General features: G+C 35.9%; 2 protein-coding genes and 1 long non-coding RNA gene across 3 annotated transcripts; 1 reads left to right on the top strand and 2 right to left on the bottom strand.

Moving 5' to 3' along the window:
- Nucleotides 1–24,968: 24,968 nt before the first annotated feature.
- On the bottom strand, nt 24,969–26,795 carry LOC145068207 (peroxidase 27-like). Its single transcript, XM_079015180.1, has 4 exons — nt 26,554–26,795; nt 26,270–26,458; nt 25,950–26,112; nt 24,969–25,627 (listed from the first exon to the last, which is right to left on the bottom strand). The coding sequence occupies exons 1-4, from the start codon at nt 26,770–26,772 to the stop codon at nt 25,221–25,223; spliced, it is 978 nt and encodes a 325-aa protein (XP_078871306.1). The 5' UTR covers nt 26,773–26,795; the 3' UTR covers nt 24,969–25,220.
- Nucleotides 26,796–35,088: 8,293 nt separating this feature from the next.
- On the top strand, nt 35,089–40,886 carry LOC145066098 (uncharacterized). The gene is made up of 5 exons (XR_013688627.1): nt 35,089–35,242; nt 35,480–35,635; nt 35,867–35,933; nt 36,062–36,129; nt 40,670–40,886. It is a non-coding gene; the product is annotated as an uncharacterized LOC145066098 (long non-coding RNA).
- Nucleotides 40,887–44,834: 3,948 nt separating this feature from the next.
- LOC145068208 (peroxidase 27-like) lies at nt 44,835–46,578 on the bottom strand. The gene is made up of 4 exons (XM_079015181.1): nt 46,317–46,578; nt 46,042–46,230; nt 45,743–45,905; nt 44,835–45,470 (listed from the first exon to the last, which is right to left on the bottom strand). The coding sequence occupies exons 1-4, from the start codon at nt 46,533–46,535 to the stop codon at nt 45,064–45,066; spliced, it is 978 nt and encodes a 325-aa protein (XP_078871307.1). The 5' UTR covers nt 46,536–46,578; the 3' UTR covers nt 44,835–45,063.
- Between the last annotated feature and the right edge of the window lie 25,511 nt (nt 46,579–72,089).

The raw sequence follows: 72,089 nt of genomic DNA, 5'->3' as shown, positions 1-72,089 counted from the left end.
TGGTAATTTCTAATGCAAGTATGAACTTTTGTACATAATTTATAGTATAAATCAAAGTATACGTCCATACAATTCCAAAAGATTTTAGCAAATCTCAGTCTAACTTCGCGTGAAGAAGTTATGATAAACTCTAACACTATAAATCTCTATAATAAGAAGAAATTTAAATATAGTGAGAATTAGATATTAGAATCTAAAAGAAAGTTGTAGTACATGGAAATACCTACACGTGGATATAAAGAACGTTAAAAACGGAGTTCGTATGCAAAAGATATGATCTTCCGAAGATGTAGCAGTCTAAGAGCATGACACGTGGCATAAACCCTAATCAGTCATGCTTCACAACGTGAACATGAAGGTTCACGACGTGAAAGTGATCTAGGACACTTCTCAAGGCTAGAATGCAGATGGAAAGTCTATGAGAGTGATGTGTTAAGACTTCACGACGTGGACATAAAGGTTTACAATGTGAAATCAGTATCTTGACACCTTTCGAAGCTAGGAATCAAATGGCAAGTCCACGAGGTGATGCAACTATGCTTCACGACGTTGACATATAAGTTCACGGTGTGAACTTGTCTTAGGCAGCCTATAAATAGCAAGTTCGACCCTAATCCTCCGTACACCTAAATCTCTTTCCTTTCTCTCGTTTCCTGAAAGAATTCCTCGTCCCGAGCCCACAGATCATGAACCGCTGACCGTTTCTAGTTAGATTCTATCAAATCACGCTACTAAAGTGAGTTTCACGGCCCCACTTTTTAATGTTTTCGGGGGAAAATGCATGTTTTATATTGTATACAAGATAAAATTAAGTTTATATGATAGTATATTCATATCAACATAGATAGTTATATTATTCGGGATATAGTTGTTTCGTATCGTATATACTTAGAATATATCTGATATATTTAAATCACACAACTATCTTAAACTTGTTAGTATGTTGTTATCATAGATTATACTAATGTAGCCCCAGAGTTATACTCATGAATTCTATATATGCTATTAGTGTTATAGTTCCGGAGTTATACTCGGAAGTTCTATATATGCTTGTTAATATGTTGCTATTATTGGTTTTATGTTAGACAAAACCTGGTTTTACTTCAAGCTATAGCTGTTGTACTGCCTAAATGTTATAGAGATTAGGAGTAACATTTAAATCATATTCTAATAACTTAGGGTTTTAGACACAAATATGCTTTCACTATTTGAACCATAGGAACTCGACAAAGTCTACATGAGCAACCTTATTCATCAACTAAGATTAGCAAAATTAGGGGAAATCCTCTGACCTGTAACCGTTAATCCCGTGAGAGCAAGAAAGTTGTATATAGATCTATACGGGTTGACACCCCCACCCGTGGTTGCTAGCTACAACCCAACGTTTTGCGGGTGACGAACTGTTCCATTTAATTGTTTTGTTATGGACCTAGTGTCGATGAAACGCACCGGGAGGGGGGGGGGTTACCTTGGTGGAATTCTTCATGGCACCAATGACAGTTTCATTATGTTGTACCACTTAGAGGTCTTTATGTCATATAGCAGAAGTTATGGACTTAAGGTAGCACAATTTTAGAAGCATTATACTTTGTCGATATACAAGTATGAATGTTAAGTATAAGTTTCCCAATCACTTATACTCCAGGTACAAGAAACTTGTAGGTATACTAGTTGTTCATTAGATAAACAATTATACCTAGCACATATACTCATATAGAATTGAAATAAGATTTATACGTAGCAATTTTCACTCGTATAGAATTGAAATAAGATTTATACGTAGCAACCATCATTTTTATGGGATTACAAACTATTATATTCATAGTGTATGAAACTTATAGGTATACAACTTATTTAGTAAGTAAAACACTATGCCTAGGATATATATATATATATATATATATATATATATATATATATATATATATATATATATATATAATATGTTAGAAACAAGTATGAGTCAGAATAATATTTTCAAACTATTGGAAAAAAGTACTATTTTCACTCAGACTCAAAACTTGTGGACTCACCAACTTTATGTTGACGTATTTTCAAAATGTATGTCGTTTCAGGAACTCGATAAGCTGAATATTTCTCGAATAGGAGAAGTTTTACTATTATCATTTCTGTTCGCATGGAACATATATCCGTTAAGACGTATGAAATAGTTCGGATACTATGTATTAAATACTAGGAAACAATAATAATGTAACTTTCGATCATCAATAAAGGTATGTTGTTATAAACTTCTTTAGTACTTTTCAATGTATGTTATATAACTTTGATACAAAAATGACGTTACACCACCCGGTGTTCCCACGGCTGGCTGGGGGTGTGACAATATATATATATATATATATATATATATATATATATATATATATATATATATATATATATACACACACACACAAAGACTAAAAAATAGAGCAAACATATAAGCACAAACAGTAAATACACACAGTGAAATAGATCTAGTAAAGCATGACACCAAATGTAGATCCATTAAAGCATGACACCAAATGTAGTTGAGTTAAGAAATTTATTTGTTAACACAGATACAAAAATTTTCCTTTATATCAAAAATATATACCAAAGGGCCAATGACCTAGTAGTAAGGAGTGACTCTCTCATATGAAATGTCATGGGTTCAAGTCTTGGTGGAGACATACGTCGTTATTTAGGAGTTGGTTAGTTAGTTTTCCGTTTCAAAAATATTAAAAATATATTTTAGAAGAAAAAAAGACAGACAACAAAAATTAAGCATTATCATTTAATTATAGAACTATAAAGATAAACTCCACTTAAATACGAAGAAATGAGCACGTAGATGTAGTGATAAAAGGAACAAAAATATTGTAGCATAATCAGGGTATTCTGAATGTCGATATTGTGCGATGGTATAAGGAAAAAACAAAAGTATTTTTTTTTTGGCAAATGGATGTAGTCCCACATACCTTATCAGATGAAAGGATCTTCGAACATAGAGGTTATAAAAGGAGCACTTCTTTAAGAAACCCTACACACAAATGAATCGTGTGTTAGTGAATCTGACGAATTAACTAAACCGTAAGGTTTAGTTGAAGTTCTAGTTAAAAATAAATAACATGTTTTGTGTTGGACCAAGTTAGTCTGATTTTGTCCAATTTTTGTCTGAGTTTAATTGATTTTTGAGTTTTTTTGGCCAAGGTGGCTGAACTTGTCTCAGTAGAGGTCCGTGTCCAAGTACTTTGTCGAGTTTAACAATGTTGCCTACCATAAAAAATGTTATCAACAAAATTATCATAAGAATTCATTAGTAAACATAAGAGGATAATTGTTTGATCTTCATCTTCAATCTTTACATTCACACCTTGTAAATCCAAAATGATCCTATTAAAGTATGCTTATGATCCTTCACCTCAGTACTTTCAAACATCCTAAAAGTATTTGAACGTTGCTCCTAATACAACCTATCCATGAGAAAATTGAAATTTATTCTGATACTTGTCAAGTGCTCCAACTTTTATTCTAAAAGGTCAAATCATGTTTAGCAACGTATTTAGTATTTAATGTTAAAAATTAAACTAAAAAAATCATTGGTAAAAAATAATAATAAAGTTTTAAGGGTTAAACATAATAAGGTGATTAGAATAGAACATTATTGAAATATGAGTTAATTATATTAAGTTTTGAACCTAAAAAAAATAATTTAATAGAATAAAAGTTGTTTTTACAACAGATCTAAGAATCAAATTATTCTGATGGCAAAAGAAAATGTTTTTGATGTTAATTATTAATATTTCACATGTCAAATAACATCAAATTGTTGATGCTTTTAGTTTGAATATTAGTATATATAGAATGATTTAAGTTTCTATAAAAATGTAAAGTTATGACATGTTATAAAATACATTTCAAGTAAAAAAAAATGTCAGATATTATGACGTGAAAAATGGTTGTTGGAAATGTTTGTCATAAATTTATAACAGGCAAATGTTAATCCTCCACTACTTATGACGCACAAGTTTTCATTGGCAGACAAATGTCTGCCATTCATTGTTTATGATGAGGCTTTCTACGAAAGACAAATGTCTTTTATCTATAGCTTTTTACTACGATAGGAACTTAAACGCTTTTTTTTTCCTCATGGTAGTGTTTGTACAATAAATTATTTACTCCATAATAACATTAACATCATCCTTTTACACTTTTACAGAAAGAATACGTTCTAAGTCTAAGATAATTGAATTTTACATAGCAACAATAAGTTGGAACCGAAATAAGGCATCTTGTGGAAGCAACAAGGACGACTTACCTTGACATCTCTTATTTAAATCAAATCACTCTTCAATTTAGTTAGTATTGTGGGAAAAACATAATTAATTCAACTCATTTAGTTTATTAGAGCGCAATGTCTTCTGATTTCACCGGCCTTGCCGGTTAAAACACCAATTTGTCCCATTTTCACCATTGACACTTGAAAATCTTTAAAGAATGTGTATCCATGAGACTTAGCTTGAAGCTTGACATAAGCAGCTGTTGTTTTATCATTTAGAAGTGCGGCATCGGACTGAAACAAGCCTCTCCTTTTCAAGACAACACTGTAGTACTCCTCATCGAATGATTTTGAACTCCTTGGATCCATTGCAAGGAGTGTGGTTTTGTCGGTTGGAAAGCATATTCTTTTCAATTGAGGTACATACCTCGGGTCTAGGGATGGGTCAGTGTCGCCTTTGCCTGTAAAATTGTACAACCTGGTCGCAATGGTAGAGCAGTGTGAAATCCCGACGGTGTGCCCTCCTTTAAACAAATACAATTTCAAACGTTATATTGGTTGTTAACGAACAGTCGTTATAGGGGTATAAGTTCAGAAAAAGTTAAAACACTTAGTTTCTAAAGCCGGAAAACCTCGTTTTTTTTTCCTACCATAGAAAAAGTTGCATTTTTCATATATACCGTTCCATTAAAAAATTGTTTTATACCTGGTTACGCAATATTATTTTCTTTTTAGCTTACGTATTACAAAAAATTAAAACGAAAAGAAAATGCATGGTATTGGGAATTATTTAAAAGGAAAATCTGTTTTGTATACATATATCTTAACATATAATCCAGGTTATAAGCATATATTTCACATGCGACATCCAAAAAATATTTAACACTTTAATTGATACTTATATTAAATCATGTTCATCAAAGGGACTATGCACTTACCAGATAAAATGGATGACTGATGATTTCAACAGCGTTTCGCTTCACACTTCCAAAGAGACCTAGACATATAAAACACTAAGTCTTAGTCTAGTTTCATAATCACCACGACTATTTAATGATATTCTAGATTCCTCAATAATCCTAATGTCTAAATCAATATCTATCAAGTAAAGAATAACCAGGTATGATCATATCGGAGGTAGGGTCTGTTTGGTATAAACTGTTTTGAAATCCCATTTTACACATCTCACCAAATCCAGCCTAGACATCACTCCCATAAGTAGATTAATCAGTATAATGATTTAGAATCACTAACAAATCTTAATTATAGGTTCATAATAATGAATTATGACTATAACTAAAAGTTACACTTAAATATAATAAATTTATCTTAACTTACAGAGTAATATAGCGAAAATCAGGAATTACACGGGCATAAGTTTAACGGGGGAGCTGCTATTCACCATCTATGTGACACCGCTGGGCTTCGTCAAAGGGACAGAAACTCGAGAGAAAAAGGGACTAAGGGTGGAAGGTATTCCAGAGAGAGTATGGGAGAATGGTGTGAGGGAAGAGCTGATTGTCGATGGTTTATATAAGCTAAATGGGAGTATGCACCGTGCATAAATAAGGTGTGCGCCGTGTATCTAGTCGGAAGAGGATGACGTTTTGCTTTCTTTTTGCAGCCACATGTCGCATTTTGCGTGGAGTATAAATAGTATCAGAATGTGTCAGTGTAGGGGTTAGCAAGTCAGTCGTTATCTGTCTGTGTTTTTCAACGTGTACCAGACGGTTTACGGCTTTGCTATAAAATCATGTGCATTGCTTGATTAATTCCTTCTTCTACTCCATTCTTGTGTTTGCTTGATTGTTCATTGGTTGATCACTGGTTTGCTTCCATGGATTTGGGACTTTACAAGCTACCTGCGGAGCACAACAACGTTCACCCCGTGTTCCACGTCTCGAATTTGAAAAAATGTTTAACAGATGAAACCCTTGTCATTCCTCTGGAAGAGTTCAAAAACCCGATATTTCAAGCCAATATAATGACCTAAAGCCAAGTATGGTAATCTATTTTTGATATAATAAAAATAGCGTCAAAAATGAAATGTTCAAAAGTCTCAATTGGGTTGCATAAAATGAATAATATCATGTCAATGTTTCCAGAAATGTAAAGAACACTCAAATCCAAGTTATAACGAAGAAGTTATGACCAATCAAAGATCCGCATCAAAACCGGTAAAACACTGTTAAGCGTAAAAAGCGAAATCCCAATAAAATACTTTTTAGCCTTAGGTATCTAAATGAAAGTCGTAGATCTCATTAAATCGTAAAAATACATAAAAAGAACGTCGAAATCTGACTTCGTATGAGAAAGTTATGATTTTTCTAAGTTTCGGACATAGCATTAGATAACTCGAAATAGAAATCGAGTGATTTTTAGCCGACAGAACCTAAACGAGAATTGAAGATCTCGACAACAATAGTACAACGATAAAAAGACAGACAAAAACGGGCGTCGAGTGAAGAATTTATGCATTTTTAACGAACTTTTCCTGTCCCGGCCTGTTAAAAATATAATATTAAAAATAAATTCAAAATTAGCCGACGGAGTCTAAACAAAAGTTGTATAACATAATCTCACCTACGCATGGATATAAAGAACGTCAAAAGCGGAACTCTTATGCGAAAGTTACGGATTTTTAAAGTTATGGGCACACACTTCGAGGCCAGTCCGAAGTGAACGCCAGGCGTTCCGAAGGAACGCCCAACATTCGCAATGTAGGGTCTGAGTTAGTCCACGTTGCCCGATGGTCACATCACGTGCTCCGTCCGAGGGTTCAGTCAGCAATGATGCACGGAGGTCGTAGAATGCACTGCGTACGAGAAGGGAACACCCAGCGTTCCTCGCAGGTATGCCCTGCGTCTGAGGTTCAGCCAACCCCTATAAATATGGCGCGAGGCTGCTCGGGTTTGGTTGCTTACTTACTCATTTCTTTCACCTTAAAACACCTCTAAAGCCCCTCTAAACCACCCCGAAGCCCCGGTAACACTCCTAGCACACGACGCAAGTCCCGACACCCCAAAGTTCCCGAGAAAATAATTTTTTTCCAGTCGAAACTCTGCCCGCGTGAAACACGATTTTTCACCAGAAACCCGCGGTTACGTCCAGAAAGATCATTACTAGAAACGAAACGTTGCCCGATTCACCACTTATCAAGTGAGTTCATACTCCCCACATTTTTCATATTTTTTTTACAGTTTTAAGGGGGAGGATACAAGTCTAACACAAAGATTTTGTGTTTCAAATTATTTCATATAGCGTTAAAACGACATCAAGTCATCACAAATATTTTAAAGTGTTTAAATTCTTTAAAAGGTTATACCAACTTATATTTTCCCCCAAAAATCATATTTATATAACTGTATATGTATATAAATATATATGTTATATCCATTCAGTTTCATTACTCTTTGTAACTTGCTGAGCAAGGTATTGCATTCATGAACAGTTACTATCAATACAGAAAATACATATAATTTATAATAGGTATAATTTATGATTCAAGAACACTAATACACGAGTCAAGTATACGCTAGTACATTGTTTTACAATAACAATGGTTGGATTCAAAACCACACGAGTTTGAACAATTTACAAATACATTTCAAGAATACTAAACTAGAAACTTAATAACAATCACTTATTTCAGAATGATTGAGTTTTCATCATTATTATACATGAAACATCTATATACTTTTCTAGGAGTTCATATGTTAAGGGATGTTATTACATTTAAACAACATAGTTAAAGTCCTGATATTATAACCAGAATCTCCATCATAGGGTTCGAAACAAATGTGTATAGATTTATATGGGATGTATAATCCCGTACCTGAACTGTTAGCTACAGTTAGACCGACAGGTCTGGGGTGACAATTGTTATCAACATTTTCGACGCCTCCAAAGCGTCGTATCAGGCCATCTTGTCATAGTATGGTTATAATAAACTCATGAAAAAGATATTATACAATACGGTTAGTGTATAATTAACTAAACTTAAATACATTTCAAAACACTGACTTTAAAAAATACAATTTACAGTATTACGTTACAATTTACCATAACAGCTGGTGGAACCAGGCACAATTACTTTTACATGTTTTACAAAGGAAATACAAATACAGAATGTTGGTTTATAAACAGAACGTTTTTATGGGATTAAAACTACTTTTCATATACAAAAGAAAATATAGGAATTTGTAGAACAATTTTAGATATTCAATGAAATAGAAAACAAGCTTTCAAACATAAATACGTATGCACTCACTCAACTTTATGTTGATACTCAGTTTCAAATTGCTTGTATTCTCAAGGAATCGGTAGACAGGCACTCCCCAAGCTTCTGATAAGACGGAGCCGTTTTGAGTCATGTCTTCTATATTTTGTATCATCTATTTTAGTGTCAATATACTATGATTGAACACATGTATAAACTTTTACTTATTAATGCAGTGAATGTTTGTACTTTGATTTCTATAAATGCATGTTTTGTGATACTACAAATGAAGTCATCCACCCCCGGACGCTTCCGCCGTCTGGTTTGGGGGTGTGACAGATTGGTATCAGAGTATTGTTTATAGTGAACTTAGTATATCAATTCATAAAAGATATACGAACTATAGATACATTCGGGCTGATAGCTCTGACTACAAGTATACTTTTAAAATTTAAGTATTTTTACTAGAGAGTATACTAACGCTTATACACACACAAACATTATCACCGTCATAACAACTCAGAAGTATTTGGATGTTGGACATTACAATCAAACCTGGGCAGTTATGTAATCATATTTGAGATTAATATAGCTTGATCAACTATATTGGTTTGAGATACGACCAACATGTGCTTGGGAGTGATGGTAGTATTGCAGCAAGTCTAAAACTTACCAACAACATATACAGAAGAACTCTAGAACAGAACATAAAATTTAAAATACCATAGGAATATTTTAGGCACTATATACTAAGAACAAACTACATGAAAACAAAGGACCCTTGCTGATAGTTCTATAAGTACTAAGTGTATGCACTATGGTTATATATGATGAAGGTGGTATAGACTCAGAATGAGTGGTCTAAGATTTATTTCCTTTTCCTTTTTTGGATGTGGACTTAGATTAGGATCACTTATTCAAAGGTCTATTCAACCCGAGCTGTATATAATTAGTATACACTATGTCTTTATAGGACTCAGTAGGAGTTATACCGTACGTAATTCGTTATCTGCTAACTGTAAGTTCTTTTATAGAAAATTTTATTTACTTATTATCATTACTAACTATATTAAATAATTCTTATATCCTATTCTCGCTTAGATAACAATGGCTGGATTCCATCCTCCCAGAGATCTGTACTTTTCTAATCAAGGGAATGTTGGTTGGCTCGGTGCCGAACCAGAAGATGAGCCTGCAATTCCCCTAGACGATGATTTTGCTGAAGACTTTCTCGAAGACAATGATTACAGATCAAAAGCTTACAATCCACCTACAGTTACTCAGAACCCTAACCCTCATCATAAATTTCAAGGCCTGACGCCTCGACGGGCCATAAACCTAGACAGGTGGAGTCATGATCAAGGTCAAAACCCCTCTACAAAGGAGACCGAAGCTTCTACAATCTAGAAGTCATAGGTTCAGTAGATAGAGCACTTCTCGTGCTGGTTCGTTGTGTTTCTCGCAACACGGAACATGGAAGAGATATCATTGACCGAGTGGTGCAGATTGAGGCTACCACTAGTGTCGACGTTGTTCGTCTTCGCAACCTGGAAGACAATCATAACGCAACAAGGGATCGTACCAACTTCTTGCAGGGAGAACTGGCGGCTTCGCAAGACGAAGTGCAACGATTATGAGAGCATCATGCTTTACATGATAGGCACATATTCGAAATAGAGCGCTAGTTAGCCAAATCTAGGGCTGGATTTAGTAGGAAGTAGATCATACTCTACTCACCCTCTGTTAACTCTTTTAGTTATAGTCTAAGTCTTCAAATATGTCTTAGAATTATTTTTTATGCTTTTCAGTTCGACCGCGTAAATTTTCATATTCGGCAGGTCATTTTAATGTCGATGTTATTCCCAATATTGTGGTGTTTTGTAGACCTGTTTAAGGTAAATCTTTCCAAGCTCTATCTACTTAATACACTTATATAATCGACATGTATTTCTTACATTTTGAAAAATAACCACTCAATTTCACATTATCCTGTTACAAGTTGTACTTGTATTAGACTTCTATTTCCAATTCCCAACAAAATCCATATTGAACTAAGTGTTTCAGTTCTGAGATATCAAATTCATATTCATTCTTGATACCTTACAAATCGTTTCATCTTTTAATTATTTATAGTAAAATATGCCTTCGCATAAAATCCGAACCAACTAAAGATGTTAACATCAATATTCTGTCTTGTTAACTTAAATACTTTTATAGTACTATAGAAACATAGCAGAGACGTTGTAACACCCAAAGTTTTGAAGGCCAACAAAGGAAAGAAAACCCTAACTTTAAGGGGAGACTCGGCGAGTCCAAGCGGGATCCGGGTCGAGGAGTAAGTGACTGACTCGGTGAGTCGGCCAAGGAGACTCGGCGAGTTAGGTCTGTTCGAGGAAAACCCTAAATACGAGACTTTGGGCGCTATTTAAACTCCTTATTCTCCCCATTAGGGTTCCTTAGAGCCTCCCTCATACAGAAAACGAACCCTAAGCCCCCATTGTTGTGCATTCAAGCTTCCAAGTCATTTTTGGGTCATTTTTGGGTGAATTGAATGAAGAAGAAAGAGGGAAATCATTGAAGTCTCAAGGATTGGCCTTAGATCTGGAGTTTGTGGAACCTTTCTGAGTTATTGAAGGTAATAAGTCGTTTATTTCCTTTAGATCTTCTTTGGTTGTGAGACTTGGGGCTTTTTAAGCCATGGATAGTCATCCAGTTGAGTTAGAAGCCGGATCTGGAGTTGCTACTTCAAATCCAAGCATACTATGGTCTTGAGAAGCATAAAGTTTCAGCCCTTGAGTTGATTATGGAGCCTCCTTGCCTTAAACCCTAGTTTATGGTGTATTTTGCCTAGATCTCCTTCTCTACACGTAAAGTTTGCAACTTTACGTGAGGAATAGAGATCTAGGCAAGTCCTTTGAGTGGACTCGGTGAGTCCTTTGAGTGGACACGACGAGTAGCATGAAGATGAGGAGGAACTCGATGAGTGGGATGAACAACTCATCGAGTCAGATGAAGTTGGGTAGGAACTCGGCGAGTTGGATGAACAACTCGGCGAATCTGTTGAAGGTTGTCTTGGACTCGGCGAGTCTGTTCTTGGACTCAGCGAGTCAGGTTGCGAAACCCCAAACCCTTCGAGTTGAGACTCGAATTAGTGAGTCGAGTGGAGACTCGGTGAGTTGGATAGGTCAGGACTCGGAAATCGGTAGACTTGGCGAGTCATGGACTGACTTGGCGAGTCGAGATGCGAATGGTAGAACTCTGAACATATGAACTCGACGAGTCAATAGGGTGACTCGACGAGTAGGGTTGACCTGGAAGGTTGACTTTGACCAGGACTTTGTCTTTGACCGGAGTTGACTTGATTGACTGTCGGGGGTCAGCTAGGCTAAGTGTTGCATTGATTTTGGTAGCTCGGGAAGCTAGGGGAGCAGGAGTTCAGAGAGTTGCCGGTCAGCAGCCAGTGGGATCATCAGCGAGTTCAGCCAGTGCAGGTGAGTTTCCCTTTGTATGAATGGGTCTACGGCCACAATGCCGGCCCATGTAGTTATGAGTAGAAGACCCGGGGGTTAGCACTAGGCACAGTATGCTTGTATGATATTCGGGACGAGGTCCAATGATAGAGGGCAGGTGCCCAAGGAATGGTTTATGTGATAGTTTATACTTGTTGTCTGTGTGATACTTGTATGTGCCTGGTAGGGAGGTGAGTGTGGGCGAGGTCCCGTGTCTCACCAATATCAGAGTGTGGATGGTGTTCCACATCTTAGTAGCAGCAGATCAGGGGCGAGCCCAAGTTAGGGAAGGAGTGAGGGTGGGCTGGGCCCGTACCTCACTATCAGCAGGAGTATGGACGGGGTTCCATAACTCATCAGTAGAGGGACAAGGGCGGGGCCCAGAGATAGGTGAGGCCTTAGGACAAGATCCATTAGAATGTGTTATGCTTACGTGATGTGATGTGATATGTTTATGTGCTATTGTATGTTAGTGGGCGAGGCCCTGTGACAGGCGAGGCCTAAATGAAACAGATCTGTATCCGAGCGGGGCTCGAAGCCAGGCGGGGCCTTGAGCGGCGGGGCCGTGGTAGCGGCCGAGGCCCGAGGTAGGGGTGGGCGAGGCCCAGGATAGCGGGCGTGGCCCAGTATGTGCAGTATGTGGTTATGCATGGTATGTGGTAGGGTGGGGAACTCACTAAGCTTTGTGCTTACAGTTTTCAGTTTTGGTTTCAGGTACTTCCAGTAGCGGATGATGGAGCTCGGGGTGATCGCATGGCACACACCATAAATTAGTCAGCCTGGGAATGCTTACTCTGATAACGATCATGTATTTTGGAAACAATTACTCTGTTTATGTTTTGAAAAGATGAATTTGCTTAATGTGATGTTTTATTAAAAGAATTTTTTAGTCTTGAATTTTGGGACGTTACAAACGTTGGTCGAAACATTGAGAACTTTACAGGGAAAGGAGAATGTTACATGTTTATATAATTATATATGGTACAACCATCAATAACACTAGTATTTACAAACTCGTTTCCCTTCATGTATCAGAAACATGTCTTCACATAGAAATGATCAACCAACCGATGAAAACCTGATCCTACACATAGACTCCGCTACGTTCGAAGCCGCTGTAACGGCTGCAGTGGCAGCTATCATGGTGCAATTCAACACTAACAACACAAAAGAAAATGGAAATGGAGTCGACACTTCGAACCGTAATAACAATCAACGAATCCAACAACTGCCAGTCGACAAGGGCACTCAAGACAACAAGTCAGTGAGCAAGAAACGAAAGCTACGGAACAAAGGGAAGGGTCAGTCTTCACAAGGACCCTCTAAAAAGCGACAAGAAGCGACAGTTCGTGTTGTTTCTACTACTCTAGTAAAACGATATGCTGGAAACCTCCCAAAATGCAATGAGTGTAATTTCCACCACAATGGAAATTGTCGTGACATGTAGTGCCGAAACTGCAACAGACAAGGGCATACTATCAGATTTGTTAAATTCCCACCTCAGCCAATCACCCAAGTTCCCGGTGCTGGAACAACCCAGGCATGTTATAAGTGCAGCGGATTTGGACATTTCAAAAGAGACTGCCCAAAGACAAGAAATGACAAAGGAACTCACTTCTGTAGAACTCCATCCCAACACATCACTTCAACCACCGACGCTAGTACGAGTGAAATATGTCATGTATGTGGTGAAATAGGACATCTCAAGAGAGACTGTCCGACCAAGAGAAATGACAGAGAGAGTGGGAAGAATAGTAGCAACAACGCAGAAGCAAATATCAGGGAACCGCTTTGAGATTGTTGATACGCTCTCTAACAATAATATATATATATATATATATATATATATATATATATTGATCTAGAAATTTTCAAAACATAATGCCAAATTAGACCAAATCATACTATGAGGTTTCATCACCATTTCTAGAAGAACTTTCACAACAAGTACTCGCTTCTAGGAGTACAACGAACTCGCAATAATAATAACAACGATAAAGCGAAATGTACTAAAGTCATATGTACAGAAATCACCGTCATTCTAGCCATCACTTTATTCTAAATCGGTTTAACCCCTATACTCTACGAAGTCCTGATGTCGTCAGTCGACCTGATTTGAACTAATCCTCACTGTACTAATTTTATATCGGAAAGATCCTTCTCTGTGACCAAAGGTCTAGCGAATCCCTATCAAACGGTACCAACAAAAACCTCCAAATCATTTCTTGCTCCAAAAACCCCAAAGTAGCCACGTGAGTAGCACCAAATTTTCTATAAATTTTCTCAAAGTACTGCCAACAGAGTTTCTAGGAATACTACTCGCACAAAAAGTCAAATTCACTAATGAAGAACCCAAAAATTTATGTGATTTATCTAATACTATTAAATGTATACATAAGAGTAGTACGTAATTAAGATTCTGCTGACTTAGAATTGATGATTCCACTTTGACTCCTTTTCCTTGTCTAGATGTGGGCTTAGAGATGAATCATTTATTCGGCTACCTTTTCAATGTTAACTATATATGACTTGTATACACGGAACTGTATTAGATGAATCAGGAATAGTCCATGCAATGGCATTCATAACTAAATTATCCAAGACAACGGGTGGTTATGATACCATTTGGGGTGATTGTCGATAGATTGACCAAATCCGCACACTTTCTGCCAATAAAAGAAACCGAAAATATGGAGAAGCTAACAAGAACTTACCTCAAAGAGATTTTTAGACTACACAGTGTGCCAATATCTATTATCTTAGAGCGAGATAGCAGATTCACCCCTCGTTTCTGGCAGTCTTTTCAAAAATCTCTAAGAACTAGGCTGGACAGAAGTACAACTTACCATCCACAAACGGATGGACAAAGTGAGAGAACGAATCAAACTCAAGAAGATAAGTTGCGAGCCTGCGTGATAGACTTTGGAAAGGCATGGGATACCCATTTAACCCTTTTCGAGTTCTCTTGCAACAATAGTTATCGCACTAGCATAAAGGCTGCTCCATTTGAAGCCCTCTCTGGCCGCAAGTACAAATCACCTCTGTGCTGGCCAGAAGTGGGTGGTACGCATCTAGCTTGAGGTAAAGCTCCAGACAGTACTCTCACAGGTCCGGAAATCATTCAAGAAACTACGAAGAATATTGTACAAATACAGGAACGACTTAAAGCTTCCAGAGATAGACAGAAAAGTTACGCTAACAAAAAGAGAAAACCCTTAGAATTCCGAGTTGGTGATCACGTCCTATTGAAGGTCTCACCCTGGAAGGGATTAATACATTTTGGAAAATGTGGAAAACTAAATCCAAGGTATATCGTATCATTTTAGATCCTTGCCAGGATTGGCCCGGTAACATACAAACTTCGATTACCACAGGAACTCAATAACATACATCCTACCTTTCATTTGTCAAACGTAAAGAAGTGTTTGTCCGATGAGACCCTCGTCACCCCTATAGATGAAATTGAAATCAACCAGAGTCACCACTTAATAGAAGAGCCAGTAGAAGACCCTCGTTATACCTATTGTGAAGGTCCGTTGGAATTCCAAGCGAGGACCTGAATACACATGGGAGCGCGAAGATCAGATGAAACAAAAATACCCGCATCTCTTCCCTAGTCCATAAATGCTTATCTTAGAATTAATAATTCCGGGATGAAATTTCCTCTAACGGGGGGATGATGTGATAACCTGATATTTCAAGTCAATATAATGACCTAATGTCAAATATGGTAATCTATTTTTGATATAATAAAAATAGCGTCAAAAATGAAATGTTCAAAAGTCTCAATTGGGTTGCATAAAATGATAGATATCGTGTCAAGGTTTTCAAAAATATAAAGAACACTCAAATCCGAGTTATAACGAAGAAGTTATGACCAATCAAAGATCTGCGTCAAAACCGGTAAAACACTATTAAGCATAAAAAGCGAAATCTCCATAAAATACTTTTTAGCCTTAGGTATCTAAATAAAAGTCGTAGATATCATTAAAACGTAAAAATACATAAAAAGAGCGTCCAAATCTGACTTCGTATGTTGAAGTTATGATTTTTTTAAGTTTCGGACATAACAGTACACACAACTAAAAACTCGAAATAGAGATCGAGTGAGTTTTAGCCGACACAACCTAAACGAGAATTGAAGATCTCAACAATAGTAGTACAATGATAAAAAGAAAGACGAAAACGGGCGTCGGATGAACAGTTATGCATTTTTAACGAACTTTTCCTGTCCCGGCCTGTTAAAAATATAATATAAAAAACAGATTCAAAATTAGCCGACGGAGTCTAAACGAAACTTGTAGAGCATAATCTCACCTATGCGTGGATATAAAGAACGTCAAAAAAGAAGCTTGTACACGAAGGTTACGAATTTTTAATGTTCTAGGCACACACTGCGAGGCTGGTCAGAAGTGAACACCATGCGTTCCGAGGGAACGCCCCGCATTCACAATGCAGGGTCTCGGTTAGTCCATGTTGCCCCATGGTCACATCACATGCTCCGTACGATGCTTCGTTCAGCAATAACGCTCGGAGGTCACAGAACGCGCTGTGTACGAGAAGGGAACGCCCTACGCTCCGGAACGCCCTGCGCTCCTCGCAGGTACGCCCTGCGTCCGAGGTTCATCTAACCCCTATAAATACGATCCGAGGCTGCCTGGGTTTGGTTGCTTCCTTACTCATTTCTTTCACCTTAAAACACCTCTCAAGCCCCTCTAAACCACCCCGAAGCCCTGGTAACACTGCTAGCACACAACGCAAGTCCCGACACCTCGAAGTTCCCAAGAAAATAATTTTTTTCCAGTTGAAACTCTGCCCGCGTGAAGCCCGGTTTTTCACCAGAAACCCGCAGTTACGTCCAGAAAGATCATTACTAGAAACGAAACGATGCCCGATTCATCACTTATCAAGTGAGTTCATACCCCCCACATTTTTCATATTTTTTTACAATTTTAAGGGGGAGGATACAAGTCTAACACAAAGATATTTTTGTTACAAATGATTTCATATAGCGTTAAAAAGACATCAAGTCACCAAAAATACTTTAAAGTGTTTGAATTCTTTAAAAGGTTATACCAACTTATATTTTTCCCCAAAAATCATATATATATATATATATATATATATATATATATATATATATATATATATATATATATATATATATGTTATTTCATTCAGTTTCAATACTCTTTGTAACTTGCTGGGCAAGGGGTTGCATTCTTGAACAATTAGTATCAATACAGAAAATACATATAAATTATAATAGGTATAATTTATCATTCAAGAACATTAATACACGGGTCAAGTATACGCTAGTACATTGTTCTACAATAACAAGGGTTGGATTCAGAACCACACAAGTGTGAACAATTTACAAATACATTTCAAGAATACTAAACAAGAAACTTAATAACAATCACTTATTTCAGAATGATTGAGTTTTCATCGTTATTATACACGAAACATCTATATACTTTTCTAGGAGTTAATATGTTCAGGTTGTTAGTACATTTAAACAACATAGTTAAATCCTGATATTATAACCAGAATCTCCATCATAGGAATCGAAACAAATGTGTATAGATCTATATGGGATTGATAATCCTGCACCTAAATTGTTAGCTATAGTTAGACCCGCAGGTCTAGGGTGACAATTGTTATCAACATTTCCGACGCCTCGAAAGCGTCATATCATGCCATCTTGTCATAGTATGGTTATAATAAACTCATGAAAAAGATATTAAACAATACGGTTAGTGTATAATTAACTAAACTTGAGTACATTTTAAAACACTATCTTTACAAAGATACAATTTACAGTATTACATTACAGTTTACCATAACATCGGGTGGAACCAGGCACAATTACTTTTACATGTTTTACAAAGGAAATTTAAATATAGAATGTTGGTTTACAAATGGAACGGTTTTATGGGATTAAAATTACTTTTCATATACAAAAGAAAATATAGGATTTTCTGGAACAATTTTACATATTCAATGAACAGAAAAAAAAAGCTTTCAAACATAAATACTTTTGCACTAACTCAACTTTATGTTGATACTCCGTTTCAAATTACTTGTATTCTCATGGAATCGTTAGACAGGTACTCCCAAAGCTTATGAGAAGACGGAGTCGTTTTGAGTCATGTCTTCTATATTTTGTATCAACTATTTTAGTGTCAATATACTATGATTGAACACATGTATAAACTTTTACTTATTAATGCAGTGGTTGTTTGTACATTGATTTCTATAAATGCATGTGTTGTGATACTACAAATGAAGTCATCCACCCCGAGGCGTTTCCGCCGTCTGGTTTGGGTGCGTGACAGTTTACGGCCCTACTATAAAATCATGTGCATTTCTTGATTAATTCCTTCTTCTACTCCATTCTTGTGTTTGCTTGACTGTTCATTGTTTGATCACTGGTTTGGTTCCTTGGATTTGGGACTTTACAAGCTACCTGTGGTGCTCAACAATGTTAACCCCATGTTCCACGTCTCGAATTTGAAAAAGTGCTTAACAAATGAAACCCTTGTCATTCCTCTGTAATATATCAAAATAAACAAGAATCTCTTGTTCTTCGAAGAACTAGTTGAGATAATGGACAAGGAAGTGAAGCGTACGAAACAACGTCGCATAACGAGTGTGAAGGTTCGATGGAATGCTAAGCGTGGACCAGAATTCACATGTGAACGCGAAGACCAGATGAAGCAGAAGTACCCTCACCTATTCTCTAATTCATAGTCTATCTTTCAAAAGAATTTCAGGACGGGATGATCTCACAGCTAGCCTTTTTAGCTAGGAAATTTTGTCTTCATGTAACATTAAACTCTTATATAACTTGTAATCTAAGTGATGTCATGCACTATGCTCATTCATAATCAACCATTTAACCAAAAATTCCTAAGTGAAGTTCAAAACATAATTCAATACATCTCAAATCCTCAAAAATGGATTTGAAACCCTAAACCGGTTCAACTCAGAATGGACCAGGATCTTGTTATTAGGCCTAATGGGCCAGTAAACTCTCAATTTGACTATTTTGGGTCAAGGAACCCTATTTCGACCTTAAATAGACCCATATTCATTAAATAATAGCATTTTGGGCCATAAGACTACTCAAGGGCTTTATTGGGCCTAAAATGTCCCACATCATTCTCATGGGCTTTTATGGACCGTGAGCAACTGACTTGAACAATGTTGGGCCGTAAACCCCATCCGTTCACCACCTTTGGGCTGTGAACCCATCAGATGGGCCCAATGGGCCGAGAACCTTCATATTAGGCCAAAATTTTCAAATATTTTCAATATAGGCCCAAACACTTCTTTCTCTCTTCCTTTCTCCTCATTCACGGCCCATACAAAAAAACTATTTTACAAACTAAGTGCCACCTAATTTTTGTATGGTGGACTTCCATGCATATTGCCCAACAAATGTCAAGGCAATCTCATATATCCATGCAACATATTTTCAACACTACTCTTCGTCTTCTCTCTTCCTTCTTATTCTCGGCCAAAAGGAGAAAAATCTCCCCTCTCCACTCAAACTTCCAAACCCACTGAAAACACCTCTCTAAATCCTCAAGAATTCACATCCTTTCTTCTTCAAATTTTCGTGTGTGCTTATGTGGGTGATCAAGAAAACTTCACCAAAAATCCACTCATTTTGGTAAGCTACTCTCATCCAAGAGGTTTAACTTCATGTTTATGTTAAACTTACTTGTCTTAACACTCCATTTCGTGATTTCTGATCTTAGATCTTCTTAAGTTTGAAAAACTCCACATAAGAAGCTTCTAGAGCTGAGATCTCATTCATCTTTCATCAAGAACCGAAATCTCCAAAGCAAAGTAGGAACCGGACCGAACCGTCGGTTCTACTGGTTCCGGTTCTACCGATTCTGGTTCCTACCTGTTGTTGTTGTGTGTTCAAATGTTGGAACTGGTCCTCGAAAAATAGCAACATACGGTTCTGGTTTTTGCCGGTTCCACCGATTCCGGTTCCCGGTTCCAAAATACCAGAAGAATATTGTCCTGGTCCCGGCCCGACCTGTTCCATCGGGTTCTGGTTCTAGCCAGTTCCCCAGTCCATATGCTCATCCCTAACTCTAGGGACTCTAAGGATCAGATCTGAACTCCAAATGTGTATAAAAGGATAACGTTTCCAACTTTATTCTTTGGGGCTACTCCAAATGCTCAAAAACCCGTCCACAAGGCTTGAAAACTCAAAGGCTTAACCATTAAGCACAAAATCCTTGAGATCTGGCATCCAACTTTTCTAGAAGAGATTCTAGCCTCAAAAATGTCCCAAAGGTTGGTGCTTTATAGACATGCATTTTCAATGCATGTCCTGAACACAAAATGGTTCAATAAGGGAAAATATGACCTAAAATCCATCCATGGCATCAAAGCTTGGCTAAAGACCAACTCTAACCCACTATAAGGTGATCTTGACCTGGAGATTCATAAAGTTTCAAACTATATGAAGTCCATCCATTGAAACATCCAAGAATAAGGAAAAAAGGGACAAAACTCAAGATCTAGCTACATAGATAGATAAAAATAGGATCTTAAACAATTACAATGGTCCAAAAGAGTGCCAAACTGAATATGAGAGCTTAGCTTGCTAGATCCTTGCTTCCTTCTTCCAACTTCTTCTCCTCATGCCTAGAAATCGGGATGTTACAACTCTCCTCTACTTGGACTAGGCTTCGTCCTGGAAGCCTGCTACGGTGAACAAATCTGGATATTGCTCCCGCATCTTAACCTCCGGCGCCTAAGTCCACTCAGATCCCCTCTGATGCTGCCACCACACCTTTACTAAAGGTACCTCCTTGCTACGCAGAACCTTTGACTTCCTTTCAAGAATAGCTATCGGATTCTCGACATAGTTCAGGCGCTCATCAACCTGAATATCATCCAATGATACCACTACATCCTCGTCCAATATGCACTTCTACAACTGTGAAACGTGGAAAGTGCTTTGAATCTGAGTGATCTCCTCCGGAAGTTCCATTCTATAAAAAATCTTGCCAACCTTGGCAATAAATGGGAATGGCCCAATAAATCGAGGACCTAACTTCCCCCTCGTCCTGAAGCAATTCACACATTTCCAAGGTGAGACCTTTAGCAAGACCACGTCACCGACCTGAAACTCCAACTCAGATCGGTGCCGGTCGACATAGCTCTTTTGCCGAATCTGACCAGTCTACAATCTCTGTCTGATCTGCTGGATCACCTTTGGAGTCTGAAGGACCACCTCCGTCTGCCCCGTGACCCTGTGACCAACCTCCCCCCCCCCCAAACAGATTAGGGTATGGCATCTTCGCCCATACAAAAGCTCAAAAGGCATAGTACCATTGCTAGAATGGAAGGTGTTGTTGTAGGAGAACTCTGCAACAGGTAGGTAGGAGTCCCAACTCCCAACAAAATCAATAACACAAGCTCGCAACATATCCTCCAGAGTCTGAATGGGCCGCTCACTTTGACCATCGGTTTGCGGATGATAATTTGTGCTGAAGTGTAGTCTCGTGCCGAGTTCCTCATAGAAATTCTGCCAAAATCGGGAGGTGAACCGAACATCACGGTCTGAAACAATAGAGATCGAAACCCCATGGCGTCCAACGATCTCGCGAATATACACATCGACCAACTTCTCGGTCGACGAGCTCTCCGAATTGCTAGAAAGTAGGCACTTTTGGTCAATCGGTCCACTAAAATCAATATTGCAAGCCCTATGCCGTCTTCGGTGACTTGGTGATGAAGTTCATCGAAATCTACTTCTATTTCCACATGGGAACCTCCAGAGGCTGCAGCTTACCATGCGGCCTCAATGTATTACAATTAAATATGATTCCAATTTCCAAAATTAAGTGTATGTTGTTTTTTTTTTTCAATATACTTAATATAGTGTACATATATTCTATTTCTTTTTATTAAATGATATATTTCACCCTTTTTATTCATTATAAAAACATAACTTAAATCGATTAATTTTCAATATATGTCTTTTTTGTATTTTCTATTTTTTAAGAGTTAAATGTTGTTTTTTTCTTCATTTAATTTTTTCACAATATAATTATATTATACTTTGATTACTTTGTTTTCACCATGTTATATTTCATATCAATGTACATAAAACCGTGTGCACCATTAGACCCCTTTATTGTACATAATATATATTACAAAAACTCTATTTTTTGTTCTTGAAATACAATTAACCATCATTTATAATATAAATCATATACTAAATATAATATATACATACTTATTGGTGTGTATCTATTCGTATGTGTGTATTGAACATTTATAAACAATTATAATAATAACAATAATTAATAATAATAATGAGTAATTGCCTCTTAAGTTGTATACGTTCGTACATATAGTTATATTATGTATAACTTGGTGAAAATGAATTAATCAAAGTATAATGATGTCGTAAAAAAATGATACCAAAAAAATGACATATGGACTTGTAAAAACTAAAAATTACAAAAAACAGCCGTAGGTAATCAGTAGGTAAATACCTACGGATGATATTTATCCATAGGTATTTACCTATATATTACGTATAAATTACCTACAAACATTTTTGGATTTTCTATTTTTCAAGAGTTAAATGTCGTTTTTTTCGTTTCATTGTTTTCACAATATCATTATACTTTGATTACTTTTTTCCACCAAGGTATAAGTCATATAAATATACATAAAGCTACGTGCACCGTTAGACCCCTTTATTATACATAATACATAATACAAAAAACTATATGTGTTTGTTCTTGAAATAAAATTAACCATCATTTAATATATATATATGATATACTAAATATAATACACACATACATATTGGTGTGTATTTATTTTTATGTTTGTATTGAACATTTTTAAACAGTAGTAGTAGTAGTAGTAATAATAATAATAATAAAAGTTTTAAATGAGTAATGAGTTCTAAAGATGTATACGTTTGTATGTATATTTATATTATGTATAATCTGGTGAAAACGAATTAATCAAAATATAATAATGTTGTGAAAAAATGAAACAAAAAAAAAACGACATCTGACCCTTGATAAATACAAAATACAAACAAATTACAGACGACCGTTTTTGTATTTTCTACTTTTCAAGAGTTAAATGTCATTTTCTTTCGTTTCAATTTTTTTCATAAGATCATTATATTTTGATTACTTTGTTTTCACCAAATTATACGTCATATAAATGTACAAAAAACTACGTGCACCCTTAGACCCGATTATTATACATAATCCATAATACAAAAAACTATATATGTTTATTCTTGAAATAAAATAAACTATCATTTACCATATATATATATATATATATATATATATATATATATATATATATATATATATATATATATATATATATATATATATGGTATACTAAATATAATACATACATACATTTTGGTTTGTATTTATATGTATGTGTGTTTTGATCATTTACAAATAATAATAATAATAATAATAATATATGAGTAATGGGTTATCACAATGTATATATTTGTGCGTATATTTATATTATGTATAACTTGATGAAAACAAATTAATCAAAATAATGATATTGTGAAAAAAAATGAAACGAAAAAAAAAGCAACATTTGACCCTCAAAAATAGAAAATACAAAGACGGTCATAGGTATTCCGTAGGTAAATACTTATGGATTATCTATGGATAATATTTATCCGTAGGTATTTCCCTATAGAATACCTATGGACATTTTTGTTTTTTTCTATTTTCAAAAGTTAAAAGTCGTTTTTTTTTTTTCGTTCAGTTTTTTTCATAATTTCGATATATTTTGATTACTTTGTTTTCACCAAGTTATACGTCGTATAAATGTACATCAAAACCATGTGCACTGTTAGACCCCTTAGTTATACATAATATGCAATACAAAAACTCCTTAGTTATACATAATATGCAATACAAAAACTATATATGTTTGTTCTTGAAATACAATTGACCATCATTTAACATAAAAATGATATATTAAGCATAATACATACATATGAGTGTTTATGTATGGGTGTTTGTTCTCGAACGGATTACGATTAAGGTGGTTGACGGAAATTGGTCAAAATCGGTCAAACTCGGGCTTGGCGGTCCTCGGCGGTTATAGGCGGAAAATATTTAAAAAACTCACAATTTTTTTTTCAAGTATTACACCAAAATTTTAAATTTTTAAAATTTTAAGCTTTCAAATTTTAAAATATTATACTAAAATTTTTAAAATTTCAAAATTTTTAAATTTTAAAATTTCCAAATACTTAACTTTTTAGGAAATATTAATTTTTTAAATAATTTTATTAATAATTTAGGGTCCCCGATTAATCGCTAATTATTTTCCGCCGAGTCTGATTAATCGCTTATCGCTAGTCGACCGCCGAACGATTTTTACAACCTTGAATAATAATAATGTATAAAATAAATAAAATATTAATTATAAGTCTATAAATATTTATAGTAATAAAAATAAAATAACAATTTATAATTGTAATAATACAAATAAATTAATAATTATATTTATAACATTAATAATAGATATAATATATTAAATATTAGTATTAATTTAGATAATAAAAAGGTAGAAATAAAAGTTTACTACAGATTATCTATTCAATACCTACAGAGTTATTATATATAGCAATTTGTTAGGTGTTCTGTAGCAAATTACCTACGTAATAACTACACAATTATAATTTGTAGTTATTATGCAGGAAATTTATCTATAAATTAGGGTAACCATTTTTGGTAGGTAATCTATCGTTGTTTCATTGGTATTTTCCTACTGGTTCTATGGGCATTTTTTTGTTGCAACTTACCTAGTTTTCTAGTAGGGTTGCTATTTATTGATTTTGATGAGGCTTTCTATCAAAGACAAATGTATTTTATCTATAGCTTTTTTACTACGATAGGAACTTAAACGATTTTTCTTTTTCATGGTAGTGTTTGTACAATAAATTATGTACTCCATAATAACATTAACATCACCCTTTTACACTTTTACAGAAAGAATACGTTCTATGTCTAAGATAATTGAATTTTACATAGCACCAACATTCAAGCAACAATAAATTGGTGCCCATATAAGGCATCTTGTGGAAGCAACAAGGACGACTTACCTTGACATCTCTTATTTAAATCAAATCACTCTTCAATTTAGTTAGTATTGTGGGAAAAACATAATTAATTCAACTCATTTAGTTTATTAGAGCGCAATGTCTTCTGATTTCACCGGCCTTGCCGGTTAAAACACCAATTTGCCCCATTTTCACCATTGACACTTGAAAATCTTTAAAGAATGTGTATCCATGAGACTTAGCTTGAAGCTTGACATAAACAGCTGTTGTTTTATCGTTTAGAAGTGCGGCATCGGACTGAAACAAGCCTCTCCTTTTCAAGACAACACTGTAGTAGTCCTCATCGAATGATTTTGAACTCCCTGGATCCATTGCAAGGAGTGTGGTTTTGTCGGTTGGAAAGCATATTCTTTTCAATTGAGGTACATACCTCGGGTCTAGGGATGGGTCAGTGTCGCCTTTGCCTGTAAAATTGTACAACCTGGTCGCAATGGTAGAGCAGTGTGAAATCCCGACGGTGTGTCCTCCTTTAAACAAATACAATTTCAAACATTATATTGGTTGTTAACGAAGAGTCGTTATAGGGGTATAAGTTCAGAAAAAGTTAAAACACTTAGTTTCTAAAGCCGGAAAACCTCGTTTTTCTTTCCTACCATAGAAAAAGTTGCATTTTTCATATATACCGTTCCATTAAAAAATTGTTTTATACCTGGTTACGCAATATTATTTTCTTTTTAGCTTACGTATTACAAAAAAGTAAAACGAAAAGAAAATGCATGGTATTGGGAATTATTTAAAAGGAAAATCTGTTTTGTATACACTAATTAAAAAAAAACAAAGATCAAATACCTGAAAGAACAGCCAGGTCTTTAACGCTGAGACCCTTGGAGACAAATTGTGCTTTGAGTTGAGTAATGTTGGCAAAAGGAGCAGGTAGTGTAAAACTCTCGGAAGCTATTGATACTCTTCCATCTCTTCTCCCTAATGGCACTGGCCAATATGGGCCCTTAATCTGAATTAAAAACAAAAAAAATAAGACGTAGGTTTTTTTTAGAAGAATGTAAAAGACATAAATGCATGTGCCCTACTCAAGGTCTAGGAGTCAACCTCAGATATCTCTTAATTATATATAGAAAAAGAAATCTTTATTGTGAGAATTAATTAAGTACCTGGTGGATTGCATCTCGAGCCACCAAAGATAGGATGTCTGCACAAGAGACAACACCAGGACATGCGGCTTCTACAGCAGTTTTTGCAGCATCAATAACTTGAAATCCTCTGAGTGAAAGATTTGGAATTCCGTCTTTCTCGGCCTGGTTTTTTCTGGTGGAGTTTATCAACACTGAACCATCACATCCCTGTAGAAACGTCATATATATCATGTTCTATCTTAAATTACAATTAATAATATTAATCAAAATAGATAAGCAATGCACGTTGTTGTTGCACATACCCTCACAAAGCAATCATGAAACTGCATTCGGAGCAAAGCAGCAGCAAGAGAAGGAGCACGATAAATGTAGTTTGCTGTTGTCCTTTTTACAATAGCTTCAGCTCTGGGACACGTCTTTTGGTAGAACCCTAACTTTAGCGGGTAGCCATTGGCGATGTCAAAAACAAGAGCAACAAGCAAAAATTGTAGAAGAAGTGCAATGTGCTTTTGGATTGCCATATAAATTGCTTAAAGACACATGCACAGAGGGAGAGATGATTGGGAAGTTGTAGAGTCTTCAATTTATAGCTTTGATGATATAAGTCACCTGTGAATGCGTCTACGGATGAGCTGTTTTAGAGTTTATTTAAATCCAAACATTTTTGATGACCTTTTAAGTTCATAGTCTGTCTTGTTTTAAATTGTCAACCTTAGCTCCATTTACCAACTATATTCCTATCAAACAGGGTGTGGACTTTTAACGGTGAACGTGTATTGTAGGTTTTTTTAGAAGAGACCGAAGCCTCGGCAAACTAGTATGTGTATTGTATGTTTGGCACAACATATCTTATGTTCTCAAACTCAGTAAGTATATATTCAAAAGTCCTAACTCCTTGTGAATATTGGCAAAATAACACAATAAAGAATTTGCTAATCACTCCGTGTCTGAGAACTGCCTTCCAAGTAATTAGAAAACGAATTCAGCTACAAATTATATAATTATCAGTCTATGTTTACCATGGGTAATCTTCATTTAAGAAATTATGCTGGTTTATTAAATAATCTTTACAACAAACAAAAGGGCGTGTGGCTTAGTGGTCCCTGAAGTTATTTGAAAGATAGGTGTCCTCAGCAGATAGGTTGATGGTTGAGTCTGGTTGAACAGAGGTGTAGATTTCAAAGTATAATTAGGGGTGTGTGATTTATCCTTCAAAAAAAGTATCAAACAAAAGAGAAGAGTGTAATGTTTCTTATCTCTGGCAATTAGAACATTTTCAATATCATAAGTAGGAAAGTGACAATGTATCATGAAAGCAATTGGTTGGTTGACATTTTCTGTTGGCCGGTTTGGGTACATCTAATTATGGAGAATCTTTGTCCATTTGACCAATTCTGATGAATAATAGTGAAAACCAAATAAGAGATAATCTAGCAGTCACTTGGAGGCACGAAGGCTTCCACTTGGGTGTATTTAACAACTTCACCAGCATATGAATATACAAAAAAAAAACAATCTGAAAAAATAAATATAATTTAAATGATTAACAATCATCTGACTGACTAGTTCTTGTACCTATGTCCTTTTGCCCTAATTTAAGGTCATTCCTTGTGTTTATCACGTCTATCGACTATGGTAATCTCTTTTCTCTCTTCAATTGTTTCTCCCTCTCTCTTCTCATCTCTCCCTCTCTATAACAAGGTTCCTAAAGCTAGTGCATGATAAAGAACCACACTACATCCTTAGGCCCAAAATTTTGAAAAAAAAATGAAAAAAAAAAACGACATTTAACTCTTGAAAGATAGAAAAAATTACAAAAACGGTTGTCTGTAATCTGCTTGTATTTTCTTTTTTTCAAGACTCGGATATCGTTTTTTTCGTTTCACTTTTTTCACAACATTATTATACTTTACTTAATTCATTTTCACCAAGTTTTACATAATATAAATATACCTACAAATGTATATATCTTTAGAACCCATTACTCATTTAGAACTTTATTATTATTATTATTATTATTATTATTATTATTATTATTAAAATTTTCCATCCTTAGCTACAGTAAAGTGGCTAAGGATTTGACATAATTGGTCCTCAACTTTAGCTATTTACATATATTGTTCTTTCTTCTTTTGGTTTTTCATATTAGTCTCTTTTTTTTCTACCCTCCGTATTGGGTCCTGGAAAATGTTATAGTATTTGTTTAGTAGCCCGACGTGTTGCTCCTCTTTCGTTTCCACGTGTTATGTTTCACCGTTCACTGGTCTGATACCACCGCCTCTCTCATCCGATGTCTTCTAGATTGTTCCGGTTTTCATCTAGCCTCGCTCTTCCTCAACCGTTCTCTTCCAATGGTTATAGTGGATATTTTCCTACGCATATTGCCACCGCCAAGGCTATTATCTGTTTCACTGCAGTTTGCCACATGCTACACCACTGTTTCCTTTACCGATCTCTTTCTTCTATCTCGTGCAATAAATTTCGACTGGGCTTATGTACAGTTCGTATATTGGAGTTGTGCCTTGCCCGATTTAGCCTCGGCTTCAATACGACGTCTTCAAATCGGATATCTTCTTATCCCCATATTCACCGCCTCTGTCTACTTTGATCTTCTTCCCAATTATTCTACAACTCATTTATGCTTTTAAGTACTTCACCTACAACGACAGTAACCTCTACCTGCATCGTCGACTACCGGATGCCATGAAAGCCCATCAAATCATCTCCTCCGTTGTGCTTGGCTGCCAGCCAGGTCGAACAAGAAATTAGAGTTTATAGAGAGGTCAAGCCCACGAGGGTGTGTTGTTTCTCTATTGCTTCATCTAACATGCCCTCATTTAAAAATTTACAATTTTGCTTCTGTTTGTTTGTAGGTTGATCTGTCCGCTTAAAATCATATTGATGACAACCACCATCGTCAACGCCTTCTACGATCCATCGAAATGGACATTGATTCACTGTGGGGAAGAACAAAGGTTTCATTTTCGATTTGAAATTAAGCTACACTTCTATTTGGGTTTATGCAACCTTTGATTTCACATTTTCTTTAGAAATTTGGTGATGTAACCACCGGTGATCGCCTACCTGTGCTAATATTACCGTACTCCAAACCCAACGTCCGAAGCAATCTCTAATCGCCTCCACCACCATCTTCATGTTCTGTTGTTGCTACAAAAAGAACACCATTATTGAAAATGAAGATTAAGGTTTGATTTCGTGTTTATCATGAAAGCAAACTACCAAGATCAAGCCAAAAACACACACTACACTCCTACGTATTTTCACAGAGAGAGAAGATGCAGCAAGCTTTTTGTCTATTTCATTAACTTCTAAAAAGAGGAAACTGCAAAAGTACTTTAAACAAAGGAAATGCAAGCTACCTAAAAATGTGGACAACCTCCCACTTCTTGGCTACAACTGGAAGAACATAAAACGTGGCCTACATGGCCTAGAAATATTCAAACATCAAACTAGGAAACAAACATGACATAAGATACCCTTTAGTTTCTGAATTATACCAACAAATTTCCCCTTAATTCAAAGACTTCATTCCAAGTTTCTGCCTCATCTCCTCCTTGAACAAAATTCTAGCTAGTGGCTTTGTAAATACATCTGCTCGCTGCTCATGACCTGCAATGTGTTTCACAACCACATCCCCTCTTTCAATGCATTCTCTAATAAAGTGAAATCGAGTGTCTATATGTTTGCTCCTCCCATGGAAAACCGGATGCTTTACTAATTCAAGAGCAGATTTGTTGTCGATAAAGATTGTCATGGGACCAATCTTTTCCCCTGTTATCTCTTTGACCAAACGACGAAGCCACACCCCTTGACATGTCGCCATATTTGCTGCCATGAACTCCGCCTCACAAGATAACAAAGCTACACATTTCTGCTTTTGAGAATTCCAAGTCACCAAACTATCATTCAAGTAAAATGCCATTCCACCGGTACTTCTTCTATCATTTAAGTCACGTGCATGATTGCTATCCGAAAAACCAATCACCTCATTCTTCTTGGTATTTCATGCATAGAATAGTCCAAGATTAAGGGTTCCCTTTACATACCTTAGAATTCTTTTCACTGCTTGATGATGAAGTTTAGTGGGCTTCTCAAGAAAACGGCTAACAATTCCAACAGCATATGATAAGTCTGGTCGAGTATGGCACAAATACCTCAATCCGCCCACAACGCTCCTGTATTTAGTGGGATCCACACATTCCCCTTCTTTATCTTTTGTCAATTCCATCTTGTACTCCATTGGAGTTTCAGCTCCATTACATTCCTCCATACCAAATTTTCCCAGTAAGCCTTTCGCATACCCAGTTTGCTTGAGACTGATTCCATTTTCACTTTGCGCTACCTCAATACCCAAATAGTACGACAACATCCCCAAGTCGCTCATCTCAAACTCCTGATTCATCTATTGTTTAAAGTTGTTTACTTCTCTTTGACTTCCTCTGGTGACAATGAGGTCATCAACGTAAACCCCGACTATCAATATATTATCTCGTGACTTCTTGGTATATACAGCGTATTCATGAACACATCGAGTGAATTTGATCTGTTTGAGGTACTTGTCTAGGCGAGCATTCCAAGCCCGGGGAGCTTGGCGTAGACCATACAACGCTTTCGATAACTTGTATACCATTTGAATTTTAGCTTTGTTTACAAATCCCTCCGATTGTGATACATACACCTCTTCCTCCAATTTCCCGTGCAAGAAAGCCGACTTCACGTATAAGTGATGCACTCACCATCCATTCTTACCTGTGAGAGCCAGTAGAACTCTCACTGTTTCGATACGAGCAACTGGAGCGAATACTTCGTAAAAATCAATACCCTGTTTCTGAACATAGCCCTTTGCCACTAATCGAGCCTTGTGCTTTAAGATGTTACCATTTGGGTCTCGCTTTAACTTGAAGACCCATTTGAGGCCAATTGCTTTCCTTCCCTTTGGTAGATTCACCAAATCCCATGTTCTATTCCTTTCGATGGAACTTAATTCTGATTTCATGGCTTTCACCCACTCAACATCTCTCTTTGCTTCTCCAAAAGTGGTTGGTTCTTCTTGATCGAATGTGAGTAACAACTCTTCTTCTTCTCTGTAGATGTCTGACAATCGACAATATCTTTTTGGCGCACCACCACCCGTTGACTCTGAAGTAGTTGTGTTGGATCCAATTGAGCTTTGAGGTGTATTAGGGTTCGATGAGGTTGTATGTGAACTGTTTCTTGGAGTACCAGGGGATTGTTCACTTGGACTATCTTCATCAACGAACTGGGTTTGTTCATTTGGGCTAGATTGAATTCCGATTTGGGCCTGCTCACTTGGGCTCAAATTTTCTGATGGTGTATCCCCATACTTGAAGCCCATTTGCTCATAGGGCACGTCTCCATGTGCCTCCTCATATTGACCATCACTATATCCTTCAATTATTAGCCGACTTCCTAGATTACTTTTAAACTTTTCTGAACTTTGCCATATCCACCCTTTATCTTCATCAAAACATACATCCTTACTCACAATTATTTTACCGGTGTTGGGATTGAGTAGCCTATAAGCTTTAGTTCCAAGTTCTGTTCCAAGATAAACACAAGCTTTGCTTCTATCTTCCAGCTTTCTAAGATGACCTTTCACAATCTTCGTGTGAGCTAAACAACCAAACACCCTCAAGTGTTCGATATTAGGTTTTCTTCCAAACCAACACTCGTATGGCGTGATGTCGTTTAAGGCTTTCATAGACACTCGGTTGAGTACATATACCGCGTGTCTTGCTGCTTCTCCCCACAACTTTTTTGGGACAACTTTGAATTTCAAAATCATCCTGATCATCTCCACTACAGTTCTATTCCTCCTCTCTACAACCCCGTTTTGTTGTGGGGTGTAGGGTGCTGTGTAATGACGCTTGAGGCCGGTTTCATCGCAATAATTTTCGAATTCTTTTGACAAAAATTCACCTCCTCTGTCAGTTCTGAAAAAACCTTCATCTTATCTCCTGTTTCGTTTTCTACCAGAGTCCGAAATCTTTTGAAAGTGGCATACGTTTCATCTTTAGTGTTCAAAAGATAAATCCACATAACTCGAGTGTAATCATCCACAAGAAGTAGAAAATATTGTTTACCTGATGGTGTAACAGGCGTTATTGGTCCACACAAATCACCATGGACCAACTCGAGTCTTTTTGTTACTCTAAAATTTGTCTGAGTTGGTTGTGGATTTCTTACTTGCTTCCCGATCAGACAGCCCTCACAAGGATTCGACGGAACTCGTACAAGTGGCAACCCCAGAACAACTTTCTTTTCTGCCATCTGTTTAATGGAGGCAAAATTCACGTGACCTAGACGAGCATGCCACAACCAATTTTCTTCACACTGTTCACCCAACAGACACTTTCCCTCAACCTCGTTCAAGATAATTTTGTACAACCGATTAGGCGATCTTTTGACCTTCATTAACAACCTCCCGGAGTGATCATGAACCCACAAGAAATCTCTAAGAAGGACTATCTTATCACCTCCTTCAGCCAACTGACCTAAGCTTATAATATTACTGCATAAGCTTAGAATATAATAGACTTCCCGGAGCAATCTTTGTTCGCCATTTTTACACTGGAATAAAATCGCCCCTTTTCCTTCTATACGGACTCTTGAGCCATCTCCAAATCTGACATAACCTTTTACTTTATAATCAATTTCACAAAACTTATTCTTTTTCCCCTGTCATGTGATTACTAGCCCCATTATCCAAATACCACACTTTGGATTTGTTTGTCTTTTCCCTATCAGACCTCAACTTGGAGTGACTCTCTCCTCATTCAAAAATACTTCCTCAATAACTTCATTGGTATTGAACGCAGATAGCAACAAAGCAGGTTCATCATCATTATTGATTACTTGGTTGAGGTTGGCTTCTTGATTCCGTTCTCGACGAGGATTCCGACATTGAGCAGCATAATGCCCAAAATCTTGACAGTTATAACACTGTATTCTTCCCCTCTCCGTGTTACTTTATGATCCGCGACCTCCTTCACGATTCTGATGAAAATTGCCACCACGTCGCCCTCCGCGACTGGACTAGGTACCACCTCTCCCCCAGCCTCTTCCTCGACCACGAAAGTTGCCATTTGACCGGTTATCTCGCTGAGGTGGTTTCTTATTTTCATTTCTCTTTTTCTTTTCTTTATCAACCCACTCTTGGTGAGTTAACAAAAGCTTTCCATCTGCTGTTTCTGTGTTCTCATTGTGACCCCGGATTCGCTCTTCATGAGCCTTCAATCTCCCTACGACCTCTTCAACTGTCATCTTCTCCAAATCAGCAAATTGTTCAATAGTTGATGCTATTTGAACAAATTTCGACGGTACCGCACGGAGTAGTTTTTTCACTACATAATCTTCTTCGATTTTGTCACCCAATGCATGTATGTTACTGACAACATTATTCACTTTCACAGTGAATTCATCGATAGTCTCTGTGTCCTTCATACTCAAGATTTCGAACTCCGCCTTCAACGTTTGGACTCTCGCAGTCTTAACCCTGTCCGCCCCCATGAACATGGTCTTGAGCGCTTCCCACACTTCCTTGGCCATTTGTTTCTCCGCCAATGACAACAATAGATCTTCCGGTATACCTTGATAAATGGCCGCCATTGCCATCTTATCCTTCTTTGTCTCGACAACTGTGTTCGAGGTACGAGGTTCGACTGCATCCCAGACACCTTGAACCTGCATAAATACACGCATTTTGATTGCCCACGCTGTATAATTGCTTCTCGAAAGCATGGGGTAGTGAAGGGTGATGGGTCCGTCTTTTTCAGCGTTTCTATCACTCATATTCTGTGTGCGTGGTTGATACTCGGTCATACACCAAGTTTAGCTCTGATACCAAATGAAAGCAAACTACCAAGATCAAGCCAAAAACACACACTGCACTCCTATGTATTTTCACAGAGAGAGAAGATGCAGCAAGCTTTTTGTCTATTTCATTAACTGCTAAAAAGAGGAAACTGCAAAAGTACTTTAAACAAAGGAAATGCAAGCTACCTAAAAATGTGGACAACCTCCCACTTCTTGGCTACCACTGGAAGAACTTAAAATGTGGCCTACATGGCCTAGAAATATTCAAACCTCAAACTAGGAAACAAACATGACATAAGATAGCCTTTAGTTTCTGAATTATACCAACATATCAATGTATTTAAATTTCTTTAGCATTTGATCGAGAAGAAGACCGGGAAAGGTGCAATGGAAGCAGTCATTAACAGTAGCCTCAATAACTTTCTCCATTTATAATCTCTCCCTTATGGTAGAGTCGTAATCTCTGTGGAAAATCTATTACATCTTATTCTAATTTAGGCTCTTCATCAACAGTACTCATATGCTTTGATGGATTTTGAAGCCATATGATTGAATGCTAAGGTAATTGTTCTATCTCTTTCATCTTCCCTTGCATCATCATCAAGAGGTTTAAAGGGCTTGGAAGTCAAACACAAATCAAATTAGGAGAGAAAAGGTGGTGAAAGAAAAATTTGAGAGAATACTTTTAAATAATCTCGGTTGAGTAAACTCCTTTAGAAGTGAATATAAAGAGGGTAGGAGTTACTTTAGTTAGTGGAAAAAAAAGAAGGGATTAAGAGGAGTACATGTTCAATTCCATCTGGGTTTTCTTGAAATTGCAAAATTCGACTGTAAATTCTCTCATATCTATTTTCACTTTGATGTTATTTTTCTTTCTTGATGTAGATGTTTCTTCCAGAAATAATAAAGTTAAATGATTTGACTCAAAGGTATGACTTTAATATATATATATATATATATATATATATATATATATATATATAATCCATAATATGATTCTTTATATATGTTCATATTTGATACCGAGGTTACTTTCAACAAGATGACCTCCAACAGTAGCTAATAGATGGCCTCCAGATCCTGTAGAAACACCAAAAGCATGACTTGTAGCCATCCTGTTCATCAAAAAAAGGGGTAGATAATGAACAGTTGGTAGACTAAGAAACAATGGTTGATATTTATAAAAATTCTTATACTCATGTCATTCTTGAATTGATTTTCTCTATTTTGTTATTCATTTAAGGTCTTTGTAATGTTTTTCGTCTCTGTTCCAACTACAACTATATAAGAACTCATATGCAATATAGCTTAATAGATTAAGTCATGTCTCATGTTCCTAGATATTAATAATTACTTACTTGATACATACAGGTAATGGTGATGGAATTGGGAAGACTCAAAATAAGGGTAAACTCGATATCTCCAGGGATTTTCAAATCCGACCCTATTGAGCAACTTTTGCAAAATAAATGGCTTAAAAATGTGGTTTCCAAGGTCATGCCATTGAGAGAATTGGCTGTTATCGAAGTAGGTTTTACTTGCTTGGTCAAGTACTTAATTCAGGCCTCCTATGACATATATGTTATAATATTACTTTTCCTAATTTAGTCTACTCCACTCAAAATCTATGTTCATATGGAGATATGAGGACACCTCTTCTTCCAATCTGCATATTTTTAAAAAATTGTTTTATTGCCTAAAAAGTCTCAAGGATTCATATATTGGGATTAAACTAAAGCTTTTATTCTTGGTTTTCAGGGGTGCAATCGAACAGCTGGAATCAGAGCTTAGATGATCTACTTCCAATTCAAATCTCTCCTCCATGGTAAACAATTCTTATCAGATTTTTAACCTATAATGGCGATATACTAGGATATTTTACACATAATGGCAATTTACTTACAGTTTGTTACCCATAATAACATTGTACTTATATTTTGATTTCGATAATAGTAATAGGTGAGTATAAAGAAAACATGATTGCTGATGTGGATGGATGCCAGTGGTAGGCCAGTCATAAGGTAAATGGTTACTAAAACCCACTGTAGCCCCATATTTTTGGTTGTTTTCGTTTAACATAGTAAAAGTAGGATTTCTAATTGATTACACCATCATTTTTTCACTACTTCTTATTGCTATTACAAGATCGTACTTTGGAATTTCTATTTATTTGGGTTGCTTTTTCAAATTACATTGCTAATATGTGCTAACATGCATAGATTTTATATAACATCCATTTTATTTACTTTCTATTCCAACCCCCGCAATGCGGGGGAATCTTTTCTAGTTATTATTATTATTATTATTATTATTATTGTTTAAAAATGTTCAATACACACATACAAATAAATACACACCAATATGTATGTATGTATTATATTTAGTATATCATATATATGTTAAATGATGGTTAATTGTATTTCAAGAACAAACAAATAGGGTTTTTTTATTATGTATTATGTATAATAAAGGGGTCTAACGGTGCACACGGTTTTATGTATATTGATATGACTTTGAACTTGGTGAAAACAAAGTATAATGATATTGTGAAAAAATGAAACGAAAAAAAAAGTCATTTGACTCTTCAAAAATAAAAAATACAAAAATGCCCATAGGTAATCTCTAGGTAAATGCCGACGGATTAACTACAGATAAATATTATCCGTAAGTAATCTACAAGTGTTTGCCTACAGATTACTTATGACCGTTTTTGTATTTTCTATTTTTCGTGGGTTAGATATCGTTTTTTCGTTTAATTTTTTTTCATAACATCATTATACTTTGATTACGCATTTAGAACTTTATTATTAATATTAATATTAATATTAATATTATTATTAATATTAATATTATTATTATTATTATTATTATTATTATTTATAAATGTTCAATACACACATACAAATAAATACACACCTTATTATATTTAGTATATCATATATATGTTAAATGATTGCTAATTTTATTTCAAGAACAAACATATATAGTTTTTGTATTATGTATTATGTATAATAAAGGGCTCTAACGGTGTACATAGTTTTATGCACATTTATATGATATATAACTTGGTGGAAAAAAAGTAAGCAAAATATAATGATATTGTGAAAACAATGACACGAATGAAAACGACATTTAACTCTTGAAAAAATGGAAAATACAAAAATGTTTGTAGGTAATCCATACGTAATATATAGGTATATACCTATGGATAAATATTATCCATAGGTATTTACGTATGGATTACCTACGACCGTTTTTGTATTTTTTATTTTTCAAAGGTCAAAAATCGTTTTTCTCATATCATTTTTTTCACAACATCATTATATTTTGATTAATTCGTTTTCACCAGGTTATACATAATATAAATATACGTACAAACATATACATCTTTAGAATCCATTACTTATTATTATTATTATTATTTATAAATGTTCAATACACACATACAAATAAATACAAACCAATAAGTATGTATGTATCATATTTAGTAAATGATATATATTATAAATGATGGTTAACAGTATTTCAAGAAAAAACAAATAGAGTTTTCGTATTATGTATTATGTATAATAAAGGGGTCTAACGATGCACACGGTTTTTGGTACATTGATATGACATAGAACATGGTGAAAACAAAATAATCAAAGTATAATATATTGATTTTGTGAAAAAAATGAAACAAAAAAAAACCGACATTTGACTCCTAAAAAAAACGAACACATATGTTGAAAATTAATCGATTTAAGTTATGTTTTTATAATTAATAAAAAGGGCGAAATATATCATTTAATAAAAAACAAATATAATATTTGTACACTATATTAAGTATATTAAAAAAAACAACATATACATAATTTTGGAAATTGGAATCATATGTAAGTATAGTACATCGACGCCGCATGGCAACCTGCAGCCTTTGGAGGTTCCCATGTGGAAATGGGGGTAGATTTCGATGGAATTCATCACCAACTTACCGAAGACGACAAATGGCTTGTGTTATTGATTTTGGTGGACCGATTGACCAAGAGTGCCCACTTTCTGGCAATTCAAGAGAGATCGTTGGCCAGGAAGTTGGTTGATGTATATATTCGCAAGATCATTGCTCGCCATGGGGTTCCGGACACTATTGTTTCAGACCGTGATGTTCGGTTCACCTCCCGATTTTGGCAGAAGTTCCATGAGGAACTGAGCATGAGGCTACACTTCAATACAACTTATCATTCGCAAACCGACGGACAGAGTGAGCAGACCATTCAGACTCTAGAGGATATGTTGCGTGCTTGTGCTATTGATTTTGGTGGGAGTTAGTACTCCTACCTACCTCTTGCAGAGTTCTCCTACAATAACAGTTTCCATTCTAGCAATGGTGCTCCGCCTTCTGAGCTTTTGTATTGGCGGAGATGTCGTACCCCAGTCTGTTGGGGGGAGGTTGGTTACAGGGTCATGGGGCGGACTGAAGTGGTACTTCAGACTACAGAGATGATCCAGCATATCAAGCAGAGATTATAGACAGCTCAGAGGCGGTAGAAGAGCTATGCCGATCGACGCCGATTTGAGTTGGAGTTTCAGGTCGGTGACATGGTTTTCCTGAAGGTCTCACCTTCCAAAGGTTTGATTCGCTTTAGGAAGAGGGGGAAGTTAGGTCCCCGGTTTATTAGGTCGCTCCAAGGTTATTCCCAAGGTTGGTAAGGTTTCTTCTAGACTGGAACTTCTGGAGGAGCTCAGTCAGATTCATAGCACTTTCCATGTTTAGTAGTTGCAGAAGTGCGTATTGAACGAGGATGTAGTGGTATCATTGGATGATATTCAGGTTGATGAGCGCCTTAACTATGTTGAGAGGTTGGTAGCTATTCTTGAAAAGAAGGCAAAGGTTCTACATAGCAAGGAGGTACCTTTGGTAAAGGTACATTGGCAACATCAACGGGGATCTGAGTGGACCTAGGAACCGGAGGCTGAGATGCGGGAGCATTATCCGGATTTGTTCACCGCAATAGGCTTCGAGGACAAAGCCTAGTCCAAGTGGGGGAGAGTTGTAACATCCCGATTTCCTGGTATGATATTTTTTCTTTTAAAAGGCAAGTTTCTCTTCGTACTCAGCGAGTTGATAGCCTCGACTCGACGTTTTGAAAGGCTTTTAAGCCGCACATCTTTTTGGACCAAATCGACGAGTTGGTGAGGAAAACTCGACGAGTTGGCGGCTGGATGAGAAACCCTAAATTTTAGGGTTTTGCACCCTATTTAATCTCCTTAAGTCCTAAGGTTGATCCTTTATCAGCCTCCAAACCCTTTTTGCAGCCCTAGTAAACCCTAATTCCCCTTCCCTCTCATTTTTTGTTTTAGTGTGGTTCTTTTGGGGCAAAAGGAGAAGAAGTTGCAAGAAGGAAGCAAGGATCTAGCAATCTAAGCTCTCATCTTCAGTTCGACACTATTTTGGATAATTGTAAGTGTTGAAGATCCGATTTTTATCTATCTATGTAGCTAGATCATGAGTTTTGTCCCTTTTTCTCCTTATTATTCGATGTTGCAATGGATGGGCTTCATAAATTTTGCAACTTCATGAATCTCCAGGCCGAAGTCACCTTATAGTGGGTTAGATCTAGTCTTTAGCCAATCCTTGATGCCATTCATGGAGTTTAGGTCATATTTTCCCTTATTGACCCATTTTGGGTTCAAGACATGCATGTCTATAAAGCACCAACCTTTGGGACGATTTTAAGGTTAGAATCTCGTTTGAAAAAGTTGGATTCCAGATCTCAAGGATTTTGTGCTTAATGGTTAAGCCTTTGAGCTTTCAAGCCTTATGGAGGGGTTTTTGAGCATTTGGAGTAACCCCAATGGATAAAGTTGGAAACTTTATCCTTTAGACACATTTGGAGTTCAGATCTGACCCTTAGAGTCCCTGGAATCGAAGAATCATCTGAATGTGTTTAGCTGCGGAAAACCCGGTGAGTTTTCCAGTCAAATCGGCAAGTTGGCTAGGGTTTTCCCGGCTTTCTGAGTACTGTAGAAACTCGACAATTTCATAGGTATACTTGACGAGTTGGGTCAACATGGACTGTTGACCTAGACCGTTGACTTTGACGTTGACCATGGTTGACCAAGTTGGACTTTTGAGGGCATTTTGGGTATTTCGGGATTTTGATGGGCTTGTTCATGATGGTTGTAGGCATTGATTCAGGGGGTAAGATTCAGAGTCACACCTTATCAATTGTGTACTACTTGTGAGGTGAGGCTTCACTGTTGTGTGCGTAAGCCAACAGGCCGAGGCATTCCAACCCGATGGTTGAGGTCCTAGGGTATTCCATCCCGATGATGATTGAACCCATAGTATGTTGGCATTCCAACCCGATGGTTGAGGGCCTAGGGTATACCACCCCGAGGATGATTTGATCCATAATATGTTGGCATTCCAACCCGATGATTGAGGGGCCTAGGGTATTCCAACTAGATGGTTGATTATGCCCAAAGTATGTTGTTATCATAATTGTGCTGTTTTTTATGTATTGATATTTTGGGAGAAATTCACTAAGCTTTGGACTTAAAGTTTGGATTATGTTTCAGGTACCTCGGTGGATCATGGGAAAGCGAAAGCGTGATCATGCACCTCCTCATATTTTGATTTTACAATTTTGGGATTTCTCTGATGTGGAACTTATTTTGAAAACAAGTTGTAATAAATGATGGTTTTGTGGTTGTTTAAAAAGTTTAAAATTTTCAAGAAATTTACGATTGTTACATTTCACTTTCTTGAAATGATAATAAACTTTTTGTTATTCAATTTTTGATCTTGATTTCCATATCTCAATGTGTTGGTATGTATTTTATTACATTATCATGAGTTCATCACTACTGCTCTAGTTTCGTTCATGCTGAATTTTACTAGGCTTGTTATTTATTATTGCTTTATCGCTTTTGTTTCTTTTGTTTTCATTTTGTATAAATTATGTCATCTTTGAAGACACCCAACATGGAACTATAATCTTTGTGTCTTACCCTGTTACAATGTATCAAATGTTTGTTTTATTTACCACATCCAATAATCCATACATTTGGATTCCTACAAACAAGTAAGTTAATAAATATAATATTATATATTCAATATTTTTACAAACTATTGTCCAAATGCAACCAAGTTTATGATATTTCAGTAATGTGGTTCCCTCTTCTTTCCAGATCATTAAGACGGTGTACTATATTTTTTGTTCTTTATGTGCTTCTTGATGTTTACTTTGTCACAAACTTGATTCTTGTTGTTGTATAGGATAACTTTAAATTTGAGGTAAATATTTCTTGAATCCTTTATATATCTTTATTGCTCACTACTGAAATTCCATCTAAAAAACTACAAGCTTTTGTGCCTTCTTAATTGTAACTAGTTAAACAACTTAGAGTATAACTTATCTGGAAAACAAGTTTTCTAAAATAAAAGAAAAAATAAAAATAATGTGGTGGCTGAGATGGCATATTGATTGTCGTGTTGGCCGTTTTTGTTATGGCTTTAGTGGAGGAAGCAAGGGAAAGAAGAGGATGAGCTAGCGGAGGAAGCGATTAAGAGAAGAGGACGAAGCCATGGAGCAATGGTTGTCATGCTTTTCGATGACGGGAAGCACTCTTGAGTCCGTAAACGATGAAAATTAAATACGACCCAATTTTTTTTCTTTTAAGATTGACATACGAAATATATATATAAAGCATCGTACATTTTTTTAATTTTGATATATGACACTAAAACATGATATACATTTTATATGTTGTAAATTTATTCAAAATATGATACAATTATGTCTTTCGTAACATCTTCAAATTTTACAGAAAGATGTCATTATTTTTAAGGCATATGTTTTTGTTGTAGGGCATGCTATCCACATATAAATAGTGTTAAATCCATTTACATTCTTTTAAAACTATGTCTGACACTTTTATACATATGTTTCATTACTGTTGTGCAAAAACATGAAAGAAGAACTCTGGAATATGAACATGAATGAAACATTCTTAAAAAACTGGTTATTTTTCAAAAACAGAATAGAAATTATTTTCTTTTAAAAAAATCATTTATAAATGTTAGATTTATGGTGCAAAATAGAGTCATTGTGTCGTGTTTTTGTCTAACACGACACAACGCAATAATATTTTATGTAACACGAACATGACACGACACGATGCCGTGTTTTTTTTAACTAACACAAAAACGAACAACTTAAAAAATGAGAAACACAACACGACACAAGATAATATAATATAACAGTTAGTATATTTAAATAATATTTAATCATCCATAATACGATAGACATAAAAAACACGACAAACAAATAATAAATCGTGACAATTTTGGGTCGAATTTTGAACATCAACAAGACACGATTTCATGTTTTTTTAAACTTGACATGACATGAACACGAATTCAAATTTCAGTTTCCTCTTAATTTCGTTTCGTGTCGTGTCATCAATTACCACCCTTAGTTCGATTACTTAATTTCCTTTTTTTTTATGCATCATTAATTGGTGCATGCTAGATTAGGTTCTTTTTTTTACAGCATCCGCTTGGTAATTGACTTCAAGATTCTGGGTCTAAGGATGTAGGGAGTAGTGCCACAAAAACCACACTCCCTACTTTGCCACATAGGAGCCACATAGATGTATACCACACAAAGTGTGGTTCTATGTCATACACTAGTTGTAGGAACCTTGTTATAGAGAAGGAGAGATGAGAAGAGAGAGGGAGAAGCAATTCAAGAGAGAAGAGAGATTACGATTGTCGATAGACGTGATAAACACAATGAATGACCTTATATTAGGGCAAAAGGATATAGGTACTAGAACTAATCAGTCAAATGATTGTTAATCATTTAAATTATATTCATTTTTTTAGATTGTTTTTTTTTTGTATATTCGTATGAAGGTGAAGTTGTTAAATACACCCAAGTGGAAGCCTTCGTGCCTCCAAGTGACTACTAGATTATCTCTTATTTGGTTTTCACTATTATTCATCAGAATTGGTCAAATGGACCAAGATTCTCCATAATTATATGTACCCAAACCGGCCAACAGAAAATGTCAACCAACCAATTGCTTTCATGATATAACTTGATTGGAAACGAAGTATGAGTCATCCCTTGATAGAACTATTTCAATAATATCTTATTCCTCTTCTTAATCATACAATTACACTAAGATGCTCTTTAAGGATCAATTGTGATATAGTTCCACAATCATTAAGATGATCACAAAACACGATACGAAAGTACTCTACTTTCCTTTTAGATTGAAGAAAGTTTTATCTTTCTGCCTAACAGATTCTTCTTATTTTTTCTACTACTCTCTGAGAAGTTTTCAAAGTGTTAAAATTATGCTTAATTTTATAAACACAAACATATTTACTGGAAGCATCAGTAAATCATGATGAATAAAGCTATGATCCTTTGTGGCGGATCTGAATAGTCCACATCAATGTGTATTAGAGTTGGTAGAAATATATATATATATATATATATATATATATATATATATATATATATATATATATATATATATATATATAATCATGACATACAAAGTATGTCGTAAAAATATGTCAAAAATCATATTGTACAAAACATATGTCGTAATTTGAAGTCATAAATGTCTGTCATAATTACAAAAATGTTGCGAATTATGACATACAAAGTCAGTCGTAAATGTATGTCGAAAACACATGTCGTGTATGTATGTCTTAATTGTTGGTCATAAAAGTCTGTCGTAAATTTCATGACAGACCAAGTGTCTTTCATTTTCCTTTATGACATGACTTTCAATGACAGACATTTGTCTGTCATGTATAGGCATTTATGACAGACATTGTCTATCAAGGAAAACTTTTTTTTCTAGTAGTGATTGAAATCCCTATATAGTCACCAAGTTTCCCAATCTGACCCACTCAATTTATTTGTATCACAAATGTCAATACGAAGCTACATTACATTGAGAGATTAAATGAGATGTAGATCAGTTGTATAAGTGAATGTAAGGTCTGTTTATTCTTATGTTTATGTATTGACGATGACTTCTCAAACTTTTAAAATGCATTTCTTCATAAATGCTTTGGTAAACTATTTATCATGTTTTTGTGGAACAAATTCCACAATATCATTCTTTAAAATGTATACTCTGATTTTCAAATAAAACATAAACAAATCAGTCTTTTCTTGCCGTGAAATCGGGGATGTCACATTTATCATGACAAGTATTCATTTTTAGACGCACATAAGAAATGAAACATGATTATAAAATAATTATAGTTACTTTTTTATTCCTCTTAGCTACCATATGGCCATATAATACCGTTTAGATACATTACTTTCTAATGTCAATATATTCTTCATGAAACAGACACATAAACATTTGATTTATATATCTATATATTAGTCTATCGTCTCTTATAAAAAGCATCACAAATTTTTTCCATATATCTAACAAACCCATGGCAGATTGTGACATTTAACCACATTGTTCGAGTGTTGTTAATAATTGTCACATTTGTTATGTTTAAGTGTGTTTAAATGTTTCAACTATACTATTAATGGTCAGGAAATTAAACTTAAAATGTCTAAAACAATGACAAGGTTTTTGCAAGAACCTTTCGATACAGTTCTAGTCAAAAATGTGATCGAGCGGTTTTTGCAAAAGTTTGACCGTATATCATTTTTGTAGTAGTGTAATCGGCGTAGTGTTAGTACAATCAATCATATACTCCATGATAACAATAACAAAATCACCCTTTTACAAAAAGAATACATTTTAGGTCTAAGATAGACGAAATTTACATAGCACCAAAGTTCATGCAACAATAAATTGGATCCAAAATAAGGAATATTGTGAAAGTGATAAAGATATCTTACCTTTGTCTCTCTTATTCAAATCAAATCACTCTTCAATTTAGTTAGTTTTGAGGGAAAAACATAATTACTTCAACTCATTTAGTTTATTAGAGCACAATGTCTTCTGATTTCACCGGCCTTGCCGGTAAGAACTCCAATTTGTCCCATTTTCACCATTGATGCTTGGAAATCTTTAAAGAATGTGTAGCCATGAGACTTAGCTTGAAGCTTGACATAAGCGCTTGTTGTTTTGTCATTTAGAAGTGCAGCATCGGACTGAAACAAGCCTCTCCTTTTCAAGACAACACTGTAGTAGTCCTCATCGAATGATTTTGAACTCCCTGGATCCATTGCAAGGAGTGTGGTTTTGTCGGTTGGAAAGCATATTCTTTTCAATTGAGGTACATACCTCGGGTCTAGGGATGGATCAGTGTCACCTTTGCCTGTAAAATTGTACAACCTGGTCGCAATGGTAGAGCAGTGTGAAATCCCCACGGTGTGTCCTCCTTTAAAAAAATACAACTTCAAATGTTATATTGGCTGTTAACAAAAAGTCATTATAGGGGTATAAGTTCAGAAAAAGTTAAAACTTTTAGTTTCTAAAGCCCGAAAACCTTGCTTTCTTTTCTACCATAGAAAAGTTGCATTTTTTGTCTTTTTTGCTTACGTATTACAAAGAGTAAAACGAAAAGAAAATGCATGGTATTGGGAATTATTTAAAAGGAAAATCTGTTTTGTATACAGTAGTTAAAAAAAAATAGATGTACTGATCAAATACCTGAAAGAACAGCCAGATCTTTAACGTTCAAACCCTTGGAGAGAAATTGTGCTTTGAGTTGAGTAATGTTGGCAAAAGGAGCAGGTAGTGTAAAACTCTCAGATGCTATTGATACTCTTCCATCTCTTCTCCCTAATGGCACTGGCCAATATGGGCCCTTAATCTGAATTAAAAACAAAAAATTATACCAAGGTCAAGGAGTGAACCTCAGATCTCACTTAATTATATATATATAAGAAAAAGAAAAATATATAGATTTATTTTCATGCATGTATTTATTGTGACAATTAATTAAATACCTGGTGGATTGCATCTCGAGCTACCAAAGATAGGATATCTGCACAAGAGACAACACCAGGACATGCGGCTTCTACAGCAGTTTTTGCAGCATCAATAACTTGAAATCCTCTGAGTGAAAGATTTGGAATTCCGTCTTTCTCCGCCTGGTTTTTTCTTGTAGAGTTTATCAACACTGAACCATCACATCCCTGTAGAAACGTCATATATATCATTTTCTATCTTAAATTACAATTAATCAAAATAGATAAGCAATGCACGTTGTTGTTTCACATACCCTCACAAAGCAATCATGAAACTGCATTCGGAGCAAAGCAGCAGCAAGAGAAGGAGCACGATAAATGTAGTTTGCTGTTGTCCTTTTTACAATAGCTTCAGCTCTGGGACACGTCTTTTGGTAGAACCCTAACTTTAGCGGATAGCCATTGGCAACGTCAAAAACAAGAGCAACAAGCAAAAATTGTAGAAGAAGTGCAATGTGCTTTTGGATTGCCATATATATTGCTTACAGACACATGCACAGAAGGAGAGATGATTAGGAAGTTGTAGAGTCTTTAATTTATAGCTTTGATGATAACGAAGTCACCTGTGAATGCGTCTATGGATGAGCTGTTTTAGAGTTTATTTAAAACCAAAACTTTTTTTTTTAATTACCTTTTAGGTTCATACTATATCTTGTTTTTCATTGTCAACCGTAGCTCCATGTACCAACTATATTCCAATCAATCAGGGTGTGGACTTTTAAACGGTGAATGTGTATTGTATGTTTGCAACAATCTGTAAGCTTTTCAAACTCGGTAAGTATATAAAAAATCCTAACTCTTTATGAATGTTGGCAATATAAAACAAATAAAGAATTTGGCAAGCACTCCGTGTCTTAGAAGTGCTTTCCAAGTAAACAGAAAACGAATTCAGAAACAGATTATCAAATTATCGTTCTATGTTTTGTATGGGCAATTTTTCATTTATGAAATCACACTGGTTTATGTAATAATCTTTATAACAAACCAAAGAAACTGAGCCTATCGGTGCCAGAAGTTAATGGAAATGTGTCCTCAAAGAATAGGTTGAGGGTTACTCTCACTTGGGCACCAGTAATTAGAAAACGAATTATGGGAGAAATTATATAATTATCAATCTATGTTCCATGGGCAATCTTTATTTATTAAATTATGCTCGTTTATATAATAATCTTTACAACAAACCAAAGGACCTGTGGCCTAGTGGTGCCACAAGTTATTGGAAAGGTGTCCCCAGCTAATAGATAGACCCTTGGAGACCACTTGAACAGAAGTATAGATTCCAATTACAAAAGTTACACTGTCATATTTCTTAAGAAGGAAAGTGAACAAATAATGTATGAGAAAAGAAATTGGTGTGTTGACATTTTATGTTGGTTTAGGTACATCTAAGGAGAATCCTTGTCTATTTGACCAATTCTTACGAATAAAAGTGAAAAACAAATAAAAGATAATATATGCAGTCACGTTGGAAGCACGAAGGATTCCTACTTGGGTGTATTTAACAATTTGGTCTGGCATATGAATATACTACGAAAAAAAAAACTTAAATAATAAGTATAATTTAAACGATGAACAATCATTTCTACATGCGTGTTCTTGTATCTCTGCCCCTTTTCCCTAATGGAATGTCAATCACTACGTTTGTGAAGTCTATCAGAACTATACATATATATGCTATACATGCATGCCCTTGCAAAGACATTTCCAGTGGAAAGCTTTTGTCGGAAAATTTAAACCAAACTGGCAAAATTCCCACAAAAAGGAAGCCCTATATGTAGCGACAAATTTCCGGCATTCCAACAGAAACATTTGTGTTGGAAATCAGTAGAAATTCTATCAAAAAACTGTTAGATACAAATGGAATTTTATTCAATTTTTTTAAAGATTAACCGTACGTTAGAATTTTGTTTGAAATTACAAACAAAATACCTAAACACTACAAGAAATGGGGGCATTAGCGGCGACATGTAATTGACACGTTACATGTCGCCGCTAATGCCTTGCGTCGCCGTTAAAGGCGTTGCCGCTAATGGCCACATAATAGCAATCCATGGCAACGGCTGTAACTCGGTGACGTCGCTAAAAATCGACGTTCGTCTTCATTCTTAACTAGGGTTTCGAAAACTCTAATCCAGATGAGATAGGTGTCGATCTTAAATGACCTGGTGAAAATCTAAATCACTGGTGGCTCACCGGATAAGGAGAAAGACGAAGGTGATGGAGAGAAAGGCGGCTTTTTGAGAGAGATGGAGAGAAGGGCGGCGATTGGAGACGAGGGAAGTTGGGTTGGTTGGTTTTTGGTGTATCTGAATACGCAGTCATCAGTTTTTAGGGGAAGGAAGGTGAAGCTAGGTGAGTCTTGTTAGTGTGAGAGAAGTTGGTGCCGGAAAAACCGAGGGTGGGGCTCATATTTTTCCGGCATTAGAGAGAAAGGGAGTTGGGGGAGGGAGTATGGGTGGGGTAGGATTATATTTGTTTTCATTTTTATTTAATTATTAATCATAAAATTCAAAATTAATAAAAAAAAAAAAGGAAAACCAAATAAAGAGGGCAAAAAGGTTATTTCATATACTTCCAATTATAAAATGGACCAAACTTGCAACAAAAGAAAAACTTTGGACCTTTGGTGCTAATCTAAACATTTTTGGATCAAAGTGATAATTTTCAACATACCACAAGGACCATTTGTGCAGTTTTGTCTAAGTTAATTTAAAAAATTAAACTAATAAAAAAAATATTAAATTAATTAGAAAATCCAATTAAGTTAACTTTAATATCAAATTAAATTAATTATAAAATCAAATTAAATTAATTATTAAATAAAGTTAACATTTATATTAAAATAAAATCAAATTAATTATAAAATCAAATTATATTAATGTTAAAAAAACTAATAACAAAAAAGAAAATATTAAATTAATTATAAAATCAAATAAAGATAAATTTAAAATCATAGTGCCTAATTTTGTTTGTGACTTAATGTTGGTCATTACAACTTTAGCTTGATTAGGTTATTAATAGCAACATACTTTTAGTAATTTTAAATTAATTATAAAATAAAGTTAAACTAATTTTAAAAAAATCAATAAAAAATATTAAATTAATTGTAAAATCAAATTATGATGTTATAATTAACAAAAATCATTAAAAAGAACATACTAAATTAATTGTAAACTATAATATTATGTAGTATTATATTAAAAGTACGGTGTTATAATAGAAAATAAACAAAAGTATGCTGTTATAATTAACAAAATTAGGATACTTTAGTTTAAGAAAATACTAAATTAATTGTTAATTATAATATTATACTTTTATTTATTTTCTATCATAACATCGTACTTTAGTTTAAGTTTCTTCTTGATAATCATCAAGAGCCTAGAAATACCCGCCTGAAATTGATTTAGGAATTAATTTCGGGCTATCCCCATTTTGGGACTGCTTTTTGAATACTTAATCTCATTTAGGATGTTATCATGTATTACATGATTGTTGGTTTAAGAAAGATTTGGTTGTCATTTTCTCTTTGCTCGTCGGGTATATATATATATATATATATATATATATATATATATATATATATATATATATATATATATATATATATATATATATATGTGCATGGGAGCTAAGGGTAAACACTGCCGAATTTTCCTTAAACATACAATCATGTAATACACGTTTACATATGAGATAAGGTATTCAAAAAGTGGGTTTAGAAGCTTACGTTTGTAAATACTCTATCCAATTCTGATTATTTGTTCATGTGTTCCCGTGTTCGGGATATTTTTTGAATCATCACCTTTATGAATACTTTAGTTGATTTTTGTTTCCCGTAGAGTAAAACTTAAACATTAAACTATGTTTCGGTTGCATCATGTCTATTGATAAAAGCTGGACTACTAATCCACATCGTCAATCTCCCGAGTTCTATCTAGGACTTGACACTTTTGTCAAGAGATCCATGTTACACCTAGATTATAAAAGTGAAACCAGATGTCTATGTGAGAAATGTGATAATCGTTACTTCATGGATCTGAAAGCAATGAAACGTCATGTTCATATATATGGTTTCATTCGGTCATACAAAATGTGGATATATCATGGTGAACCTTTAATTCCTCCAGTTGTAGATGTTGTATCGCCAACTAACGAGATGGCTGATGTTACTAATGATGTTATGTGGGAGTCGAGAGAAAATGATACCAACCTCGATGAAGAAACCTCGAATACAGGGGTTAGCGGTGTCGATGATGATTTTGAACAATTGTTAGAGGCATTAGAAACCAAGTTATATCCTGGTTGTACGTTTTCTTTCCATTATTTTTCAGATGTTGATGATCCATTAAGGATGAGTTTAAAATTTAATGGGTAACCCAAGACAGGATCCGCTCCGAGACACTTTATTGATGAAGACATAAAAGAGCAAATAGGTCGTCTACTACTTCGTAAACCGGGTAAACATCCTAATAATTTCAAGGAAAATTTGGATCGGCAAGGATTCGAGTTGAACTGGTCGAAACGTAGCATATTTTTTGAGCTCGAGTATTGGTCTTCTTTGCAGCCACTGTTGTAAAAATCCTGACTAGGTCCCGATTAATCTCCGATTAATCCCTAGGCGCTACTCGACCGATTAGGGGGCGCTTAGAGATTAATCCCTGCATACATAATGAGTGAAACATTATACAACGATGAAATTATAACATTTTGAGGCATGATTAGTGTTGTATTAATCACATTAACCTATTTTGTTATCATATTAGTGGTATTGATGAACTTTGATATGATATTAGTCATATTTGATTTTTTAAAATTCAAAAATTAGCAATTAATGGTCCCCGATTAATCCCCCGATAAATCTCCGCCTAGCCGGTTAATCCCTTGACCTTAGTCCACCGACTAGCTAATGTCGAACGTTTTTTAAAACCTTGTCTGCAGCTGACGCCCAACATAGATGTGATACATGTAGAGAAAAATGTGGGTGATACTCTTTTGGGTACTTCTATAATGAATGATAAGAGCAAAGACACCAAATGCACGAGAGGACTTGAGAAATTTGAATATCCAGCATAATCAATGCTTTCAAAAAAAGGCTAATAAGTTCACTAAACAGCAAAATCTTTTGTCAATTTATAAGAGATGTTAAATTTCCTGATGGGTTTGGATCTAACATCAGTAAGAAAGTGGTAGATAATGACAGTAACATTATTGGGTTGAATCTCATGACTATGACATTCTTATGCAATGTTTGATACCGATTGGAGTTAGAGCGTTATTGGACAAAGAAACTTCTACACCAATTGTAGATCTTTGTACGTTTTTCAAGCAAATTTTCTACAAAACACTAAAGATGAGGGATATGAGGAATGCAAAAGAAGACATTATTAGAATCTTGTGCAAGTTAGAGTTGATTTATCCACCAACGTTTTTCAACATTATGATTCATTTAGTTTTGCAATTACCTAATGAAGCGGTTTTCGAAGGCCCGATATGTATGAGATGCATGTATCCGTTCGAAAGGTATATGAAAAAACTAAAAAAACTATGTCAGAAATAAGGCAAGGCCGGAAGGTTGTATAGTTGAAGGTTATGTTGCTGAAGAAGCTTTGTCATTTTATTCGATGTACATTCGAGATGTGCATACCAAATTCAATCGCCCTGAAAGAAACGAGGACGTTGTCATTGAAAAACCAAAGTTTTGGATGTTTGAGTCCATGTGTCAACCAGCCAGAGCAACACAAATCAAACATCTTGATATGAGGGAAAAACGTAATACAAAATGGTTTATATTGAATAGTTGTCAAGAAGTCAGGCAATACATCGAGTAAGTGTTATTATTTTTAATTATCTTTCATGATTTATTGGTACTTTTTTCCATTCATCAATTATATATATATATATATATATATATATATAGAGAGAGAGAGAGAGAGAAAAAGAAAGATAGAGAAAAAAGTTCATTTGGTATATGTTTTTATCATCAATATAGAAAATTCAAATCTGAACATCCTGAAAGTGATGAAAAGACCGAATTTCCCAACTAGTTTCTTGAAAAGGTAATAATAATTAACAAACAAATACGTTTGATCGATATAACGAATCAAGAACACATAACACCTCAACATATGTTTAATAGGTTTTTCAGATGGAAAAAGAAAACTCTCTAGAATTCCACAAAGAGTTGTCAACCCTTTCAATGGGTTCACAAATGGATGTTTATAATTACACCACGTACAGAGTCAACGGTGTTAGGTTTATGGTGCTTAGTCATGATGCACAACGCAAAACACAAAACTCTTGGGTTCTAGCGGTTGGTGAGAATGGAGATAAATATTATGGCCAGTTAGAAGAGATTATGGAGGTGCAATATCCATATGATTATTGATCTATAATATTTAGGTGCAAGTGGTTCGATAAGGGAGATATTCCTGATGATAAGTTCATCTGTATCAACACAGAAAAAGAAGTGTACCCAGATTATCAGCTCATATATGCTTCGCAAGCCAAACAAGTGTTCTATATCGACAAGCGTATAAATCATCGAAGAAACCAAAACAACAACCCTCGTTGTGTTGTCGAGCATGTTAATCATTAAAGTATTTGGGATCTACCATCCAACAATTCTCATGTCCAAAATGTTTATAGTGACTCTGTCCAAGATGTCGACAATGTGGAGGCCAAAAATGTTGACATAGTTCAAAACAACTCTTCATCTGTTGCTAGACTTTTATCAACTTCTCACAATACTTTTAAAACAATGTTGATGTAGCTCAAAACAATGTTGATTATGACGATGAGGACGAGACTGAAGTACCTCTGCCAACAGGTATAATCGATAACGTTTCCGAGGAAGAGACTGATTATGATGTTGATGATTCTGATGATGATACTGATGAAGAAGACATTGAAGTATATGATGGAGATTCTGATTAAAAAAATCAATTGTTTTTTTTTTTAATTTTTGAGAAATCATGTATATATATCTAATAATACCCCACAAGACCTAGAAAACTCCGAATCTTAGATGGGGTCCTCGAAACCTCCCATTGCATCATTGCCTCGATCTTGGCCAGGTTAACAAATATTCTCTTCTGATTGACGATGTGACCCAAGAACTGCGCCTCGCACAACCATAACTCACATTTGTAGAATTTGACATATAGTCTCTCCCTCCTTAGGGTCTCTAACACCTCTCGTAAGTTGTTCTCGTGTTGCTCCTTGGTCTTGGAGTAGACCATGATATAATCTATAAGTATTATCACTGACTGATCCAGCATCGGCCTACAAATCAGGTTCATGAAATCCATGAACATTGCTGGTGCATTGGTGAGCGTGAAAGGCGTCACCGCGAACTCGTAACGACCATAGCGAGTCCTAAAACCTGTATTATGCACATCATCATCCTTGACCCTCATCCGAAGGTGCCCCGATCACAAATCAATCATGGAAAACCAAGATGCACCCTGGATATGGTCAAATAAAATGTCAATCCTCGGGAGTGGGTACGGTTCTTCACTGTTAGCTTATTCCACTCCTAGTAGTCAATGCATATCCTGTGGGAACCATACTTATTTTTCACAGACAGGATTGGTGCTCCCCATGGAGAACTGATTGGTCAAATAAAACTGTTATCTAGCAGCTCCTGAAGCTGTGTAGACATCTCTTGCATCTCTGGTGGTGCCAAGTGATACGGTTTCTTAGATATTAGGGTCGCACCAACGACTAGATCAATCCGGAACATGACTTGGCTCTTAGGAGGCACTCCTGGTAACTCATCAGGAAACACATCGGGAAAATCCCGAACAATAGGCACCTCACTCAACATCGTCATTCCCTACACCTGACTGTGCGCCACATAAGCCAAATACCCCGAACAACCCTGTTGAATATATCTCCTGGCTCATGTGGGTGAACACAGAGCCACACAATGTGAAGCTCCATCACAAGGATTAACCAATTCTCCCCTACTTGAGGTTCAGAATCTCACTAGATGGCGCTCACACTCAATCATGGCCCCATTAGAGCCAAACCAATACATTCGGATAATAACCTTCGATGTACATTCGAGATGTGCATACCAAATTCAATCGCCCTGAAATAAACGAGGACGTTGTCATTGAAAAAACAAAGTTTTGGATGTTTGAGTCCATGTGTCAACCAGCCAGAGCAACACAAATCAAACATCTTGATATGAGGGAAAAACGTAATACAAAATGGTTTATATTGAATAGTTGTCAAGAAGTCAGGCAATACATCGAGTAAGTGTTATTATTTTTAATTATCTTTCATGATTTATTGGTACTTTTTTCCATTCATCAATTATATATATATATATATATATATATATATATATATATATATAGAGAGAGAGAGAGAGAGAGAGAGAGAGAAAAAGAAAGATAGAGAAAAAAGTTCATTTGGTATATGTTTTTATCATCAATATAGAAAATTCAAATCTGAACATCCTGAAAGTGATGAAAAGACCGAATTTCCCAACTAGTTTCTTGAAAAGGTAATAATAATTAACAAACAAATACGTTTGATCGATATAACGAATCAAGAACACATAACACCTCAACATATGTTTAATAGGTTTTTCAGATGGAAAAAGAAAACTCTCTAGAATTCCACAAAGAGTTGTCAACCCTTTCAATGGGTTCACAAATGGATGTTTATAATTACACCACGTACAGAGTCAACGGTGTTAGGTTTATGGTGCTTAGTCATGATGCACAACGCAAAACACAAAACTCTTGGGTTCTAGCGGTTGGTGAGAATGGAGATAAATATTATGGCCAGTTAGAAGAGATTATGGAGGTGCAATATCCATATGATTATTGATCTATAATATTTAGGTGCAAGTGGTTCGATAAGGGAGATATTCCTGATGATAAGTTCATCTGTATCAACACAGAAAAAGAAGTGTACCCAGATTATCAGCTCATATATGCTTCGCAAGCCAAACAAGTGTTCTATATCGACAAGCGTATAAATCATCGAAGAAACCAAAACAACAACCCTCGTTGTGTTGTCGAGCATGTTAATCATTAAAGTATTTGGGATCTACCATCCAACAATTCTCATGTCCAAAATGTTTATAGTGACTCTGTCCAAGATGTCGACAATGTGGAGGCCAAAAATGTTGACATAGTTCAAAACAACTCTTCATCTGTTGCTAGACTTTTATCAACTTCTCACAATACTTTTAAAACAATGTTGATGTAGCTCAAAACAATGTTGATTATGACGATGAGGACGAGACTGAAGTACCTCTGCCAACAGGTATAATCGATAACGTTTCCGAGGAAGAGACTGATTATGATGTTGATGATTCTGATTATGATACTGATGAAGAAGACATTGAAGTATATGATGGAGATTCTGATTAAAAAAATCAATTGTTTTTTTTTTTTAATTTTTGAGAAATCATTTATATATATCTAATAATACCCCACAAGACCTAGAAAACTCCGAATCTTAGATGGGGTCCTCGAAACCTCCCATTGCATCATTGCCTCGATCTTGGCCAGGTTAACAAATATTCTCTTCTGATTGACGATGTGACCCAAGAACTGCGCCTCGCACAACCATAACTCACATTTGTAGAATTTGACATATAGTCTCTCCCTCCTTAGGGTCTCTAACACCTCTCGTAAGTTGTTCTCGTGTTGCTCCTTGGTCTTGGAGTAGACCATGATATAATCTATAAGTATTATCACTGACTGATCCAGCATCGGCCTACAAATCAGGTTCATGAAATCCATGAACATTGCTGGTGCATTGGTGAGCGTGAAAGGCGTCACCGCGAACTCGTAACGACCATAGCGAGTCCTAAAACCTGTATTATGCACATCATCATCCTTGACCCTCATCCGAAGGTGCCCCGATCACAAATCAATCATGGAAAACCAAGATGCACCCTGGATATGGTCAAATAAAATGTCAATCCTCGGGAGTGGGTACGGTTCTTCACTGTTAGCTTATTCCACTCCTAGTAGTCAATGCATATCCTGTGGGAACCATACTTATTTTTCACAGACAGGATTGGTGCTCCCCATGGAGAACTGATTGGTCAAATAAAACTGTTATCTAGCAGCTCCTGAAGCTGTGTAGACATCTCTTGCATCTCTGGTGGTGCCAAGTGATACGGTTTCTTAGATATTAGGGTCGCACCAACGACTAGATCAATCCGTAACATGACTTGGCTCTTAGGAGGCACTCCTGGTAACTCATCAGGAAACACATCGGGAAAATCCCGAACAATAGGCACCTCACTCAACATCGTCATTCCCTACACCTGACTGTGCGCCACATAAGCCAAATACCCCGAACAGCCCTGCTGAATATATCTCCTGGCTCACGTGGGTGAACACAGAGCCACACAATGTGAAGCTCCATCACAAGGATTAACCAATTCTCCCCTACTTGAGGTTCAGAATCTCACTAGATGGCGCTCACACTCAATCATGGCCCCATTAGGGCCAAACCAATACATTCGGATAATAACCTTCGATGTACATTCGAGATGTGCATACCAAATTCAATCGCCCTGAAATAAACGAGGACGTTGTCATTGAAAAAACAAAGTTTTGGATGTTTGAGTCCATGTGTCAACCAGCCAGAGCAACACAAATCAAACATCTTGATATGAGGGAAAAACGTAATACAAAATGGTTTATATTGAATAGTTGTCAAGAAGTCAGGCAATACATCGAGTAAGTGTTATTATTTTTAATTATCTTTCATGATTTATTGGTACTTTTTTCCATTCATCAATTATATATATATATATATATATATATATATATATATAGAGAGAGAGAGAGAAAAAGAAAGATAGAGAAAAAAGTTCATTTGGTATATGTTTTTATCATCAATATAGAAAATTCAAATCTGAACATCCTGAAAGTGATGAAAAGACCGAATTTCCCAACTAGTTTCTTGAAAAGGTAATAATAATTAACAAACAAATACGTTTGATCGATATAACGAATCAAGAACACATAACACCTCAACATATGTTTAATAGGTTTTTCAGATGGAAAAAGAAAACTCTCTAGAATTCCACAAAGAGTTGTCAACCCTTTCAATGGGTTCACAAATGGATGTTTATAATTACACCACGTACAGAGTCAACGGTGTTAGGTTTATGGTGCTTAGTCATGATGCACAACGCAAAACACAAAACTCTTGGGTTCTAGCGGTTGGTGAGAATGGAGATAAATATTATGGCCAGTTAGAAGAGATTATGGAGGTGCAATATCCATATGATTATTGATCTATAATATTTAGGTGCAAGTGGTTCGATAAGGGAGATATTCCTGATGATAAGTTCATCTGTATCAACACAGAAAAAGAAGTGTACCCAGATTATCAGCTCATATATGCTTCGCAAGCCAAACAAGTGTTCTATATCGACAAGCGTATAAATCATCGAAGAAACCAAAACAACAACCCTCGTTGTGTTTTCGAGCATGTTAATCATTAAAGTATTTGGGATCTACCATCCAACAATTCTCATGTCCAAAATGTTTATAGTGACTCTGTCCAAGATGTCGACAATGTGGAGGCCAAAAATGTTGACATAGTTCAAAACAACTCTTCATCTGTTGCTAGACTTTTATCAACTTCTCACAATACTTTTAAAAAAATGTTGATGTAGCTCAAAACAATGTTGATTATGACGATGAGGACGAGACTGAAGTACCTCTGCCAACAGGTATAATCGATAACGTTTCCGAGGAAGAGACTGATTATGATGTTGATGATTCTGATTATGATACTGATGAAGAAGACATTGAAGTATATGATGGAGATTCTGATTAAAAAAATCAATTGTTTTTTTTTTTTAATTTTTGAGAAATCATGTATATATATCTAATAATACCCCACAAGACCTAGAAAACTCCGAATCTTAGATGGGGTCCTCGAAACCTCCCATTGCATCATTGCCTCGATCTTGGCCAGGTTAACAAATATTCTCTTCTGATTGACGATGTGACCCAAGAACTGTGCCTCGCACAACCATAACTCACATTTGTAGAATTTGACATATAGTCTCTCCCTCCTTAGGGTCTCTAACACCTCTCGTAAGTTGTTCTCGTGTTGCTCCTTGGTCTTGGAGTAGACCATGATATAATCTATAAGTATTATCACTGACTGATCCAGCATCGGCCTACAAATCAGGTTCATGAAATCCATGAACATTGCTGGTGCATTGGTGAGCGTGAAAGGCGTCACCGCGAACTCGTAACGACCATAGCGAGTCCTAAAACCTGTATTATGCACATCATCATCCTTGACCCTCATCCGAAGGTGCCCCGATCACAAATCAATCATGGAAAACCAAGATGCACCCTGGATATGGTCAAATGAAATGTCAATCCTCGGGAGTGGGTACGGTTCTTCACTGTTAGCTTATTCCACTCCTAGTAGTCAATGCATATCCTGTGGGAACCATACTTATTTTTCACAGACAGGATTGGTGCTCCCCATGGAGAACTGATTGGTCAAATAAAACTGTTATCTAGCAGCTCCTGAAGCTGTGTAGACATCTCTTGCATCTCTGGTGGTGCCAAGTGATACGGTTTCTTAGATATTAGGGTCGCACCAACGACTAGATCAATCCGGAACATGACTTGGCTCTTAGGAGGCACTCCTGGTAACTCATCAGGAAACACATCGGGAAAATCCCGAACAATAGGCACCTCACTCAACATCGTCATTCCCTACACCTGACTGTGCGCCACATAAGCCAAATACCCCGAACAACCCTGCTGAATATATCTCCTGGCTCACGTGGGTGAACACAGAGCCACACAATGTGAAGCTCCATCACAAGGATTAACCAATTCTCCCCTACTTGAGGTTCAGAATCTCACTAGATGGCGCTCACACTCAATCATGGCCCCATTAGGGCCAAACCAATACATTCAGATAATAACCTTCGATCCTCCTAGAGGGATGAACACCAAATTAATGGAGTATCTCTCACTAAACAGATTCATAACACACCCACTATGAATCCTCAAAGCACTCACAGTACGGTCATCCGTAATCTCGACCTCCAATGAGTAATCTAGAGTCTTAGGATCATCACAAAACTTCTTGCTAAGCACAAGAGATACAAAGGATCGGGTAACACCCGAATCAAACAGAACATGAGCAGACATACCAATGACCAAAAAGGTCCTTATACCAGGTCACATATAATTATCGACATAAATAAGGAAGGCAATAAAAGATAAGGATAAGTCATATACCAATAACCACATCCGGTGTTGCACGACCGTCATCGGTGGTCAGTTGCAATGCCCTTCTCTTCAGCACAGGAGCCTCCGCCTGGCCATCAGTTTTCTTCAAGGTGGCTGGCGCAGGAGCTACCACTGCACCACTGACAATCTCGAACAATAGGCCTTTTTATGGTCGGTCTGATTGCAATAAAAGAAAATCAGAGCACCCTTAGGGCAGTCCTTACTCATGTGCCCGAGCTAACCACAAACGAAACATAGTGAACCCATTTATTAACAGGCCTCACCATGCGACTTGTCGCACTTACCACAACGGATCCAGCCCTACGGGACTCTGGTGCGTGAATCGGAAGTCTTAGGCCTCTTATTCCATCCCACTGTTGTATGTACCTACTCCAGCCTCCGCTTTATCCAAAGGTCCAACTCAATCTCCCACTCACAGGCCTTCTTGATCATATCATTAAGGGTCTTGCACCCTAAGAAGCTCACAAACTCCCTAATATCATCTCTCAACATATCATGGTATCTCGTCTTCCTTATCTCCTCATCCACAACATACTACGAAAGTAACAAAGCCCTCTCCCTGAATTTGGTGGTAATCTCCGTTACATTCTTAATAGTCTGACGAACGTCTTGGAACTCCCTCGCCAGATGAGATTAGCACTGAGAGTAGTAGTAGTAGTAAAAGGGACTTGGTTGAGTCAAGGTAATTCTTGAGGAAAGTACAGATAGATGTGGAAGGAAGTATGCGCCCATACTACTGGAAGTAGAGGATCCATACTAGAATTAAGGAGAGTTGAGATTTAACCAGGGACTTGTAATGAGCATGAGGTCTCTCGATGTTATGTATGACCCTAAATATTGTATGTTTAGTTTTAGAATGGTAGTTACATGTCAGGGAATAGGAGGTTCAGGGTCTGGGTCAGGTTCGAGTACATGTTCCGAGCCGATTGATGACAGATTGCGTGAGTTCATTGCATCAGAGATTACGATAGGCATCCTTGAGATGACCCCGGTGATTTTCGATTCGATCAAGGAGGGTATCATTGAGCTAATAGAGGATCGCCTTTGGGCATTCAGGAGTGACATGTAACCTGTACAGTTAGTCACTCGCACGCTCTCCTTCAAGGATTTCAGGGGATGCGGTGCGCTGGAATTCTACGGGGTGAAAAACCCTATTGTAGCCAAAAGATGGATTGCGTACATGGAGTCTGCACAGATGATGAGCTTCTACCCTCAGGGGTCGAAGGTATGGTTTGCTATTGGGTGTTTGAGGGAGCGGGAAAGAGACTGGTGGGAGGCAGTCAATGATAAATTGGGAGCCCCAACCATTGAGGCTATGACCTGGTTGGACATTGTGACCAAATTTTGGGTTGAGTTTGCACCAGTTCTCGAGATTCAGTAGCTAGCCAGAGAGTTCTTGGATATGAGACAAACTATTGAGACAGTGGTGGAGATTACCGCCAAGTTCAGGGAGAGGGCCTTGTTGGTGCCTCAGTACGTAGGTGATGAGGAGATGAAGAAAACCCGGTACCATGACATGTTGAGAGCTGACATTCGGAAACATGTCAGTTACTCGGCGTGCCCGACCTTGGATGACATGATATCCAGTAGGGGTATTCACGTTCCGGTTTGAAACTGTAAAACCGCCCAAACCGATCATCGGTTTGGTTTTACGGTTTGGCATGCGGTTTAGAACTTTTCAAATCATGGTGAATGGTTTGGCTTACGGTTTTTAAGATTCAAATTGTATAAAAACTGGACCGGACCGTACGATTTATATATATATATATCTATATATATACATATATATATATATATATATATATATATATATATATATATATCAGTGCTGTAAAAATCCCGATTAATCTCCGATTAATCCCTAGGCGCTAGCCGACCGATTATAGGGGGCTTAGCGATTAATCACTGCATACAAAATGACTGAAACAGTAGAAAACAATAAAATTTTAACACTTTGAAGAAATTCTACTCAACAGAAACCATTTGAGGAATGATTAATGTTGTATTAATCATATTAACCTATTTTATTAAGATATTAGCGGTATTTACGAGCATTGTTATAATATTAGTCATATTTAACCTTTTAATCCCTCGATTAATCCCTTAACCCCAGTCCACCAGCTAGCTAACATCGAGCGTTTTTTACAACGTTGATATATATATATATATATATATATATATATATATTATTTAATTGTTTTATATGTAATTGTATTTTTTGTATTGTATATTAATTTTTATCACTACTATAAAACAGACCTTTAATGACGCGCTTTTTACCACACACACTGATTAATGATACACAAAATGACATGCCCATAAAATAGTGTTATCTCTCCAAAAAATTTAAGGATTTACGTCACGCATTATTGCGTGCCCTTAATTTAGTGTCTTAATAAAAAAACACGGAGGGCACTTTATCATAAACGCGCGTCGTCTGTACCTGTTGCTATATACACGTAGGGAACTTTATCTTAAACATGCGTCATCTGTACCTTTCGCTTTATAATTTTAATGAAACGCGCTTTTAGTAGACAAAGGGGAAACGAAATCCCCAAAATTTTTCTATCTTCTATCTATCTTTCATCCTTGCAATCCACTCTCCCCTCTCTGATACTCTCTCCTTTATATCTCCCTTCATTCTCTACCTCCCGTCTCTCTGTAAACCCTAAGCCATCGCCACCTCCCTTCTCTCTAGCACGTGCTAGGGTTTTATTTTCTTTCAAGCTTCCGCTTCTCTCGTTTTCTCTCAACCCAGTACGTGCGAGGGTTCGGAATAACTGAGTGAATTCGAACAATCAATCTTCCATTTGAACTTCTTTCAACTCTGGATCATCGAGTATTTTTTCAGATTCCTTTTCCAGTTTTGTTCATTTAAGACAAAGAAAGATTGGGACGATGGGTATGTTCAAACCCTAGACCACATTCACGCCTCTCCATCCACACCCGCTACCTTTTCCTCTATTTCTTCCTCTAACACCGTTGATCTAGGGCAAAATCTCCGCCATCTTCAGTTCATCTTCAGTAATATGGATTTGTAACCTCTGATTTTGGAAGGGAGATATAGGGTTTCTGGAATTTTATCGTGATATGAAACCCAATAACTGAAGTGATGAGAAGTCAGGGATATTTTGGACCATACGAGTCAAATATATTGGAAAGGTCATGACCGGTGACAAGGAGGGGCAAGAAGGGCGGCCCATTATTTTTAGGGGGCCTAAAAATAAAGATAGTCCAGTTTTTCACGTAGTCGCACGCAAGAAGGCGACATAGATCGATCGCAGCAGAACACATAAATCATCCACGATTCACGCTTCAACGACAGCATCGAATAACGAGGTCCCAGGGTTGATGTGATTCTGTGAAGGATCAATTTATGCACTCCTACAGTCTTGCTTATTCTTCTGACTGCTAATCAGGTAAGTAATCGATTAATTGTTGTTATCCAAGTCTTCTATCCATGCGTTGGATTAGTTTGTAATTGAATGCCGAAATCAGTTTGTTGAGTCGAATCTTCAGTTTGTAATTGAAATATTGAACGTCGGTTATCACTTATCAGTTTATTGATTTATAAGTAATGCTTTGCAATCAGTTTAGTATTGTTGTATTAAACCAAATTGTTTATGAAATAACTATAGAAAGTCAAACTGTTTTGTATCAAATGACCCAAGTGAAACAATTTTTGAAGTACAATGACTCGGTATTTATGGATAAACTACAATTAGAAAGCTATATGATAAGTCTTTAGCTGATAAATTTTTGTTGGAAGTTTTATTTTCTATAAAATAAATTAGGAAATATGTAGGTAGTTAAATTTTATTTCAACACCATATCAATTGTTTTGTATTTGCTGATTCCTGGAGTTTAACCGCAGGTTCACTCTTTTGTCTGAATCAGATTCTTGGAGCACCAAATGAGGAGGAAATTTTGTTAATTCACGAAATATTCGGATAACAATTCTCTCATCATTCTGATTATTTTCTTTTGTTCCTTTTTTATGTTCTCATTTTTCTTCATATTGTCTAGATTGTGTCTAGCAGGAGGGAGGGAAGTCCATGATGTAGTTGTGAAAAGTATTCAAGATCTGGCAAAAGCATTCTCACTTTATGATGTTGAAATGCTGGTAATTAATAATTATAATAATAATATCATCACTTCAAAACTTTTGACTTTGGAGAATCTATAGGGCTGACTTTTGTATGCCCCACAACTTGTTTCAGGTAAGAAGGGAAGAATTACTTCAGTTTGCTCAAATTGCAATCACTGGGCTTAAAGAAACTGGTGACATAGCATGGTAGGCGAGGAAAGAGTCTAAAACTGTAAAAAAATATGTTGAATTTCTTGTTTTTAAGCTAATTTTATATTTGTTCTTTGTTGTGTGATCTGCCCTCAGAATAGATTTTGAAATCTCACAAATACATCAACGATTGAATAGAATGAAATGCCAGCAATCTGCACATGAAGCCAGTGACAATTCTTCTGAGGCAACAAGCACTGCATCATTAATGGTTAAGTTGTTGATGAAATCAATACAACAATAAACCCTAATAGGAAACCATATGTGAATAAACACACCTTTTCTGATGCAGGAAATAGAAGAACCTGTTACACATATTCAGTTGTGCTGCAGATTGAAATCATTTTTACTGAAGAAACGATTGTTGAGATATGGGGATACAATCGAGACTCATGCTCAAAGAGTATGGTTCATCTAGTTTATTAAATGATTAATTGATTATATTTTGTATGATTGTGTAATTATTGTGCAGGTTGATATATTAAAAGTTCTAGTAGAATCTCTTCATAACTAGGCCTCCAAAACAGAAAAGCGAATTTTGGAGCAGAGGTAATTATTTTATCATTTCTTTTGACTTTGTTTTTAATTTATACAAGTGTATTTTTCTTGACCTCAATGATGTGCTGGTAGGGAAAGAAAAATGAAGCCCTTACTTTTCGTGTAGCTAGAAGCAATGAAGTCAGCCAAATTGAGAAGGTTTGATGGCATTTTGGAAGTTTATTACATTTAGTTTATTATCTTTAGATGATTAGATTCTATTACCTTAATTTGAAGATTAGAACATTTTTCAGGAGTTAGGAGCTGAAATTAGTGAGCTTGAAAAGCAAAGAGACAAAATCGAAGCTGAATTGAGAGAGGTAATCTCCTTTCTGCTCAATGAGTTCCTCAAAGTCGTCGTTTTTGTCATATCACCTAATAACAGCATTCTGACAACATTGTCTTTACTTGTTATAATTTTGAATCTGTTTTTGAAAGAGGAAAAAGTGATATGTGTGCAATATGAAAGAGGATGGTTGCTGGAGGGAAATAATGAACATGTAACTTTCAACCTTTTTCTTTTAGCTTTCTGATAGATCTTATGTACTTTACTAGTGTTATGCAACTTAAATTCACTTTTTAAAGTTAATCAATCTTTGCTGATATGATGGAGTTTCACTTGATTGCTTTCTGTTTTAAATTAACACTACACGACACATGCAATAGTCTTTAAAATTAATAGCTACTTGGCAGTATGTTCACTCATTATGTACCCTTTTTAAAGTTGTTTAATTATATGTATAGCTAAACAAGCTAGCTAGGTGCATAATACGATTCATTTGAATCTTGAGTTTTCTACTACATATTGCTTTGGACTCATAACAGCAGGTTAGGCGCAAGTTTTACACCAATGGGCTATAAGGTGGACTGAGGTGATAGATCAACTAGAGGGGTCATCCTTTTAAAAGATTGATTTTATCGCCTCTATATGTTAAAGGACTTGGTAGATCATCATCTGGTGGAATCTTGAGTTCCATTACTTATGGAGCCAATGAGATTGCTTCTTCTATTCTAGCAAAGTATCACAAGTCAAAGTAAGAAAAACAAAGGGAATTTCAATCGAGTGAATTTATATAAAGATAAAGGTATAGGGGAATCGTCTATCCTCTTGCATGCCTTCTAGAACCTTTTATGCCATCGTTTTCTATTCAGGCAAGTAAATTCCCACTAATCTGTTTCCAATCTGTAAAATACCGTTTTTACCCCTTCAAATAATTCTTTCTATTTGTTTTATTGATACACAGGTCCTCAAGCAGCTCAATTTGCCCCTTCAACTATCCCTATGTGATGATAAGGGAGATATCAAAAAGGCCAAAACCCCTTGGGAGTTCATACCTATTGGCCACAAAATTGGGACCCCTGTTCCATTATTCAAGGAATTAGTAATTAACTAATTATCAATAACAAAATTCAATGTTAAAAATATTTGTTTTTAATTTTTTTTTCGTGTACAGAAAGATGAAGAAGTGGAGTTTTTCCGGAATAAATTTTCCTGGCAGTCAAGCTGACCTAGCTGACTGGGATGTTAAGGAAGAAGCTGAAGCAAAAAAAAAGTTACTGAAAAGTTGAAGAACACAAAAATTTTAGGTCATTATTATTATTCTCTGAAAACCATGAACCTCTGAATATTTAGTGATCAAGCAAAAGGGTTGGTAATTATTATTATTATTATTATTTTATTTAATTTTAATAATGTTTGCAGATAAAAGTGGAAAGAAAGAAAAGGGGGAGAAATCTGGTGTTGGTGAAAAAGCAAAAACAAAGGGAGCTGTTGTGGAAAAGGATGTAACAAAGGGAGAGGATTCTTTTCCATTATTAACTAAAATTACATGAAGTTAAAGTTAGGTCATCTTCTTTGTGTTGAGTGCTTGTTGCTCTAATTTTGATCTATGTGTTAAGTGCTTTTCTGTTGGTGCTGAGGTTTATCCTCATAAAAGCAATCATCCATATAGAGTTACGGTTAGTAATTTCTTATTGGTATACAATTGTTGAAGTTTGTTGTTGTGTTCCAGTATATCCCCGGTGACCACAAGCCACCACCGGAGGACCACCATTAAACACCCCCAAAATCTGGTGGCCACTGCCCACAGAACAGGTAAGGATGCTTTGATTTGTTTTTTTACTGATGTGTTGTTTTTCGGTGACCACCAGCCACCATCAGAAGAACACCGTTGAAGCCAACCAGGAGAAATCCCGCTGCCACTGCCATATAACAAGTATGTTTTTTTATGTTATTTTATTTTGGTTTGATAATCTTATAAATTTCTGATATCTTGTATGCCTCGTATGATTATTTGTATAATTGTTTGAAATTGATTGTGTGATAGTCATCTACTAAAGCAAGGTTGGTGTAAGAGTTGATGACGAGAACATTGTTCCAAGACCTTCAGTGAGTTATGATGATGTCCTTTAATAGCAATGTAGTATTAGGTTATATAGTTAGCAATGATTATTTGTACTTGACATTTTAGTGCAATGAATTATCTTTCTTGTTTATTGTATTTTATTTTGTATTTTGTATGACATTAACTTTTGTGCAATGGATTGTATTTTTTGTATATGGTATTTTATTTTCTATTATGAGACATGAAATGGAAATTTAATTTGAAAACTAGTAAATCTAAAAATATTTTTTTTGTTAAAAAAAAATAAAAATTACGATACGCAAAAATGTGTGTCGTCTTCATTTATGACATGGCCTTTCTTGACAACAGCTTTAATAATATGCAATGCGTGTCATAAATGCGCGTCGTCTCTCGTTATGACAGCGCCTTCCTTGACGCGCATTTGCGCGTTGTCTGAACGTTTTACGACGCACAATGAGCGTCGTAAAAGGCCTTTTTTCTAGTAGTGTATATATAAATAATAAAATTTAAAACCCAGACGTCCACAGCCCATACTCCTACAGCCAAATCCTTTCTTTTGTGAAATCCAATTGAAAATTCAGAACTATCCGTCTATCCCAATCCAATTATCCCAAACATGCAACACTCAATAGAGTCCAATCTAGAGCAGGTTTCTTTCTCAATTTATCTTTACCCAAATAGAAAAATAAGCACGCAGTTCCGCTTATAGCAAGAGTTGAATTCGTTATTCTTCTTCTTCACTTCTTCTTCGTAATCAGCTCCGCTTGCAGCAAGATTTGAAGCCGTCTCCTTTCACAAAATACGGAAGAAGGTTCGTTTCTTGTTCTTCCATTCTGAACAAATCGTTTGTGTTTAATCACAGGTTTTCCAAAGGTATTATCAATCAAACCCGATTCAGATTTTAACTCTGTTCAAAAGGGTTATAGAAATGAAAAGACTGAACCAAATTCATTTAGTAAAACGTTATCTCTATTATTTCCTTCCCAAAGCTCAAAGCACTAGCTTGTTCATGTAGAGATGCCAACATCAAGAGTCATCACTAGGGCATACTTGGTGTATTATTATACTTGGATACTAAGCAAAGTTTTGGGAGTTTGATTTAATTATTTAATGCGATTAATGAACTTTTTTTTGTGTGTACAAATTATAAATGGTTGAATGTCAAGGTAATGACCACCACACTAATGTGTGTTATGGGGGTAGAATCGTTCAATTTTTGTTTGGTATCATTTATTTTTACTAGCAGAGTTGTATAACACTAGCAAAATGTTATTGTTAAGATCAGTTGGGGATTGTTACAAGAAACTGTAAATTAGAAGATATATAACGTTTACATCGTTGTTCCAATCTTCGATATCATTTGCAGGTTTTGATCTTCGATTGACTGGTTGTTTTGATTTAGGCTAAATGGTTGCTTGACATCTTGTTCTTCCATTATGATCAAATTCGTTTCTAATTGATTGACAGATTTGGAACGGTTGTGATGAAACTCGTTTTAATATTGCAATATTTTTAACAATATTTGGTAGAATTTTAGTTGTTTTAATAACTTTAATAATGCAGTTTTTTTTACCAAATTAGTTTAATGGACTCGACTAAAATGGGCCTGAAAAGCCAACCCATGAAACTTACCCAGAGTCAAACCATTAGTAACGGTCTCTCTGGTTCGGTTTTAAATTTTCAACAGTTCGGCTTCGGTTTTTGCTTGACAAAAACCGTTACTAACAGTTTGGCTTCAGTTTGATCTAAAAACTGAAAAAAACGGACCGTGAACAACCCTAATAGCCACGACACAAGAGAGGGAGATTAACATAAAGAACCTTAGGAAGAGGAAGGCGGAGGCTGGGCAGGAAACTGGGGTTTCGGTGAATAAACACAAGGGATTCGACTCGAGGTCGAAGGGTCAACAAGACCGGTGCCGCTGTGGGAAATGTGGAAAGCCACAAGAGGGAGTTTTTCAGCCACCCTGCGGATTACAGATAGCTGACAGGGCAAGCCAGGTGCTCCTGTGGTGAGGAGCCGAGCCTTCCAGTTGACGGCCGAGGAGGCGCGTATTGCACCAGATGTGGTGACGTGTATGTTACTTTTCCCTAACTTTTATTATGTTTCAGTTTTGATGTTTATGTTTCATGTAATCTGTTTTAGGATCATTCCATGTGAACGGTATCCCAGTGTTGGTGTTATTTGACTCGGGAGCTACCCGATCTTTTGTTTCTCTTGCACTTAGCAAGAGGTTTGCCGAGTCTATGAGCATCTTGGATTGTCCTTTAGAGGTCGATATTACGGTCGATCGATCCGTTCGGGCATCAGAGGTTTATAGAGATTGTGTCCTGAGGATGTATGATGAGCGTTATCTTGTGGATTTGGTTCCCATTCCTTTGCGTGGGAACAAGGTCATCATAAGCATGGATTGGTTGAGCCCTACTGGGGTGGTGATCGACTGTGAGTATTAGTTGGTTCGGGTCAAGACCCCAAGTGGGGGAGAGCTGGTTATTCAAGGTGAGAGATCGCAGCGTGGACCGGTCATGTATTCAGCAACGAGATCCAGACGCTACTTCATCAGGGATGTATAGGTTTTGTCGCCTACGTTATGGACACCCGAGAGGAGGGTAAGGCGACCGTAAGCGATGTGCCAGTTGTGCGGGAGTATTCAGATGTGTTCCAGGAGGATTGCCCTGGGATACCTCCGGAGAGACAGGTGGAGTTCAAAATTAACCTATTTCCGGGTACAACTCTGATAGCCAAGGCACCGTATGGGTTAACTCCTCCTGAGATGTAGGAGTAGTCTACATAGATGCAGGAGCTGTTAGACAAGGGATTTATCAGGCCGAGCAGTTCACCTTGGGGAACCTCGATTCTGTTTGTGAAGAAGAAGGACGGGTCTCACCAGATGTGTATACACTACCAAGAGTTGAATAAGGTAACGGTGAAGAATCGTTACCCACTCCTGATGATTGACGATCTCTTCGACCATCTTCAAGGGGCATCTTGGCTTTCCAAGATCGATTTGTGTTCAGGCTACCACCAGATGAGAGTCAGAGATGAGGATATATAGAAGACTGCTTTCTAGACTCGTTATGGCTACTATGAGTTTGTGGTGATGCTATTTGGGCTCACCAATGCTCCTACTGCGTTCATGGATCTCATGAACCATGTATGCAAAGCAATGTAGGATTGGTCTTGATAGTCTTATTGGATTAGGTGTCTAAGCCCATAACTATAATTGATATGTACTTGACCCGAAAATAGTGTGGTCCATTTGGGTTGCAACTCTCTGGAACAATTTGATAGGATGGATATTTGAGAAAGAGGTTATTAGTGGTTTATTAATATATTATAAGTATAATATATTAAATGAGAAATCATATTATTTAATTAGTATTGGTCAAAAATTAATTTGGAATTAATTTAGTGATCAAAAGAGACTAATTAAATTTGTAGGGACTGATTAGGCAAATCAGTGATATTTATAGTTTGGGCTAATGATCCATGTTGATTAGAAATGGACTAAATATTTATGAGTGTCTATGTAGAGTTAGTCCATAAGGCTAATAAGTCATTGGATTAAAAGCGCAAATAAATTAAGGTTTACAAGTTTAAACCTTAAGGATTCCAGACTATAAATAGAGCCCTTAGCTAGCTAAAATTGTTCCTGTGAGTTCTAAGAAGAGTCTAGCCGATTTGTGTCTCCTAAACCTCTCTCTTAAAGTCCTCCTTTTGTTCTTGGTTTGTTGTAAGACATTTGAGGCATCACACTAGGGGTGCTAAGCTCTTTAAAGGCCAATATTTACACGCTACAACAAAGAGGTAATCTTCTAACTTACTTTTATGATTCATATGTCAAATTGTATGTTAGTTGTATGCTTCATGCTTTGGAAATTTTTTATTGCATGTATAACTAGATAAAGCTTAGATCCAAAGCATTTAGTTTGTATGTGCACCATAGGAGTGTTATAGTACATAAAACCCAACAGTGGTATCAGAGTCATGGGTGTTTTCTATTTTATTGATGCAATTGTTTGATTTTCAAAGTTTAAAAAATGACTTTTCTAGACATTACCTGATGGACTCGACGAGTCCTAAGAGGGACTCGACGAGTTGGATGAATTTAGCCATGAACTCGAAGAGTCCATTTCCTGGCTCGATGAGTTAGATCATCAGAAACCAGAATTTTCGAGTTTTTGGCCTCTTTTGGATTAGGATCATTACCACAAATTATTTTGGTTCATAAAATTTGATTTTACTAATAGTAATGACTATCCCTATCCAATAACATGATGATTGTCAAATTTTAAGATAATTACTTGATTTTATGAAAAACAAACCAATTATTTGAAAATTTGAATCATTTTTCTATACGAACTTGAATTAGGTCAAATTAGTTAAAGATACAATTATTTGATTCTTTTATTAATTTAAAAGATTGATCTAAAGAGTTCATGAAACCTCCATAAGTTATGCATATAAAAAGTCTCATTCATGAAGCAAATTAACTGCATAAGTTATGGATTCCAAGAGTCTTGAAAGGTTACAAATTTTGATCTAAATGGCTTTGAAGAGTTTCATAACTTGCCCTCAAGTTATGGAAATTGAAAGTCTTTTTTATGGAATTCTAAAAGTTTTTGAAGAGTTTCAAAACTTGCCCTCAAGTTTTGGAATTTAAAATTCGATTAAAAAAGTTTTAATTGGAAATATTATTTACTAAACCTTTTTGACTTCATAATGTAAATTGAGAATTAAAAGTTTTAATTATGGTTTTGTTGATAATTAGTTAAAAGATTAATTAAAAGAGTATTAATAAATCCATAATTATATGGTTTGAGTTTAATTAAATTAGAAGTCTAGTTTAATTAATAGATTAAACCAGTTAGTATTTTAAATGTTTAAAATACTCCCTTATACTATATAAATTTAAAAGTCTAATATATTATATATGTATAAGTTAAAAAGTCAGTCTTACCGTTAGTAGGTCTCATTCACGAAGCTGGTCTATAAGGGGTGTTTAAGAGAGCGGTCTATAATATGACCGTCATTGGGTTTCCATTTTTACCCACCGCATCTTTGACTAATGGAGGGTTATTAGCCGAACGGGTTTGACAGGACACTTAAATCCTCATTAAAATTATAATGAAATACAAAGTAACTAAACACTTTTAAATTCCCAATCTTAGTTACTTTAGGAAAAATGTGAAATTGATGCTAACCTATGAAATTGCACATTGCACCTTATTGGTCAGTTAGTGGAGCATGTGTCGTTAACCGGCACACTAATGTGGAGTAATGAAGGATGGAAATGGGTTTCTCGTAAATTATCATTGATCAGTGGAGCATGTGTGGTTAACCGACACATTGATTAGGTGATTAATGACATCGAGAGTACCAAGCTAATTTTCATGGTTATTCACACCTTATTTGTGATCCTCGGTATCCCACTCACAAACTTGAAGGGCATAATCGAGATTAAACATGCCATTGGAAAGTTCAATGAATCTCAAAAGAATATAGGAATTTCAATTCATTTAAAACATAATTCGTTTAAAATTTCGTTTTCGT

This window comes from Lactuca serriola, chromosome 8, assembly GCF_051521515.1.
Source record: "Lactuca serriola cultivar US96UC23 chromosome 8, Lser_US96UC23_V15, whole genome shotgun sequence".
NCBI classification, from domain to species: Eukaryota; Viridiplantae; Streptophyta; class Magnoliopsida; order Asterales; family Asteraceae; genus Lactuca; species Lactuca serriola.
This window is presented reverse-complemented; position numbering and strand designations above follow the sequence as displayed.

Coding starts and splice junctions, on each gene's coding strand:
- LOC145068207 (XM_079015180.1), bottom strand. CDS start 26,772: ATGGCAATCCAAAAGCACATTGCACTTCTTCTACAATTTTTGCTTGTT. Junction 26,113..26,269: donor CTCGAGATGCAATCCACCAG/GTACTTAATTAA, acceptor TTTTTAATTCAG/ATTAAGGGCCCATATTGGCC. Junction 25,628..25,949: donor AGACCTGGCTGTTCTTTCAG/GTATTTGATCTT, acceptor ATTTGTTTAAAG/GAGGACACACCGTCGGGATT.
- LOC145068208 (XM_079015181.1), bottom strand. CDS start 46,535: ATGGCAATCCAAAAGCACATTGCACTTCTTCTACAATTTTTGCTTGTT. Junction 46,231..46,316: donor TTCATGATTGCTTTGTGAGG/GTATGTGAAACA, acceptor ACGTTTCTACAG/GGATGTGATGGTTCAGTGTT. Junction 45,471..45,742: donor AGATCTGGCTGTTCTTTCAG/GTATTTGATCAG, acceptor ATTTTTTTAAAG/GAGGACACACCGTGGGGATT.